This window comes from Pelophylax lessonae (assembly GCF_965119305.1).
Source record: "Pelophylax lessonae genome assembly, chromosome: 9".
Taxonomy (NCBI): Eukaryota; Metazoa; Chordata; class Amphibia; order Anura; family Ranidae; genus Pelophylax; species Pelophylax lessonae.
The window spans coordinates 136,075,693-136,147,781 of NC_138776.1; the positions used below are offsets into that span (position 1 = coordinate 136,075,693).

Genomic DNA, 72,089 nt, shown 5'->3' on the forward strand with positions numbered 1-72,089 from the left:
GGGGCCCCCACAATAAGCAGTGTAAAAATCACAGAACTTCCGGTCTCGGCTGTAGACCGGAAGTGATGTCACCCAGCTCCTGCCGACGTGTTGCGTCACACTACATGTGACTTTATAAACATTAATGTAGGAGTCTATTTTGTAGTAATGACTGATAACTCTCTCTGTCCTCTTTTTAATCTTTCACTGACAATGCGACCGCAGATAGATATTAGAAATGTAGTTTTCTCCTTAAAGCGGTATTAAACTCAAAACCAAAAATGTAATATATTGCAGCTTACCAATTATTAGATGTGGTAGCTGCATTAGTTTTCTTTTTTAGGCTCTTTGCTTCTGTTTTCACCTGGTGATCTAGTCAGTTACACACCTCCTGTATTATACAGACACTACTCTGGATGAATGAGTACAGGGGCAGATTTGGCAGCCAATATTATCAGTCTGGGAGGAGGGGAGTGTTAGAAGCAGGGCCGCTGATAGGGGGGGACCACAAGCCCTCTTGTAGGGGGCCCGAGCACACAGGGGGGCCCACACAGAGAGGGGGATTAGTGATGGACAACAAATACAGAAATCTTCCTCCAGCACCTGAATCTCATCTGTCCCTCTCCCTGCTATCAGCTTTTATCTGTTGAGAAAGAGACAGTCGTCCCTCACTAATCCCCCTCCCTTGTGTGGGCCCCCCTCCCAGCACTTATCTCTGCTCAGGAGTTTATTTGTAAATTGTAACTTTGTTTCTCTCTCTCTGTCTCTCTGATCCCCGAGCTCCAACTGCACAGCCTGCATATTTTTCTCATCTCATCTTTTTTATTTAACATAGTTTTTTTTTTAGATTTAGCAGAAATGATGCGAGTTATGTTAGATTTGATATATTTGGTGTCTGATAATAGTGATTTTGTTGTAATTTTAGCTAAATATATCTTTAATATTTTCTTGGGGGGGCCCTGCCAGGTAGTCTGTACGGGGCCCCGCAAATTCTAACAGCAGCCCTGGTTAGAAGTACTAGCAGATTTAAATACACAAACAAATTTAAATGAAGGGTACAATATACTAAGTATATTCCCGTGCCAAAATGGAGAAACCTATAGTTTGTAAATAAATGAATCAAATAAATAAATAAATAAATGTGGTTTGCAGCTGCTATAGTAAAGTGCAAGTGCTCAAGTGTAAAGTAATCCGTTTATTTAGGATTACCTATAGCGCTTGCTTGAATAAATAATAATAAGGAAAAAACAGTCCTAACTGTTAAAAATTCAAACCTATTAAAGTGCATGTAAAACCCCGTGATCTATTGCAAGTGGTATATTAAAATTGATACACTTCACATATAAATACAGAAATTAGTAAATATAAATATAATAAAAATAGAATAGACTTTTATAAGTTCATATATAGTGCATGAGGTATATAAATACTTTCATAAAAATTTCTTAAAGTTCATGTGCAAAAGTTCATGTGAAAAAAAGTTCATGTGTATAGAAAATTATTATAATGTGAAGTTTAGAATTAAGTGCACAGTGAATAGTGCTTGGTGCTCTGTGATAGGTTTTCCACTCTATGCCTAGTGTCACTCCTTATACTCCACCGTGCCAAGATAGAAGAATTTCACACTCACCGGATCATATAGGTCCAATGTGCTTTATGACACTAAGACCGTTAGAGCTTTGGTGACCCCCAGGGCCAGGATACGTTCCCTCCAGATAGGCACCTTCTCCTACAGCAACGCTCCTCCTGTCATCAACCTCCAATCAGGGATTTATGAAAGAAAGGGAAGGTCCAGATAGTGCAGTACCGTTTTTCAACAAATATATTTATTGCACAATATCCAGATAGCCATTACAGGGTCCAAATGTAAATAAAACCAAATAAAACAAGAAAGGATTGAATAAAACGCCATCACTAGTGCAAGCTACGCTGTGGAAAGCGGTACTTCCGGCTTGCATTCCACCGAGCTCAAGTGACGTCACGACGTGCGTTCCACTAACGCGTTTCGTCATTGGCTAGACGTCTCCCGTTCAAGCCCCTCATAGCAACCAGGGATGTTTTGACTCAATTTAATATACTGCATAGGATTTATTCCACTCCACAGCGGCTACACCGTATCTATCCTGGTGTTTCGACTTCCTGTTGGAGATATTCTTGCGAATCTGCAGGTTTCTCACACATTTTCTGGGAGTGCCCTCAGATCGCTTCTTACTAGTGGCAGGTGATCCGGTTCCATTCAAGCTTGACCATCATTCCAATCCCTTTAACAGTTAGTGCTTGTCTCCTCGGTTTCATGGATCAGTTGGCGGCTACCAAAGCGACACGTACCCTAATTGGTATCCTTTTGTTCTATGCTAGGAAAGCAATTGTCCTTAATAGGAAATCAGACCTCCCCCGACCCTTAACTCCTGGAGGCGACTGGTCAACACTGTGGTGCCATTGTATAAGGCGACATATATATCCAGGGGTTGCCCTAAAAAATACGAAAGTCTGGCATGTATGGATTGCTTCTGATTTAACATTAGACGATCAGAACTTTGTAGGCTGAAGTACCTTGATTGTGTAAGTATCTGCATGGCAGAAAGCCCAATTCAGTGTATCTGGTAGTGGTGGGTGGAGCCCAGCTGTGAGATTCTCCTTACATTAAACTAAGGTGTAGGGCCCGGGCGGGTCATGCAGCGGGACTCCGAGGGGGAGGAAAAGCGGACTTCTTACAATGTATAACGTGTACTTTTTATCTTTACTATCCATTTGCTGGGTATTGAGCAGTATGCATATGGGAGGTTTACTGTTTTGACCTCCAACCACTTTTGTGTAATTGTGTAGAGTTAGATGTTAGTGGTTATGTTTGTTAAGCCAGGGTATGCCCCACAGGCTTGGTTTTGTACAAAAATTTTGCAATAAAAAAAAAAAAAAAAAAAAAAAATTCAGGGGGACATTCCAAAAAGAAGCCACACATTTCTGGCATCCATGAGAACCCCCATCAACAGGGCTAGAAAACAAAATCACATCTCCAGGTCAATCCGATATCAACACAATTTCCCCTCCACAGGGTCACATTTAAACCCAAATATTGTAGTTATACAAAAGCTTCAGACAAATATGAACACTAAACCATATAATTTCATCAATTGGGTAAAAATAAAATAATAATCCTTATTAAAATTATACTCTCGTTATATATGGCATATATTTTACAATCTTCTTTTTAATATATTTATTCTTATTAGGTCCAACTATTAATAAGAATGTATAATCTTAATTTTTTTTTACCCAGTTGATGAAATAAAATGGTAAAATTTAGCATTCATGTTGTCATATTTGTCTGAAACGTTTGTATATTAATTTTGATACTTTCAATACGGTTGGCTATTTAGTTTTAAGAATGACCCTAAGGAGGGGATATTGGATTGATATCAGATTAATATGGAAATGTCTTTATGTCCTTTAAGTTTTCATTGTGTGCATGTGGGAAAATAACCAAAGTTTATACCAACCATACCACAAATTTGGCCCAGCCCAGCCTAACTAAATGAAAATGAGACCAATTGGTGAGAATACGTGCCAAAATTGAGGAAAACCTCTGGGACAAGGTGAAGCAATACACTAAAATTTGACAAATATTTACCTCCTGATGTTTACGCCTCCCTCTTGGAGCCTTTACTAACCTCAAATTTCTCCCATCTGTTTGAGCCCAGGGGCCATTGCTGGTGCGTACCCTGGAGTCACTCCCCTCTTTTTTTCTCGTTTCCTGTTTCTCCTTAATGCCTTCTGATTTACGGGCAATTACTGCATACTTTTCTGATGCTGCCTGATCCGCACTGTTCCCCTTCCCAGGCAGTCTCTGGGATGGACCTTCCAGTTGTCTTTTCTTTTGCTGCTTTCACCCCGAATGTCTTTACAATTCTGTTGCATACCATCGCAAGCTGGATCCTTTTAGCGCATCAAAATTCACCCCCCAGAGTGGGACTAGTAGTTTCAAACTGTTCGCATAACCTCGTTCTAGATCTCTCCCTGAAGGAGCGCTTAATTGTCCATTTGGCTGACAATTTGTAAGCGATTGCTTTTATTACTACCTAATAAAATGTTTGAATCCTTAAAAAAAAAAAAAAATTGACTTACCTGTAAATTCGATTTCTTGGTGTACAGTACAGGACACACACTGTGTTTTTGGGCCCTTGACAAAGATGGCTGTATTAAGAGGAAATGTGACAGATCCAGAGAATTTTGTTTTAGTCATAAAGACCTGAAATAGGGCTAGAATCAAAAAGCAGAGACCGGTGTGAGTCAGCTCTTGCTTGCCAAAGACATCATCACTCTGAAGTTGTGTTTAGTACTACGGCAGTGTGAAAGTTTGCCTGGTTACCACCAAAGCTACAGGGTATTCAAAGAATGGGGTGTGGAGTAGGGTAAGTCCAGGAGTATGCTATAACCTAGATGCAGACTGGCCTGTAACGAATCATCATAGCAAAAAGGAAGGGAGGAAATGCCTCTATAAAGGGGCTCTTACTTAGATTTATACTCATGCTGGCACTAGGTGGTGCTTATCGGGCTAGGTTTGTGGGCCAGGGAGTCCCCTCGCCTCTCCCCCATCTTTCTTGATGGGGTGAGAGATTGGATGCTAAGTGTGGCTATTAGCTTTCCCTTTGTTTTTATTCAAAAGATATTCTTCCTCTTGGGTATCATCTTTTGTAAATACAACAGATAATGCCCGAATTGTAAATTTTCCATATCCTATGCCCGAACGTAATTTTGATTTTACTGTAGTTCATATTATATTATCTGCAGAATTATCCCTGGAGACAAGTGTCTCTGAAACACGTCAGATGTCTTGTGTAAAATTACAGATAAGTACTAATATTTTGTACCCTTGTGGATTTCTATGCACTTTCATATGGGGAATTTTAATATATCACATTGTTCATCACAAATATTTTTTATGGGACTATAATAAACCTTGTATACTTTTAATAAATAGCATGTTTTTGAGCCACTAAAATCACACCCAATAGGAGAATTTTCTTGTTGCATATTATACAATATAGGGATGTTGACATATTATACAATATAGGGATGTTGACAAGTACAACAGTGAACTTCTAACCTTGCTCTGTGTAAGGTGTTTTTTCTGATCATCTGATTCTGTCACCTGATCTTTCCCAGAAGTGGAGGCTGACTTACGGTATTTGGACTTTTCTGAAACATTGGACTTATTTTGGAGGCATCTCCTTGGGGCTCTTTGTTTATTTTAAACAACAATTTTGTACATTTATTCTTATGGGTGTTTTCTTTTATTGCTTTAATTTATTTTTTTGTCTTATTTTTTGACATTATGATTATTTCATTGAATTATTTTACACAGATAATTTTCACATTAATGTTGTGTGAATTTACCTTAGATTAGTGCAGCATCATTTTTAGAATTATAACTAAATTATAAATAAACCCTCGCTAAGTGCTTGAATCTCACTCAAACACCAGCATGCACAAAAGGAAAAGAAACAAAACGGGTTGCAAAAAACCACCACCGTTTGTCCAGGCAGGAGTGATGATGTTACCACTAAGCTTCATCTTACTGGATGTCTTCCAGGGGCTTCCAATGCCCCGGGAAGACATACCGTAGGCCAAAATGCATAGGGCGGAGCTTAGTGGCGTCATCACGCCCACCTAGAACGGCAGTGTTTTTTTTTGTGATCTGTTTGTTTCTTTTCCTTCGCTAGCGAGTGGGTCTTTTATTTAACCACTTGCCGACCGCCGCAAGTAGATTTACTGCGGCGGTCAGCCCCTCACAGGCAAAGTGACGTATATATAGGTCACTAGCCTGTGAGGCTCTGGGGAGCGGGCGCGTTCCCGCTCCAGCGCGGTCACGAACCCCCCCGCGCGTGTGATCGGGTCCGCCGGTCACTCTGTGATCGTCGCTGCAGAGGGAGAAAGTCAGACGGCTAATGTAAACAAGCCGCCTGTCATTCTCCCCTGTGTAGAAACAATGATCATACGGTTCTACTATGTAGGACCGTTGATCATTGTTCCTACAGCTCAAGCCACAGCCAATCACAGTTAGAATCACGCCCCTAGGGACACACAGCCCCTCCCTCTCAAATAAAGTTAACCCCTTCCCTGCCAGTGTCATTTTACAGTAACAGTGCATATGTATAGCACTGATTACTGTAGAAATGTCACTGGTAACCCCAAAAGTGTCAAAAATGTCAGTCAAGGGTACAATCTGTCCGCGCCAATGTCGCAGTACCGCAAAAAAAAAAAAAAAAAAAAAAAAATTGCAGATCGCCACCATTACGCGTTAAAAAAAAAAAAAAAACAACAAAATTGACAAAAATCTTTCCCTTTGTTAGTAAACGCGATAACTTTTGCGCAAACCAATCAAAATACGCTTTTTGCAATTTTTTTTTACCAAACATATATAGCATAAAACAAATTGGCCGAAAATGCTAAAAAATTTTGATTTTTACATTTTTTTTGGGGGGGGGAATTTCATATAAAAAAAAAAAAAAAAAAAAAAAAGGTGAAAAATATTGTTATTTTTGCAAAATTTACGCTCTTTTCTTGTTTATAGTGCATGATCCCAAAAAAAAAAAAAAAAAAAAAAAAAAAAAAAAAAAAAAAAAAAAAAAAAAAAAAAAAAAAAAAAAAAAAAAATCGCACAGGTGATCAAATACCACCAAAAGAAAGCTCTGTTTGTGGGGAAAAAGAAGGATGTCAAATTCGTTTAGGTACAGCATCGCACGACCGTGCAATTGTCTGTTAAAGTCACGCAGCGCCGAATCGCAAAATACCCCCCGGTCAGGAAGGGGGTAAAATCTTCCGGGGCTTAAGTGGTTAATAAGCATATCTGGAATTACTACACTAGGGAGCTCTCCGTGCTCTTTATGTATGAGAGATATTAGGTTGTGCTTTCTGGCAGAGGGCAGATTTTCCTCAAGAATTTGATGGTATTTTACCCGCTTCATTTTTCCTTCTATCCTAACAAGTGCTGCAGAGAAAGACCCCCATTATAGCATATTACCATGTTCATGCTTTACTGTAGGAATGGTGTTATTTGGATGATGAGCTGTATTGGATTTTCGCCAGACATCATCGTTTGGTGTTTAGGCCAAATAAATCAGTTTTAGTCCAATCTGACTAGAACACTTTTTTCCATGTGGCCTTTGAATCTTCAAGGCGTGTTTATAGTGGTTAGAGGAGACTAAAATTGAATTTGGCCTCACCATCCTAAACACGCCTTAAAGATTCTAAGGCCATAGCCTAGCTATGAACCACTTCACCAGACCTGTAGCTGACTCAACACATTGTGCCTATGCAAGATCCAGTGCTGAAAAAAAAAAAACATCACAGGACATCCCCACAGCTTGGGGTCCAGGTATGGCTCCCAATGTTTTACTGTGTTAAGTAGATCCGGATACACTGCTTCTATGTTAGCATTAGTAAACAGTGAGTTTGGTTGAAGAAACCAAAAATAAAAAAAAACTAAATTTAAGCAAAGGGACATTTTCTCCTTCGTATAGAAATTACCATTACACCTTCAGACACTAGCACAAAACTAGGTACTCTCAGAGTGGGGTAGGATTTTGTGGAAGCACTCGAGGCAAGGACAGGTCCTCTAAATACTTTGCCAGTTTCCAATCACTTGAAGGTACACACCTATAACCCATGATGTTAAGAATACTCTGCCCGTGTCCTGTACAGTACAAATAAGATAGCAAGGTTTATAGTTCAAAAAAGTATCAAATAAAAAATATGTATGCAAGTTGACACACATTGATGACTTCTACCCTTGCAAGTTAATCAATAAGAAACAAGAATTTTAGGAAAAAAAATAAACAAAGCAATTCCACTAGTAAATTTTATTAAGGGGCGATGTAACACAGCTTCAGATAGCATAAAATGCTAGTGGCGTTGTTAATATTTGATAACAGGAATACAAAAAAAGTGGGGCAGTGCTGGTCCTCATGAATGTTGAAGTTAAAAAATAATAATTTAGTTCAAAATTCACGGAGTGTCCTAATTCCTCCTTCCAAAACCTCCTCGTCTGCCTCTGCCTCTATTTCCGCCTCCACCTCCACCTGATGAATTCCTGTTGTTGCGCCTTCTGTCAAAGGATCTGCCTCCTCCTCTGCCGCCCCTACCACGTGGACCTTCTAGGTCTCTCCTTGATTCTTGAAGCGCTGGGAGCTCAGTTGCAACAGAAAGCTGCCAACGTCTTGAGTCTTTCCAGGAATCCTAAAATGCAGGAGTCAAGGTTTATTTAATTTACAATTTTATGCATCTGGGTTAAATCTTTTTATATCTTCCAGCTTTATTAAACAGTTTCAATGGTACACCCAGCACTGTTAAGTTACATCTAAAAACTAGATTTTTGACCGTAAAATCTTTTTCTCTCAAGTTCATTGACGGATGCAGTCTCTGATGCATATCAGTAGGGATATACTGCTCCCTACAGGAGTAAGACACTAGGCAGAAAAAAAAAGTTCTGGCTATGCCTATGGACAGTCCCAGAGGGTATACCCTCTCCCTGCATAGGATGTCAGTTTTGTATCAAAAGCAGTGTCAGAGAAATAATACCAACAGCTCGAAATAGAGGGGCGGGTACTGCGTGAGGGAACGATAGAGAAAACTGGATTTTTGACTTACCGTAAAATCCTTCTCTCCCACAGCAAAACGGAGAAATCGTTGGTGTCCTGCACGGCTTGGGATGTGAAGGTAGGCATCTTTGGAGGCCAGGAAATCCCCCTGATGTAGGGAGGCCACCACCGTGCGAACCGATTCCATCTTGAATTTTGAACTCGCACAAAGAAATTTAGTGCTTTCAGGTCCAGGATTGGACGCATCTTGCCTTCCTTCCTGGGAACCGTGAACAGGTTTGATTAAAAGCCCTGAAAACGTTTTGCACACGGAACCAAACTATTACCCACCTGTTGTACCAGGTCCTGAACTGCCCCAGAGAGCGCCAGCAAGCCATCTGGGGACAGTTGCACATTGGAAGGCAACAACCTTACCAGAGGGATGGATCGAAACTCGATCTTAAACGGACCGTATGACTTCTTGAACCCATTTGTCTGGTATCCAGGATATCCACAGGCCCAGGAACTGGCAAAGACGCACCCCCCCCCCACCCCAGATACGGGTGGGGGCGCACCTTTAGGCCGAGGAGGTCTTGTCCGCAGAACTGGAGAAACCAGACTTTAGTTTGCCAGACCAGGGTCGCTTGGAACCACCCAAGGTAGTCTTAAATGGCCTTATCGACTGACCCTGAGGGAACAAAAGAACTTTTTGTGCGCTGAAAAGGAGGGATCCCATCTGCGACATAGGTCCTTACCTTTGTTAGCCTGAGGAATAAAAAGGTTCTCTTCCCCCCTGTAAGCCCCTAATGTCATCCAGGGTAGCTCCAAACAGGTGATCTCCTTAAAAAGGCAGATCAGTCAAGGCCTTCTTTGAAGTCTGATCTGCAGACCAGCACGTTAGCCTAAGTATACACCGGAGGACCACTGCCAAAACCGACAAAATCGGCCCAATAAGGGAGCAGTGTGCAGCGCGGCATCGCAAACAAATTGCAGCCCCTGCACCAGCTGGTCCAACAGCTCCTCAAAGGCAGGAGGGAACTTGTTTCCCCTCCAGGTCACGACGTATTAACTTAGCCCATTCAGTCAACGTTTGCGTGACCAGGGCAACCGTAAACACCGGTCTCAGTGAAGACCCCACCAGGGAGTACATATTGCGGCCCACAGCCTCCGCCTTCTTAGCCTCCGGATCCTTAAAAGGACAGGGAATCCTCCACTGGGATAATAGTAGCCTTATTCAGTCTTGATACCGGAGGGTCCACCGTAGGTGGCACAGTCCACTTCTTTATCAGGGACTCCTCAAAAGGGTAGCGTCTAGCAATCCACTTAGGCACTCCAGGGGAACGCTTTGGACGGTCCCATTCTTTTTTGAGCATGTTGTCAAAATACGCGGGAAAGGGAAAAACCTTTGCCGCTCTGGATGGCTTGTGAGTGCCAAACGTAACCTGCGACCCAGACGCAGCCGCGTCCTCCAATTTCAGAGTCTCATGCACAGAAACAACTAGTGTGTCCACCAGCGCCTTATCTTGTGTGGCAGTGGAGGTAGAAATGTCATCCTCACTGTCAGAGGAGACCGGGCGCAAGGTAGTGGCAGGGAGACCCGCATCTGCGGTGGCTGAGTCAGACTCAGAATCTGAGATATCAGATGCGGCAGGGGTAGGCGGAGGGCATTTCTTAGCACCTCGCCCTTTGAAGACCACCTCTACCCGGGAAATAAATGCTTCCAGGACTGCCTAAATTGCATTGGTAGACAGCTGGGATCCAGAGGGCCCTGCTGCCTCCCCGAGGGAGTCAGGTGGGAACATATGATCTGTAGGGTCCATGTTGCATCAGGGGAACCCGTCAGCAAACGATAAAAAAAATGACACAAAAAAAAGTTTTTTTTTGTTTTGTTTTACAAACGTCCCACTGCGCTACAGGTCCTCACTCCTGACTGGCAGATTAAAACTGACATTCTATGCAGGAAGAGAGAGAGGGTATACCCCCCTAAAACTGCCCATAGGTGTAGCCCGAACTTTTCGGCCAAGTGTCCTACTCCTGTAGGGGGCAGTATAACACTACTGATATGCATCAGAGACTGCGTCCGTCAATGAACGATAAAGAAAATTTATTTTTTCCAAACAGATAGTTCAAAGGCACAGGCTTGAAACACTCATGAAAAGTCTTTAACTGACTAATGGTTAAGTGACAAAATAATCAAACACCACCTAAAAGCAAAAAGATTGGTGTGACTAAAATAGTTATGGTTTCAAAACCTTAGGTGTATGTGTCAGGTTTATGCAGTAAGATGGTACAAAAAGCAACAATGATCTGTCTCCGATTTGGTAGTTAGGTGTAGTGATCGACAGATATTTTTTTATTACCGATATTTTGGTCAATGCATATCGGTATCGGCCGATATTTTCGTACATTTTAAAAAAAAATATATATGTTTTTATATATATTTTTAACTTGACAAGTACTCTTGTGGAGGGATCTGGGGGTTGAAAGACCCCAAATGCCTCCTCTGCACTTAAAAGCATTAAAAATGCCAAGTTTGGCTGTATTGAATGCTGTCATTTTTTGGAATCTGGCGCTAGTACTACCCGGAAGTGACGTCATGACATCACTTCCGGGTTTTTGCATGGAGACCAGATCAGAGCCGAATGCGGCCGTGCAGGCTGGTTGCTCGGGTCTCCCGGTTGACACACACGTCCCCTCCCGCTCCTTGTAATGACAGCCGAGCGGCTTCTCAGCCGCATCGGTTGTCATTACAAGACATCCGACCGTCGGCTATGGATGCCGGAACCGGGGGGATGCCTCTAGCTGCAGGCATCACTTCGGTGCACTTTTCAAAACATCGGCAATATCGGTAACCTTCGGGGCCGATTCCAATATCTCAGGGAAGTGCATATTGGCCCTCGATAGATTATTTGACGATAATCGGTCGATCCCTAGATAGATGATCACATTTGTAGGCACCAGCAACAATCTTCAACCAAATATTTTTTGGGGAACTGATAATCGAATATTTCCAGCCAATAAAAACTTCTTTAAAAGCGGTAGTATCCCGCTTTTTGACACTTTTACCTACAGGTAAGCCTATAATAAGGCTTACCTGTAGGTACAAATAATATCTCCTAAACCGGCATGGTTTAGGAGATATTTACAGTGCATGCAGCCGCGCATGCGCTCTGAAGGTCCGTGGAGACCTTCAATTTATTTGCCGGGAGCTTGCCGGAAAATCACTCCCGCGCGCATGCGCAGGAGTGACGTCATCGCAATGATTGGCCGGAGCCGTCTCTCCCGGCCAATCACCGCGCCGGTGCCGCCGAACCCGGAAGAGACGGCGAGGGATCATGGCAGCGCCCGCAGCGATGTCCGGGGGTCTGTGTCAGGGCTTCGTTCTAAGGTAAGTTACACATAATGGGCTAGTATGCGATGCATACTAGCTCATTATGCCTTTGTCTTGCAGGTTTTTTTTTTTTTTAGGGTTTACAACCGCTTTAAGACTACGTTTACATGTAGGCGTTTTTCAGCTCTAAGGATCAGCTTAAAAAAACGCCCAACAAGACAAATACTATTAATTTCAATGGCCCCTGTTCACAGCTGAGCGTTCCGATCCCTTAAACAAAACGTCCGACGCTCCAAAAAGTACACAAGCTTCTTTTTGGGCAGATTACAGGCATTTTTGTTAGAGGTCAATGCCTTCCTCCAAACACCTGCAAAAACGCCTATAAAACGCTTGTAAAAAGCCTATAAAATAGCAACGCCTAGATGTGAACGCAGCCTAAAAACAGGACGACACTTGGCATGTCTCCCCAGTCTTCCTCCACAGGCATAATCACGCAAGCGTCGGTAAAATTCCACCACGCACATTTTTTTTTTTTTACTTAATATGACATCTAATGGTTAAGTTATCCCTTCCTTTGCATTACTGGTTCCTAGATCAGGTCCCTGCAGATAAGAAAGTGACAAGTCTGATTTACTGCAATGAGGAGGCAGAGAGGTTACGTAGGAAGTGGAGTCACTTTAAAAAGAGTATAATCTGTAAATTCTATGCAGAGTAAAACATTTTTTTTGGGCTGTGAAGAATTACAAATCATTTGATGGTGAAATTACATGTATTTTAACTGTGTACGTTGCCATTTGCTTTAAGTTTTGCCTAAAGTTTTAGGTGAGTGCAGGTTTCTAAACTGTTCTTGGTGCTTGGAGCTTTGCTGCGTAAAACAGCTGAGGTCAAACAAATGTTTGCCATACCAGAAATTTATAGAACTACTTACTTGAAAAGTCTTCAAAGTGTCTTCCTTGACATCAAAACAAACACCCTGTTAGAAAGAAAGTTATTAATTTGGTTACAAAGAAACAAGTAACAATGATTTTGATAAGTCGTAGGTCATAAATAGTACTTTGCCCGTTCTGGGAATAGGTGGTCGGCGCTCTTAATGAGATCCGATTAAGCCCTCCAAAACAGATCCACTTCTACTGTTGGGTGTAAGAGGATGTGGAGATGGGTAGGCATACTAAGCTATTTCTTACCTATGCGGTCTTCTAAATGAGGCAGGAGAACATGCTGCACTGGAAGTCTCCTATGCCTCCGACCGTGTCTTCTTGGAAGGCTATTAGCTTGGTTTTACCCTTCTATAAGATAACCTATGCGAGTCAGATCTGTCCCAAGAAATTTGATAAGGTTTGGTTGGCCTGAATTGATGCCCAAGGACTCTTTCTCCCATGTACCCTCATGTTTCCCTTCCCCCCTTGCTCTGTTCATCCCTCCCTCGCCCCCACCCCTCTGCCAGTTCTGCTACTGAAAGAAGTCTGTGCTACCTGGTATTAATTGTGCTTCGACCCCTCTTTGTATGATCTAGAGAATGTTTGCAGCCTTCTACCTTATATAACATTGGACACTGCTCTTTACTCCGATGTTTTCTGTACATTGAACCTTTTGTCTTGGATCTTGACTATTTTGATGTGAACTGTAATTTACTTTGCTCAACAAACCAATAAACCATATTTTGTTTAAAAATAAAAACTGTTTTGGTAAACAGTATTCTGCATAAAAGTTTCTCTCACCATGGAATCTTTTAGGAGGCACATTCGGTGAATTTGGGAATCGATTTCTTCTCCCATTTGTTCTTTAATTGCACGCCAAACATAGCTCAAAGTATGGATGGGAACTGAAGTCTTCAATACAACTGTGATATAGCCCTGCAATGCACAACAAATATTTTAATATTTTGCAAAATTAAAACAGAAGTAGAATTCCATGCTATCACAAATCTTAAAATTGCTCCCACTCTCCTCTTAACACCCATACAAACTAACCTGTAGAAGAAAGATGTATATATTTGCTTAGTTACAGAGCGCTCAAGTCTGTTCACGTGATCGGCTCACGTGTCAGCTAGCTCGGTCACATGACAAGACCTTTCTACAAATAGGCAAGCATATGCATCTCTTCTACAGGTTAATTAGTATAGGTGTTAGGAGGGTGGGATCAGGTTTAGGATTATTTAGTGGTAGCCCTAAATTTGATATTCATTTGGCACAAATTCAAGAATATTCACAATACTACACAAAAGTGTTCCCCCAGTATCAATAGGAACTACACCTACACAATAATTATCAAGCTTGTCTGCCAAAAATGTGCTGGCAAGTAAACATGTATCTTTATCTCCACATATAAATGGTCACTTTTTATTTACCAACATGTATACTAAATATACACAGAAAATCAATATCCATCCCAAACTGAGCAAAATGTTTTATAAAAAGAAAAAAAAAAAAAAAAAAAGGCATAAAGTACAAAAGCGTTCACATAAAATAAAGGCCATGCAGGGCCCAGACTGACCTAGCTTAGAAAGCAAGAAAGAAAGAAAGAAAGAAAAGAAAAAAAGAAAAAGAAAAGAAAGACCCCTTTCCCCACCCCGGCTAGTCGGCTCCATTAACGTGAGAGTTTAAATACCTTCAATAGTGCAAGCATTAAACAGAACAAAAAGGAAAAAGTAGTAAATATGTAGTCTCTCCTTGGCTCAGTGGTTCTACAAAAAACAGTTGGCATCTCGAATCGCGGGCAGAATCGCCACAATCCCAAAACACAGCAAATCACGGGACGCCCATGTGATTCCCGTCACTTTCAATGACACCTCAAATGTGGCGCAATTTTGCAGCAATTGTCGCTCGATGAATTACAGTAAAATCGGGCAAACAATCGCAAACAGAATCGCGGGATGCCTGTCGCCCAAAATTACTACAAGAACTTTTGCCATTATGTTATTTTGAACAGGTAAGTGGCCTTAAAAAAAAAAAAAAGGATTGTGTAATTAACTAGGCCTTCCAGAAGGGCACAACAGAGGCATCAGTTTTTTCCAATATAAAATAATAGCCTTGCGGGCATAGAACAATAGTGTGTTGAGTAAGGTTCCATGTGTGTTTGGGGGGGGGGGGGGGGTGACCAATACATTTTGTGACTTCTATCCAGAAACCATGAACTAAATGGACAAACGCCAAAAAAATGCGGTCAACGTTAGCATGTGAATAGAAACATCTCCAGCATTCTGCGGAACAAGATGAATATATCCCTGCCAATCTGGCCAGGTGAAGTAAATTCTCTGTAAAAATTCTTTACCAAGAATTCTAAAGTGTTCTTTAGGGGAGACCAAAATGTTTAAATGGGCAGTCTTACGTACCCTTGAAGATCAGGGACCTCAGTTCTCCAGATCAGTGCTTTTCAACCTTTTTTTTAGTCAAGGCACCCTTTAAAATTCTGAAAAAATCTCGGGGCACCCCATTCTTAAATGTAAAAATAAAACTAATAGTTTTACATAACAGCAACATCCACACATGTAGGAAACCCAACATTAGAGGGGATTTATTCTTCCAAAGAAAACAGTCCTTGCACACTACTACTGACTAGTATTCCAATGTTTCTCATCTCCCTCACTCAGCTAATGTGACCCAGTGTTGGCAGAGAGGGGTGTTGGGGTCAAACAAGAATGCTGTGCAAATCCTCCCTATTAACTGATGACGTCATTGGTTGTTAGGATGCCTAGGGCTGGAAAATTGTAATGGTGCACAATAAAAACAAAATAAAACTTGTGGCTTTTCATAACTAAAAGACAGACTTACTCCACACCTATTGGTTTGTATACAATTTTTGGGCAATTTTTAGGCAATTTTTAGGCATTTTGCCATGGCACCCCTAAAGAAACCTAAAGGTTGAAAAAGGCTGCTCTAGAATTTGTCATTCTTAGCCTTTTGGGTTTCTGCAACTGACAACTGGCCCCAGCAATTACATCATGTAGAGGAAACAGTGGCAGAGGAAACCCTAGGTGTACAAGGTTGTGCAAAGTACTTAGATGAGGTTTTGAAGACATGCCTTATACGTCCAAAGGTTTCAAGTGGTTCATAGGGTTACCAAGTGGAAAAATGTAATAATGCAATAATTTTTCATCCTAGGTTCTGTCCGGATAAAGAAATTACCACTCAAACTTCAAGACATTAAGTTTCCACATTTTGTCATAAATGTCATACCGCCTAGGTTTTAGGAAAGAAACCCTCAAATTTTATTTTTGTAGAAACCCTCAATTTTAACACCTGTTACCAAGCATATCATACACATGCAGAACGTAAACTGCACCTATAGTCAAATGTTGTTGGGATACATCTATCAAGAGCAGGGGTCTCAAACTGGTGGCCCTCCGGCTGTTGCGGAACTATAAGTCCCGTCATGCCTCTGCCTGTTGGGAGTCATGCTTGTAACTTTCAGCCTTGCAATGCCTCTTGGGAATTGTATTTCTTCATCAACTGTAGGGTCACCAGTTTGAGACCCCTGATCAAGCGTAACAAAAAGTAAAACTGTTATCACCCACAAACTACTAAACGGCACGGTCTGTGATCCTTAGACAATGGAAATCACTCTGAGCCCCAAACCTCTCTGAGGTAATAAACTTGACACACCAAAACTACACATATGAAGGATTGCTAGCCATTTCAGGCTTTCAGTAAAACTTGGGAGGAGTATTTGGATGGAGAAGTATGAATCTCTAAAGAAATCCACTGTTTCTTTAAAATAACTCTGGTAGTTTATTGTTAACAGATATATTGTACTGACTCCATGATGCATACCTGTACTATACTATTATTTTTTATGACAATTGTAACTTGTAAAAGGATAGAAAATGGTTATCTTTACTAGAGAAAGTCCTTTTATAGACTCCATCCTGTGCTGGACATACGACACAAACTAGATCCTTATTACTTTTTCCTGCTGAAGAGGACTGTGGTCTCCTTTTCACCAGAGACCACAAAATGTTAAGGTATAAATTTAACAAAGTTCCTAAATCTTTTAAATCTCACAATCTACTGTCAAGCCCCTGTGGTAGATGACCTTTATTAAAAAGGAAAGTTTGTGATAGGCTCCTATTGCTTTGTACACGGTCCTGGTTTCAACCACTTGGTCATGCAGTTTATTACTTAAACATACGTTACGTTTCCAACAAATGATTTTAAATAATTTATAAACTAATCAAATACTTTAGAGCCTCCGATTATTTTTTTAAATGCAAAATTCTAAATTACCAATCTTAACCATTTTAGCTCCTGAAGACTTTACCCCCTTCATGACCAGACCATTTTTTTGGCACTGCGCTACTTTAACTGGTAATTGCTCGGCCATGCAAAGCTGTACCCAAACAAAACATTTTTTTTTTCGCACAAATAGAGCTTTCTTTTAGTGGCATTTGATCACCACTGGGTTTACTTTTTGCAATATAAACAAAAAAAAGACAATTTTGAAAAAATAAATATATTTTCTACTTTCTGCTATAAAACATATCCAATCTTCTTAAATTTAGGCCAAAATGTATTCTGCTACAGATATGGTAAAAAAAGAAAATCCCAATAAACGTATGTTGATTGGTTTGCCTAAAATTATGGTATTGATACTGTTTTTTTATTTTATACTACTAATGGTGGTGATCAGCGACTTATGTTGGGACTGTGATAGAGCAGCGAGCAATCTGATATGAACTGACACTTTCTAGGAACTGGCTGCCAATGACATCTCCAGTGACACTAATACAAGGATCAGTGCTTATAATATACATTGTCACTGTAATAACGACACTGGCTGGGAAGGGGTTAACATCTAGGGCGATCAAAGGGCTAACTGTGTGTCTAACAAGTGTTAATGTGTGTATACTGTGTGCTGTTTTTACTAAGCAACGTGATGGTTTTTACTCCCAGATGTGCAGGGGAAAAAAAAAAAAACGGCACATCGCTTCTGTCTGTAAAGAGCCCTGTGTTGCTTACCAACAGGGCTCTCTTCTGTCATTCACTTACCCAATCAATCAGTGGGTGCCAATATGGCCGGGACTTGCTGATCGGCTTGTGCTGCAGCAAACGGCAGCACAAGCTTCCAGATGTGCGCCCCTATCTGCAAGCAGACCTGCGACATACAGGTATGTGCCGCAGTAAATGTCCAGCGGCGGGTTGGCAAGCAGTTAAATTTGAAGTCCAGGCTTAAGAAAATGTTACACTAGCAACGGCGACCCCACCAACTAATTTTGTCTCCAGTTGAGTTCAGGTTTAGGCTATCAGTCTACATTTTACAGTAGCAAGATTACAAACTACAGATATTGCATTATTGACTCAGCCCCGTAACCAACTGGTTTCCCCGCCATTGCTGCATGCTCGATATTCCGATTCTTAAAATAGGTTTTAAAAGTGTTCTTACAGATTCCATATTCAGAAGTGATCGTTGTTTCAAGGAGGAAGCTCCAGAAATATGTGCTAAAGCTGCTGCAAGCGCAGTCAATGCTCCCTTCTTTTCAATAAGTTCTTCTGCATATACTTTAAAATGTTCAATGACATCAGCTGGGATGGACTCCAGTGACCTGTAAAAAGATCAGATCAGCATCAGTAAATGGTCACACATTATGTGCCCCTTCCAAACCTGCAGACATTTTACCATGTCACTAATGTTTAAAAGGCTAAAAATTCACCTTTTGCATGAAAAATATTAAATGCACATATATTTGCAGGAAAAAAAAAAGTATTTATTTTTTACAAATGAGCCTGCAAAGCAGTGCAACCACGATCAGCGGATCGAGGCTGCAATGCACAGATTCCAGCAAAAACTTCCCCTAGCTCTATGTCTGTACCAAGGTACGGGCTTTCAGTTGCAACTGAATACAAGTGCGTTCCATTTAAAAATACAAGTCCATCCGCCACGGTGGCAGACATGACGTAATTTATTAATTCATAAATCTCTGAACGAATCATGTGGCTGTGCAGGCAGAAAATTCTAAGTGATAGTTGCTGTCTTCCGATACAACCTACTACATACCAAAATGTTGTAGAACACATGCCCCCCTTGTGCTCTGATGAAGAAAACAGCAACCACCTCTCGTAGTCCTTGGCTCTGACTACCGTACTTCCCCAGGTTCCTTTTTGTTGACTCCATCACTAATGGCACCCTCACTAACCAAGCCACAGGAGAAGTAAGGCCGGAGCAAGCAGCCTCAGCACCTAGTTTCATAAGTTTTACGTGGCCGATTGTAACAGATATTTAACTGCATACGAAAACAAAAACTATTATCCTGCTCTGCTAAACCTCTACACTTTGTTTTATAAATGTATTAGTAACCAACTACAAGCCATATCGTTACAATTCATGCTTGGCAATAATGCACCTGCAATAAAGATTTAAGAAAAAAAATAAAAAAAATTACTTTATTGCATCAGCACTGGAGGACTCTGCAACATTCATTATGGATGGGATACCAACCCGCTTGAACTTGATACCCTAGGAGAAAGCAAACAGAATCATGAGATTTTTGCAAGACACAAGAGTACTACAATAAGCTTGGAGAGGATGATAACACAACACTCCCATCCAAGTCCCTTTAATATAAAAATACACAAAGCTCAAACATTGGTGCCCCTTTTTTTTTTTTTTTTTTTTTTTTTTTTTTTTTTTTTTTTTTTAGATTTACATACCGTACTCCTCTCCACAATTTGAAGGTAATGTCTGTCTCTGGGTTCATAAAGAGAAATACAAATTCCTGTGCGCCCAGCTCTACCCGTACGTCCTGAACGATGGACGTATGAATCCGCTTCCTATAGACAGGACATGACAAGTTATAGCCCTAATATCTACAAGTTACATAAACAGTTATGCAATCAGCATTCCAGGTAAACCAATTAAAATAGCACAGTGATAATGGTTTAGGAATATTAGATTTACAAACCAGGTAGCTGAAGAGAACCCAATATGAATAAAGTAAAGCATACAAAGAGGGGTAGGGGTACAGAAAGCTAAATTGTTTGGAGCATGAACCGGCACCTGGAGGTGGTGAGATACTTTAAACGGACCAGGCTCACAACATAGGTAGTGGAGCCAGCCGGTAATATAAGAGAGCCTTGTAACCCAGGTGCAAGGGGAATGCAATGTAACATGTGAGCATATTTTATGATGGCTTGTGAGTTATATTTTAAATAAAAAGGGTTTTACACTATTTTCTGACAACGGAATCTTGGAGTGGATAAGTGGCAGTCCTGGATCTATTACCCACTGGAGACAAAACGCTTCAAGAACTTACTCTTCACAGAGGGGTTATGCTTATCTGGCGAGTTCTCTAGTGCGGTGGTGATGCACAGACAAGGATTAGAAACAGAGAAGGAATATTTTATGCAAGCAGCACTTTCATTAAGGAATAGCACCCATTTGGATTGTATACAGACAGAAGTGGAAAGGATTTGGACATTTAGCAATATCATTTATGCTTCGGCTTTTTGGAATTCATTTAAGAAAAACATTGAAGAGGATTTAAAAGGTTTTTTTTTTTTTTCCAGACTAATCAAGTAGAACATAAACAATGGATTTTTGATCATTTGAGTATTGAAAACAGTTTAATGCACAAAAGCACTTTAAAAACAAAAGTTGGAAAATATTTTGTTTGATGAATAGCACATATGTTGCACTAATAGAAGGGATAATTTTGAACTAGAATATGTGATCTAAAATTATAGGAAATAACTAAGTGCGATGTACTGAGATCTAAATAAAAAACATACAAAGTCTTACCCTTGGTGCAGAATATAACACAACTAGATCAACTTCTGGAATGTCTAGACCTCGAGCAGCAACATTTGTTGCAATAAGAATTTCAAATGATCCATTTCTAAAACCTTTCAAGATGACTTCACGCTCCTTTTGCTGAAGATCACCATGTAGAGCTTTGGCAGACTGCAAAAAAATATAGTTTGAAATTGGTTAAAACACTTTACTGATTTTTTTTTAAAGCGAAATTTGTGGTATAGATGTTTGTACATCATTACACTGGTCCAGCTTGGACCAATGTAAGTGTGTGTGTGTAACCATATCTGTGGGATTCCTCTGAAAATCACTGTAACAGGCACTGGACTCCACAGGCTTTAGAGTCTCATGCCAAAGCTAGTGGAGATCATAGTATAGTAGCTGTTTCTAAGATCGAGTTCCACCTGAACCTCCATACCTCCAATGTAAAAACAGTCATACCTGGAATTCATCTTTAGGTATGTTGTATTCTATAGCCTCCCCCCCCCCCCCCCAAGATATATGCATAATCATTATATGCCATGTTTATAGAAACAGAGAGCCCTTGGAAAAATCCTTGAAACTCACACCTATTAAATGTTAAAAGTTTGCATTCCCACCTCCCACTTAGATAAAGGTGTTTATGGGACACAAAAAATTCCTGTTGTAAAAAATAAAATGTGAAAAGAATACAGACCTGTTTCAATGAGCAGTTGGTTGATAACTCATGAGCTTCTAGTTTAGAGTCACAAAAAACGATGGTTCTCCCATGACTTCCACTATAAACTTGGACAACGTCACCAAGGACAGCTGCCTTCTGGAATCGGTTACACTCAATGGCCAAATGCTGCAAGAAAAAAAAAAAAAAAAAAAGTATTATTTCAGTTAGTCCCAGCTATCCATTTCACCGGGTACACCAAAGACGCTCTCAGTTTTAATAAGATAACAGGACTTTTATGAGAGGCATCCTCATTTTTTATTTTTGCTGGAGCTAGTTTTTTTTTTTGCAATGCACAATTAAAAGCAGTCCCCAAACCCACCAGCAATATCCAAAAGCCTTTTTGTTTTTTTACTCCTGTCTGCCTAAACTGTTGCCTAGGTGAAAAGGGCATGTCCTGCTCATGCACTCTCCTGGAATACCACATACCCCAGGACACTGATCCAGGGACACATAGTGGCCAGACAGAGGTCCTGGCAGAGCATCATTTGGGGCTGACTGCAAGAACCCAGAAGAGATAGCCAGCTCCTAATGACAAATGAAGGAAATATGGTGGTGCAGGAACTGGCCCATGGCAGTGGATCACAGCAGGACAATGCTGAACATGCTGGGCAGTTGAGTATATTATCTGATGAGAACCCAGCATTACATGCAAGAGGAAATTAAAAAGGGACTCAGCGTTCCATCCGAATTAGAAGATAGTTGTAAAATCGAGACCTGTTTAAAAACATGTCGTCTGATTCTTCCGCTTTTATTGATCTCTGTTTTACAGCCCCATGTTTTCTGAAGACTATTGCATTGTATGTTTTGTGATCCCTGTATTGTTTGTTTTCTTTGGCATACTTCTAAATTGAACAGCCCTGGTCAATGAAAGGATGACCGGTATCCTCCATGACCGAGTTCCTCAAGGTGTGGAGCCCCATGGTGGTCTTACGCTCTTCCAACTCTGCACCTGACCAGTTTGGGTATTCCTAATTTATCTCCTCTTCTGCCCTCGAGTCTAGGGAAACACTCTCTCTTGCTCTTTATTTTCCCCCTTGTTCTCGCTCCTTCCACTCTTTCCTTTCCCCCCCATTTGCAAGAAGGCAAACCCTAATCAGCCCCTAGGAAATATTGTGATTGTATTTCCTCCTTTGTATCTCAATAAAAAAAAAAAAAAAAGACTCAGTATTCAGTCATGCAGACAGAAAAGCACATCTATGCGTTACCAGAAATCATAACCATTCTCAGAATAGATATCATTAAACAATGTTCTACTAACCTCAACAGTGATGGCAGCCCTCTGACTACGGTGTCCAACAAGGTCAATTTTTGAGTACTCCTTTTTCATGTATTTTTTTGCAACATTGTACATCCATTCTGGGCATGTTGCAGAGAATAGAAGAGTCTGTGGATTCTGTTCAGGATCTGCAAGACAGAAGAGAAAACTTTGCAATCACATTTCTAAAACTAATTTAACGTTGTGGTTGGAATAAACAGATTAAGCTACAGTGGGGAAAATGTTTTTGATCCCCTGCAGATTTTGTAGGTTTGCCAACTTAATAAATGAAGGGTCTATACTTTTTATCATAGGTGTATTTCAAATGATAGAGACATAATGTCAACAGAAAAAACTAGAGAAAACACACGATACAAACAAATGTTGTAAATTGAGATGCAGTTCAGCGAGTAAAATAAGTATTTGATCACAAAGCAAAACATGACTTAGCACTTGCTGGAGAAAAACCTTGTTGGCAAGCAGAGGTAAGAGGTTTCTTGTAGTCGGTGACCAGGTTTGCACACATCTCAGGAGGGATTTTGGTCCACTCTTTACAGATCTTCTCCAAATCCTTAAGATTTCCTGGCTGTCACTAGGCAACTTGAAGTTTCAGCTCTCTCCATAAATTTTCTATAGGATTAATGTCTGGAGACTGGCTAGGCCACTCCATGACCTTAAAAGTGCTGCTTCGCGAGCCACTCCTTTGTTTTGGGTCATTATGCTGACCCATCTTCAGTGTTCTGGCTGAGGGAAGAAGGTTCTCATCCAAGATTTTTACAATACATGGCCCGTCCCTTGGCCCCTCAACGTGGCCAAGTCAGCCTGTACCTTTAGCAGAGAAACAGCCCCAAAGCATAATGTTTCCTCCTACGTGTTTGACTGTAGGATTAGTGTTCTTAGGGTCATAGTCAGCATTTTTCTTCCTCCAAACACGGCGAGTCGAGTTAATGCCAAAGAGCTCAATTTTGGTCTCATCTGATCTTCTAATCCGTCTTCGAATCATGTAGATGTTTATTAGCAAACTTCAGACGGGCCTGTACATGTGCCTTCTTGAGGGGGACCTTGCGGCCACTGCGGGATTTCAATCAGATGCGGTGTATTGTGTTGCCAATGGTTTGTTTGGCGGCTGTGGCCCCAACTGCCTTGAAATCATTCACAAGCTCCTCCCATGTAGTTCTGGAATGACCCCTCACTTTCCTCATGATCTATACCCAATGAGGGGAAATCTTGCATGGAGCTCCAGACTGAGGGCGATTGATGGTTATTTTGCATTTCTTCCATTTTCAAATATTCACTCCAACAGTTGTCTCTTTCTCACCAAGCATCTTGCTGATTATCTTGTAGCCCATTCCGGCCTTGTGCAGGTCTACAATCTTGTTCCTGATGTTCGACAGCTTTTTGGTCTTGCCCATGGGAAGAAAGATTCTGTGGACAGGTGTCTTATACACAAAGAGTTGTCGTTAGGAGCACCTTCTTTAAATTGACTAAACTGTGTACCACATGAGCACATACTGAAGCCAGTCTGTGGGAGCCAGAATTATTGTTGGTTGGTAGGGGATCAAATACTTGTTTTACTCACTGAACGGCAACTTAATTTATAACATTTGTATCATTGTTTTTTCCACCACTTGCCCTCCAGAAGATTTACCCCATTCCCTGAGAGGCCATGTGTTATTTTCAATTGACAATTGAGCGATCGTGCGATGCTGTACCCAAACAGTTTTTTCTTTCTCCCGCCACAAATACAGCTTTCTTTTGGTGGTATTTGATCACTGCTGCGTTTTTGTTTTGTTTTTTTGCGCTAGAAACTTAAATTATGAAAGAAAAAAAAAAAATCTAAAAAGGTCTTCAAATTTAGGCCAATATTTATTCTGCTACATATTTAGCGTACATTGACTGGTTTGCGCAAAAGTTATTGAGTCTATAAATTATGGGATATTATTTATTTTTTATAGTAGTAATGGCAGCAATCAGCGACTTCTAGTGGGATTGCAATATTGCAGCAGACAGGACACTGGCACGAATACAGTGATCAGTGCTAAAAATAATAGTGCCCATGCACAATGACACTGGCTCAGAAGGTCCGCAAGTGGTTAACTGCTTCCGGTCCGCACTATAGCCAAAGTACGGCTACAGCGCGGACTCCAATTTCCGGGAGGCCGTCTTTATACGGCCTCCCAGAGACAGGCTCCCCGCGCGCTCCCACGAGCGCTCATGGGGGAAAATCTGTGTCGGCCATGTCCCTTGGACACAGCCAATTACAGATCGTGGTGAATGGCCAATCACAACAGCCATTTACCACGTGATCGGACCATGCGATGAGAGATGATCTCATATGTAAACATATGAGATCATCTCTCATCGCCAGCTCTCCTTCCTCACACAGAGACTGCATGTGAGGAAGGAGCAGAGCCGATCAGCCGTTCAGGGACACAGAGGAACGTAATCAGGGCACTGATCACCAGTGCCCTGATTACACAAGGTAAATAAAATACACTAAGTTCCCACAATCAGTGCCTGCCCATCTAGGCACTGATGAGCACTGACTGGCAGCACTATGGGCACTGATGGTGCTGCCCATCAGTGCTCATCAGTGCCCATAAGTTCCACCTCATCAGTACCCATAAGTGCAGCCTCATCAGCGCACATCAGTGAAGGAGAAAAATGTATTTATTTTCAAAGTTTACTCGCAGAAAATAAGAAAAACGTTTTTTTTTTTCAAAATTTTCTGTCTTTTTTTTGTAAGAAATAAAAAACCCAGAGATAATTAAATACCACCAAAAGAAAGCTCCATTTGTGTGAAAAAAAAAATGATAAAAATTTCATATGGGTACAGTGTAGCAGGACAGCGCAATTGCCATTCAAAGCGTGAGAGCACTCAAAGCTGAAAATTGGCCTGGATAGGAAGGGGGTGAAAGTGCCCGGTAGGCAAGTGGTTAAAATACACAATTATAGACCCTTCATTTATTTGAAGTGGGCAAACTTACAAAATCTGCAGGGGATCAAATTATTTTCGCCACTGTTATGACAATTTTGACTTTCACAAGATTCATCCCAAATCCCTGCTGGTTTGTTTAAATTCTGCCACCATATTACTCCTATTGTCTGTTAGAACGCTTAGGATCTTCCTCTTTGGCATGCCCCACTTGTGCAAGCATTTGTTTACACAGTGATTTAATTGACTATGCAGTGTGTGGGTGGGCTTTGGGCTACTTGTTCTCAACTGAAAAGTAGCATGCACTATTAGCAAAGAATGAAGCTGTGACTCAAAAAGCAATATTTTTGTAACTAAACTTGGTTTTACAGAGTAAAGGCATTATATAAACGGCTATATGTGTGTGTCTGTGTAGTTTGTTCAAGCCATAAATAACATTAGGTGTTTTGTTTTGTTTTTTTACTCTAGAAGTGTATAAAGCTTTGAAATTCTAGAGAAATGCTTAAATAATGCATTATTTAACTAAACACATTAGATTTTAGTAGACTAAAATGTACTGGAGATTTAGTCAACTAAATACGACTAAAACAAAGACCCTTGCAGAAGACTAAAATGGGACTCAAACGCCATTTTAGTTCTAAGACTAAAACATCAAAATTAAAACTGGCCGGGTAACAGGTACATAGTTATTGAAATAGTAAAACAGGCAAGTAAGCGTTCTGGAAAAGTTTCCTTTTTTTACATCCATAATCTGTTTGACACTTACCAGATGAGTAACGGACAGATAAAATTTCTTCCACCTGTTCAGCAAACCCCATCTCTAACATCATATCCACCTCGTCTAGCACCACATGTTTTAGTGCAGTGAGGTTTAATTTATAATTCTGGATTAGGTCCCGTATGCGACCAGGTGTCCCAACGAGTATGTCAATTCCCGTTCTTATAGAAAGTACTGTTAAAGACAGGGAAGAGAGGTACATTAGTAATATACAAACCAGCACTTACCATTAATGTCCTATATTGTGCGCCTATTTAATCCAAAAAAAAAAAAAAAAACATCACTATTGTCATAAAATAGTGTGATACTTTATTATACATTGGTATACAGCTTGTATAACATTGTAAATTTGCTGTCCCCTCAAAATAGAACTCAACACACAGCTATTAATATGTCTAAACCACTGGCAACAAAAGTGAGTACACCCTTAAGTGAAAATGTCCAAATGGGGCCCAAAGCATCAATATTGTGTGTGGCCACAATTATTTTCCAGCACTGCCTTAACTCTTGGGCATGGAGTTCACCAGAGCTTCACAGGTTGCTACTGGAGTCCTCTTCTACTCCTCCATGATGACATGACAGAGCTAGTGGATGTTAGAGACCTTGCGCTCCTCCACCTTCCATTAGAGGATGCCCCACAGATGCTCAAAAGGGTTTAGGTCTGGAGACATGCTTGGTCAGCTTCTTTAGCAAGGCAGTGGTCGTCTTGGCGGTGTGTTTGGGGTCGTTATGTTGGAATACTGCCCTGCGGCCCAGTCTCCGAAGGGAGGGGGGATCATGCTCGGATATAGTATGTGTCAGTAAATGCTGGCATTCATGGTTCCCTCAATGAACTGTAGCTCCCCAGTGCTGGCAGCACTCATGCAGCCCCAGACCATGACACTCTCACCACCATGCTTGACTGTAGGCAAGACACACTTATCTTTGTACTCCTCACCCGGTTGCTGCCACACACGCTTGACACCATCTGAACCAAATAAGTTTATCTTGGTCTCATCAGACCACAGGACATGGTTCCAGTAACCCCTGTCCTTAGTCTGCTTGTCTACAGCAAACTGTTTGCGGGCTTTCTAGTGCATCATTTTTAGAAGTGGCTTCCTTCTGGGATGACAGCCATGCAGACCAATTTGATGCAGTGTGCAGCGTATGGTCTGTGCACTGACAGGCTGACCCCCCCTCTCCTTCAACCTCTGCAGCAATGCTAACATTACTTATATGTCTATTTGCCAAAGACAACCACTGGATATGACGCTGAGCATGTGCACTCAACTTCTTTAATGGAACATGGCGAGGCCTGTTCCGAGTGGAACCTGTCCAGTTAAACCGCTGTATGGTCTTGGCCACCATGCTGAAGCTCAGTTTCAGGGTCTTGGCAATCTTCTTATAGCCTAGGTCATCTTTATGTAGAGCAACAATTCTTGTTTTCAGATCCTCAGTTCTTTGCCATGAGGTGCCGTGTTGAACTTCAAGTGACAAGTATGAGTGAGAGCGATAACACCAAATTTAATACACCTGCTCCCCATTCGCACCTAAGACCATGTAACACTAACGAATCACATGACACCAGGGAGGGAAAATGGCTAATTGGGCCCAATTTGGACATTTTCACTTAGGGGTGTACTCACTTTTGTTGCCAGCGGTTTAGACATTAATGGCGTGTTGGGTTATTTTGAGGGGACAGCAAGTTTACACTGTTATACAAGCTGTACACTCACTATTTTACATTGTAGCAAAGCATGATTTCTTCAGGGCTGTCACATAAAGAGACATAATAAAATATTTACAAAAATGTGAGGAGGTGTACTTGTGAGATACTGTAACAAAAGGTTAGAATGGTGTATCAATCCCAGTGGACCTTTTACAGTATTAAAAAGACTTAATTAGACCCCAGTCACCAGCTCAAGAAAATGCAGCCAAGGCACATTCACACCTAGTTATTCGAAACCACTTTCTTTTTTGCACATTTTTTGTGTGACACGGATAGGGCAACCCATTGATTTCAATGGGAAGCTCTATACTCAAAAGTAGCTTAAGCAGCTTTTTGCCGTGTTTCGGTTAGCACGCTTTTTGCCACGTTTGTCACACACGGCATAAGGCTTGTCTACTTCATACATTTGGCGTGCCACTATCAAATGACATTGCAAGCACAATGCACTTTTTTGCGTATTGCAGGAACGTGTTGATGTGAACAGAGCATACAAACAGAAAAAAAAAAAATTCAATTTTTTTCTCCTTTCCGTTAAAGTTTTTTCACTGTCCTGCAAATGTTAGTTCCCTAGCACAGCCCCCTCCCATCTGCCACATCACAGTCTCCTCCTCTGGGAGCATTTTTAAATATGGTCTGTGATGGCCAAGGTCCTAGCTTCATAACCTAGTTGACTGGGAAGCAGCGAACGGGAATACTATAAAATGTCACTTGAGTAACAGCTCGGAGTCTGCCCACATGACATCCAGGATGGCAGGTAGCCAGTTGCAGGTTTTTGGAAGTCTACACATGGGAGGATTTTCCAGGTGTATAAAAAGCCTAAAGCATGCTCAAAGTGAAGTTCCACCCAAAAGTGGAACTTCCGCTTTAAGCACTCCTCACCCCCTTACATGCCACATTTGGCATGTAATTTTTTTTTTTTGGGTGGGGGTGGGGGGCGGCCTAATTTTGACAGGTAGCCCAGCTCCGACTTGAGTTGCCTAGGCAAACCGATCGGAAGTTCTACTCTTCCCGCTCCCTCTCTGCAATCTTCTGGTACAGGTCGCAGGCCCCAGAAGATTGCCCAGCCACTGAGGAGGCGCAGTGCGACTTGCACACCCAGCTATGAAGCCGCAAGCTGTCACAGCCAGGTGCCCACACTTGTGATGCCGGTGCCAGGGAGAGGAGAGAGAGGAGCAAGGCTTCCAGCAGCCACATCGCTGGATCGTGGGACAGGTCAGTGTGTGTTTAAAGTCAGCAGCTACACTTTTTGTAGCTGCTGACTTAATAAAAATGAGTGGAACTCTGCTTTAACAATCTTAAGGGAATAAGGTTTTTGAAAAGAATTGTCTGCTCTCGTTACCTCTATAAAACCATTTGCAAGGAAGTAATTAAATAAGATGGTGGGAATAGATGCATACAAGCACAGCTACAGTCACTGGTGGCACTCCAGGGGTGTTGAAATGTCAAAAAGGTAAATACTCACATTGCTGTTGATATGGACTTCCACCATAGAAGCAACAGGTCTTTAGCTTTTTAGATATGCTGCGAATTTCATTCATAATCTGAATCGCCAGCTCTCTAGTAGGAGTTAGGATCAGCACCTAAGTAAGAAGGATGTGAAAAACCACTTCAGTATACATAACACAGAAATAAGGACGACGACGCAACAGCAGCCAAACATCTTCCTAAAAAATGCCCCAATTAGACCACACCCAAGTAATATCTTTTTAGTGTAAACCTCCAAACAGGTATAGTGAGAATATAGATTAAAAAAATGCTAAGTCCAGAACTTACAGCATCCAAACACCAATAATCAGGATTTGTCCTTTTACTACTAACATGACACAGGGCAAACATTCCTTACTCGATTACTATTAAAAAATAAAAGCAAATTTCATACCCTCGGTGGGCGTCCTTGTGCCAGTGGCTCCTTTTCTTGGTTTAGCTTCTCAATTAAAGGAATGGCAAATGAGAAGGTTTTTCCAGTACCAGTACGAGCCTGGACAACAACATCTTTCCCACTGTAGGCAGTGTGGAAGGTTTTAGTTTGTATGGGGAACAGGTAAGCGACTCCTTTGGCTAGAAAATAGAAAAAAAAAAAAAAAATACCATTAAAATTAAAGTTACTAAAAAACAGCCCGAACATCAGAATTATTGCTTTTATTATGGTAAGACAGGGCCAACATTTTCACTTTATTATTCGGCTCAGAGAAAAACAAAACATCAAGGCTGTGATAGTTGTTCCTCCAGTCATATTTCTGGCATGCCGTGGAGGATTAAATGGGTTACTAAAGGCTCAATTTTTTTTTTTTCCCTTTCATTAAAAACATACATGTTACACTTACCAGCACTGTGCAAGGATTTTGCACAGAGCAGACCCGAGAAGAGGAGATCAGGCTGTTTTTTGTTTTTTTTTAAGCCTCTGAACATTGCTATATTTTATCCAATGTCTTCCTGTTTTAGAGTAGAATTTAGGGGCATAACAAAAAATCCTCCTCAACTTCTCCCCCCCCTCCATAAGACACACAGAAGAGGGCTTGGCCCCGCTCCCTCTTTACTGGCTGCGATTGACAGCAGTAGGTCTCAAACAATGAGGAAGCAGAGACCTGGAACAGCAGCCGCTCTTGGGCAAATTGCTGGATCGCGATCGCTGGATGGGCTTTGGGTAAGTATTAGGGGGGTGGGGGGAGAGAGCAGCATATTAATGGTTTTTTTACCTGCATGCATGTTTAAAAAAACAAAAAAAAAAACCTTTAGCCTTTACAGCCTCTTTAAGCAAACAAAATAGGCTGTCCTTACTCTGGGAACAGCTTTTATATGGATGTCAAATTTGCAATACAAAAGCAATATTAACAAAAAATCTCAGCTTTATGAAATAATTAGACCTAGAGTAGTTATAGGAGTAATAAATATTTGTGTGTCAAAAAAGTGTTATGAGGCTTCCATAACTGGACTTTGCATGGCAGAAAAACAGAAGAAAACATACATTTCTGTTGTTACAATGACTGATAGTTTTTGCTCTGCACAAACTTACGCAAACCTGAATGTAAAACTTCCTTCCCTTGACAGCATACTAACTCATACCAAGGTCATGAGATAAAATAACACTGATTAAATGGATAAGCTTACAGGATTAGCAAACAGACTGAACTCAAGCCTGAAAGCCACAGCGCAAAGGAGGTCAAGGGGGAACTACTGGGCTGACCAGCTTATCCTCCCTGCAGTGCTTGGCTGTGATCTGGCAGTGGATAGAAACATTAAATTGGTATTTCTCTAGAGAAAATAAAAATAAAAAAAAGAAAGCAGCTCGCTACGGGGACACCAGATCTGAAATGCTGCTCTGTGTCCATTCAGACATGGAGAAAACAGAAGGGTGTAGCCGCTCAGGTGTGTGTCCGGAACCTGGTGCAGGTCGGATCCGTAATCCAGAAGCATGCAAAGTAAGAGGAAGTATGACCGCACTCTGGTTAGTAGTATTTTTCAAATCAAAAAGTGTTTCCTTTATTCTTCAAGTAAGATCAAATAAAGACAGACAGTGTACAAGCAGATGTATAGGTTCCATTCGGACATGGAGCCTTTTTGGCTTACTGACTTTGATACTACTGTCTCAGCCAATAAGGGAGGAGAGTTCCCAGACAGCCAAGGCTCTTGTGCAGCATTGCTGGATCAAGATGGGGCTCAGGGAAGTATTAGCTGAGGGGGGCGGCTGCACACAGAAGGTTTTTTTTTTTATATCTTAATGCAATAAAAAAAAAAAAAAAACCTTCTCCTTTTTGACTCACTTTAAGATTCAGTACTTTAAGCCCCTGTCCTAAAACAAAAGTGCATACATGGAAAATGTTCTGTTCTGAGCACTTATTCTGGGCAGTGACTCGAGGAGGCTGGTTCTCCAAAGGAGTTGAGAATCTTCACATGATAAAATAGTGTAAAAAGTCATGTCATTGTCAAGTCAAGTAAAAACAAAAATGTCAAGTCATGTAAAAAGCAAATCCCTTTTTACTTATTTCATTTGCACATGATTGGATAACTGGATTGAATATTTACACAACTGTGTGAAGATTCTCCTAGTCCTTAAGTAAAATCAGCTCAAGTGTATTGAAGACTGTGGATCAAGATTAAAAAAAAAAAAAAAAAAAAAAAAACACACTTAGGCAAACAACAATTTCCAGGAGGGTGGACAATAGCAGTCTCTATTATTCACATTAAAAGGTTACCATCCTAAGATGATATATTTTGCAAACTTCCATTTTGCCAGCGTATGCAAATGTGATACCTAATCATCCTCTGTGGAAGCTGTAAATCACTGTAGTAGCCTGAACTACTACAGTGATGATGCGATCTTCCAGGTGCTGTGCTGAGTAGCTGCCCTTCTGCATAGTAACCACAGGGGGTCACTTGCTCAGCACTGCTGCCATTCAGAAGGGGCTGCAATTTTCTCAAGGAATGCAAGAACAATCTTAGTAAGCGCAAAAAAGTAAACATGCAAAAGTGGTGAATCTTAAAGAATTCTTGAGCCGGAATGACTGAGGAAAATATATTCTTCTTGTCCACAGAACTTAGATGGTGACTGGGCATCAGATTACACTTTCTTCACAGCACTCGTGTACTGTTTCCGCACCAACAGATATGAGCAAATGACTATCAAGGGTGAATGGTATTTGAAAATCGAAATCACAAATTAATTTTTTTACCTTGTAGATTAGCAACAGTTTCTTTGGAAATAGGAAATTTAGAAAAATCACCCTCAATTTTCTCCAAGTTAATTTCCTGAAAGATAAAACAAAAAGTAAACACAAACAAGCTTGCATTAATTTTTTGTTCTACTAAATAGTATATATCATATTCTGCAATGTTTTGTGAGACATTTCACATACCTCTTCCTCCGTTTTAGATTCCTCGGTTTTAGATTCCTCATTGAGCCCATTTATTTCAGGCTCAATTTTTCTTTTCTTAGCTGCAGGAACGTCACTGTCTTCATTGTCAACATCTTCCTTTACTTTCTTTGAATGTTTCTTTGCTTTCGTTTTTTTGCCACTCTAGTATGGAAAAAAAGACTGAATTATACAAAATGATACTTTTCCGAGTGACCGGCTTGCAATCCCTAGCCAAGGCGGCAGACATTATGGGAGATTTACTAAAACTTGTGCATAGCAGCCAATCAGCTTCTAGGTTTTGTTGTCAAAACTTAACTGAACAAGCTGAAGTTAGAAGCCGATTGGTGCACCAGATTCTTTAACAGTTTTAGTAAATCTCCCCCATTGTGTGCTTTTTCGGTTTTTATATGTTCATTATGTTTAAGAAAACAAAGCTAAAAACACAAATAACCACCAATGTTATTCCTTCATAACCAGACTGTATAGGGGCATTTGTATCCTCAGGAAATCTGGTGAGAAGGTTTTATCAAACTAAGAGTCAGTACAACAATTCAACTATTCACCATCAGGAAAAAAAGCCCATTTCCAGGTTTGCCTGTGTAGCAAAAGGTGTTACCCTCTTCACTTATACTTGTCAAAACCTTGGACCTGGAAACGTAGAGTAACAGTCTCTCAGTCTATAACAGGTACAGCAACTTTGATGAACGTTTACACACTCAAACTTTTTAAAAACTACAAGCATACTACTTGCTATGCCAAAATACTTCCTCCCTTATGTGGGATGTGATAAGCGACTTTCAGAAAGTAAAAAAATAAAATTGCACTTCAGTCAAACTGGAATATTAAAGTGGAATAAATAAAAACAGGTTATACTTACCTGCTCTGTGCAATGTTTTGCACAGAGCAGCCCCGATCCTCTGTTTCTTGGGTCCCCCATAGCAAGCCGTTTGCTACGGGGGCACTTGTGCATGGTCTCTCCCATAGGACATACAAAGCAGGGTTTGGCCAAGCCCCCTACTGTGAATGACAGCAGTAGGAGCCAATGACTCCCACTGCTGTGTCAGAGCCAATAAGGAGGCAGAGAGCAGCTGTTTGTCGCTGAATTGAGATCGGGCTCAGGCAAGTATTTTGGGGGGCTGGAGAGGGAAGCTGCATACTAAAGGTTTTTTACCTTCATGCATAGAAGGCATAAATGTAAAAAACCTTCAGCGTTTAGAATCACTTTAGGAACATTCATACAACAAAATGTCCCCTCCCCTTTATCCCCTTGCCATCTATGAATGGGTAATACCAAGTCTGTAATTATGCAGAAAGTGATTTGTCATATTCACCCATTAAAAAGTCTCTGGAGACATCCAGACCAGGGCCAAGACTCATATACTCTACACCAGACTTTTAAAAGATACATGGGAACTAGAGCTGCACGATTCTTGATAAAATGAGAATAAAGATTTTTTTGCTTAAAATAAAGATCACGATTCTCAGGCGTAATATCAGCTTTCATATTATACAAAAAAATTCGGCTAACTTTACTGTTTCGTTTTTTTTTTTTTAATTAATTGAAGTGTATTTTTTTCCAAAAAATTGCATTTGAAAAACCGCTGCCCAAATACAGTGACAAAAAATATTGCAACAAACGCCATATGATTCTCTAGGGTCTCTGCTAAAAAAAAAAAAAAAAAAAACAACATTTTGGGGGTTCTAAGTAATTTTATAGCAAAAAATACTAATTTTCAACTTGTAAGCAACAAGTGGCAGAAAAAGGCTTAGTCTTTAAGTGGTTAAACTGACCTCATTTACAGACAGATGTGCATCCCTTTGATCTAAGAACATAATGATACAATGCTTCTCTTTACCTATCAGCACTGAGCAATGTTGTGATAAACTTTGCAGGATTTTTTATTTTTCTCTCTGACAGCTGTGAGCAGAGTGCGGATGATAATGGATATGCCAGATTAAGATTGTTGGGGGGGGGGGGGGGGGGGGGGGTGTTGAATCGTGATCGCCATTTTTTTATTGATTGATCGTGCAGCTCTAATGGGAACATGTGCTCTGAAACCTATTACCTGCCATTTTCCATTTTTACGCAACTATACGAGATCCCTCAGTTACCCGTTTTTTCCATACCAACAGACCAATCCGGTTGTAATCATTATTGTTCTCTTTTTGAATAAATTTTCTATATATAAAAAATTTGTCTGTCTAAATATGAATTATTACTGCTAACGAATGGTATTAAACCTGAACTCTGGGAGATAGAGATATAGAGTTATTTTACCTGTCAAAGGATTTTTATTCTTTCAATCCAGTTGAGATATTTGCAAAGCCCTGCAAGACAGCACAGCCAGCTGAGAATATGACTTTGCTGTAGTTAGAAGATTAAGGGCATTTTTCAAACATTGCACTTATCCTGTAAGCAGCACAGCAAGATCATTCATTTGCCCTGCCTGTTACTGGACAATGAAGGAGAAGCAGCAGTGATAATCTCATCTCTTTGCTCCCTCCACCTGTTATGCTCTTGGTCAGCACAAGTGCACTCCAGGATGCCCAACTGGTTCTCTTCCCTCTCCATGTCTGAGCTCTGCTGTATAGAGGTGTAAAGCCTGAAACCAAGTCAAATTTAGCTACTGAAAAATGTTTGCATTTAACACTTTAAAGGTTAAATAACGGCATTATTTTATGTTTTTCTTATACATGTCTGGAGTTCAGCATCAAAGTCTGAATGTCACTCTCAGAGAGGAGACAGCACAGAACATCGGATATGATGCTGTGAATATCAGAGAAGAAAACATACTAAATTGATACATAGAGGAAACATTTATTACTTTTTCTCCATTGATCTCAGGTTCAGCTTCATCTTGCTGTGTTTCAGATTCTTCCACATCCTTTTTTTGTTTTTTCTTCTTTTTTGCTTTCTTTGGTGTTGGAGCTTCTGAGTTGTCCAGCTCCTCACTACACTGCTCAGCTGCTTCAAAAGAACTCTCATTTTCCGCAAGCTTCTTCTTTTTCTTCTTCAGTTTCGGTGTCTTCTGTCATGTGGAGAAATATTCACAATTTAGCTGAAGGCTTACAATATTTACACAGGGTTCATACACATTTTCACCAATAAAATTCCATGACTTTTCCATGACTTCACGTAAATATTCATGACCTAATGTTTCATGAAATGTCTATGTATACATGTTAAATAAGAAGAAAATCCATGTCACACCCAGCATATTTTTACTAAAATAAATGACAATCTTTGTAGTGTACAGTACCTCTGCAGTAAGGGCTCTTTCACACGGGCAGTCCGATCAGATCCGCCTGTCAGTTTTTTAGGCGGATCTGATCGGATCCTCCATGCAGCTCTATGGGGCAGCGGGTGTCAGCGGAGACACCTCCGCTGACACCCGCTGCCATCCGCATCCGATCCTGTGCTGAAATCTGGATGGATGGAAACCCTATTTTTCCATCCGTTCAGTAATCGGAGCGGAGCGGATCTGATGAGAGCGGACAAGCGGTCCGCTCTCCTCTGATCCCCCATAGAGGGCAGCGGGTGCTGAGACACCTCCCTCTCCGCTCTGACAGAGCTGTCATCCGCCCGGCTCAGCGGGGATCGCGGATCGATCCCCGCTGAGCAACACGGATCCGCCTGCGGAGGCGGACCGTGTGAAAGAGCCCTTAGGGTTTCGTTTCTGGATACAGCGTGACTCAAAATGGTCCCTTGTTTTACAGTGGATAAGATGGAAGCACCGCTGCCGCAGCTGGGAGCCGGTGTCACTTCAGGCGCACGGGTGAAAAAGCCAGCGATCAGATTGGAAGCTGTCAAGCACGCAGCTGCAGACTGGTGCTTTGCACCTTTAGCGTGGCTAGACAGCGCTGCCTCTCCCATGTTCGAAATGTCAAACGTTTTACGACCCACACTGTACATTTAGCGGACATGATACAGGAGGTGGTCAGAGGCTGCGGACATGATACAGGAGGTGGTCAGAGGCTGCGGACATGATACAGGAGGTGGTCAGAGGCTGCGGACATGATACAGGAGGTGGTCAGAGGCTGCGGACATGATACAGGAGGTGGTCAGAGGCTGCGGACATGATACAGGAGGTGGTCAGAGGCTGCGGACATGATACAGGAGGTGGTCAGAGGCTGCGGACATGATACAGGAGGTGGTCAGAGGCTGCGGACATGATACAGGAGGTGGTCAGAGGCTGCGGACACGATACAGGAGGTGGTCAGAGGCTGCGGACACGATACAGGAGGTGGTCAGAGGCTGCGGACACGATACAGGAGGTGGTCAGAGGCTGCGGACACGATACAGGAGGTGGTCAGAGGCTGCGGACACGATACAGGAGGTGGTCAGAGGCTGCGGACATGATACAGGTGGTGGTCAGAGGCTGCGGACATGATACAGGAGGTGGTCAGAGGCTGCGAACATGATACAAGAGAAGGTCAGAGACTACAGACATGATAGAGGATAGAAGAGCACAGGGGAAGCAGAAAGCACTGGAGGAGCTGAAGGGCACGGGGGGGGGGGGGGAGGGGGGACTGGAAAGCATTGCAGGGGGGTTGGAAGGCGCGCAAAACGGTTACCGCCCCCTTCCGCATCATCATCACGTTCATGCGGCCGGCCCGCCCTCCAGTGACGCTTCCGCTGCCTCATTGGTTGATAATCTCCCGGCTGTTACTGCTGCTGCTAGTCAGTCACAGTGTCTCCAGGCAAACTGCGGTCGGCCCTCCCCGCTGCCTGATTGGGTCATCTCTTCGGCTGCTGCTGGCCAATGACAGCACGCGCATACCGCGGACCCGGAAGGACGCTAATACAGCGAAATGTAAATACAGTATGTGGCAATATAATTATAACATAATTAAAATAATTAAGCATCTGCTTCCCGCTCCTCCACAGTAATTTAATTCCATGACTTTTCCAAAACCTAGTGTATTTCCTAATTTTCCATGACCTTTCCAGGCCTGGAAAGTGTCATCTAAAAATTCCAAAACTTTTCCAGGATTTCCATGACCGTATGAACCCTGTTTACAATACCTGAGATACATAGGATCAAACAAGTACCTGATCATTGTTGTTTGAATCTTCGCTCACCAAGCCGTTGAGTTCGGTTGCTTGCTCAAAATCAAGTTCTTCTGTGTCCCCATTTTGGATTTTCCTCTTGATCTTCTTGGGTGTGGGAGTTTTAGAGTTTTTCTGAAAATAATAGAAGACTGGGTCAAGGAAACACCACTAAACCTGAATAATTATCTACGATGACTTATAGTAGAAAACGCAATACAAAAGGCAATGTGGTATATAGAAAAGAAGAACAAACTTGGAAAGTAAATTTAGGGATTTAAAAACCAACTCCAGCTTTCCACTGCAAAACTCATGATTTTCAGATAAGTACAGGCATATTTTTTTCTTCACCCCAACTGCACCCTAATCTTTACCTTAATTACCTATTTCATGATTCAGGTGTACTTCTGATAATGCTAGATGTCTAGCTTCAAGCGGTTTTTTAAACGGACCCTTGATAAACATGCTGTAAACGTGTGTCAGAATTCCTTAAAGTGATTGTAAAACCACTACATCATAAACATACAATCCCCCATTAGGTAACAATATGTGCCCCAGTGTATGTACTTTATAAAAAAAAATGCCAATTTCCACCTCATTTCAGAGCGCCTCTTGGCACTCACGTGACTGCATACCTCTCCTCCTTTTCCGGGCTGACAACTATAGCGGGAGGGGCCAAGAACTCCTGCTTACGTCAGTCGGGAGATCAGCGGGCGGTTACTTGAGCACCGAGAGGCTCTCTTTTAAAAAAAAAAAAAAAAAATGTGGATTTCTGCCTTTTTTCAAAGCACAGCCACTGGGAGAACGACGATGGAGGAGAGCTGCAGATGATGGAAGCATGTAAACAGAACACGGTGTCAGGGTTCAGCAGCCATGATTAACTTGTAGTCAGTTTACGGGGGACAGAACCAGGCAGGATCAGCCAGGTTTTATATATGATACAGAGGCGTAACTAGAACCTTCAGGGCCCCGGTGCAAGAAACCATGAAGGGCCCCCCCGGACCCCTGGCCGGGGCCCTTCCCTTCAAGCCCCGGGCTCTTCCCACTGATCCTGGGGCCCTTTACTCCGCTTGCGGGGCCCTTTATTGCGGTCCCACAGCGCGTCCCTTTCACAAGTTTTGCATTGGGCCCCCCTTCCTGCCATCTTGGGGCCTCCCCACGGTGGTGGAATGCCAGGGCCCGGTTGCAAGTGTGACCTTTGCGATCCTGAAAGTTCACCCACTGGTGTCAGTAGTTTTTATTTTTTGGTATTTTAATTGTATTATTTTTTATCATTTTATTTAATTTTTTTACAATGTCACTGACTATGACTCTGCCCATTTAGAGAAGCAAGGAGCTGGTAAATTACATATTTACCGACCCCTTCCTGGTTCTCTATTGTTACACATCTCCTGCAGCAGCCGGCAGGAAAGGGGAGGGATCACAGTGGGGGGGGGGGGGGGGGCCAGGGGAGCACACAGGGGCCCAGACAGCAGAACACAAGTGAACTGGATAGGAGGAGTGGCGGGGGTAGCATACAGAGGATCCAATCTCCTCCATTTTCTTTCTGCAGCTACAGGAGGAAAAAGGAGGACAGTGATTTCTCTACATGCTGCCCCCGCCTCCCCTCCTATCCAATGCTGGGCCCCCTGGAGCATTGGGCCCGGTTGCAATCGCAACCCCTGCAACCCCTGTAGTTACGCCCCTGATATGATAAAAAGGGGCCAAATTACACACACAAGCACTATGCTGTTTTGCATGCTTTACCTAGTTGACGCCCGCGCTACAGCCGAATGACGGCTACAGCGCGGACCTAAATTCCCGGGAGGGCGTACATTGACGTCCTCTCGGCAACTAGCAGCCTGCGTGCTCTGTGATCGGCGAGTCCATGAGACTAGCCTGATTACAGATTGGATTGAGGGGGCGATCCAGCCCCCCTTACCACGTGATCAGTTGTCAGCCAATGTCAGCTGATTATGTAAAGTAAACAGCAGCCGGCGATCAGCTGTTTTTTTTTTTTTCTCCTCACACTGTCAGTGTGAGGAAAAAAAAAAAAAAAAAAAATCGATCACTGGCTGCTGTCAGAGGGATACCGGTCCCGAAACGGAGAGGGATTATTTGTGCCCCCAGTACCACCTACCAGTGCCACCCATCATAAGTGTCACCCACCAGTGCAGCCTATCAGTGCCGCCTCATCAGCGCACATCAATGAAGAAAAAAAATTACCTGTTTGCAAAATTTTATAACAAACTATAAAAACTGTCTTGTTTTTTTCAAAATGTTTTTTTGTTTGTTCAGCAAAAAATAAAACCCCCAGTAGTGATTAAATACCACCAATAGAAAGCTCTATTTGTTTGTAAAAAATGATTAAAAGGTCATTTAGGTAGTGTTGCATGACTGCGCAATTGTCATTCAAATTGTGACAGCACTGGAAGCTGAAAATTGGCCTGGAGGGGGGGTATAAGTGCCTATTAGGCAAGTGGTTAAAGGGATGGGAGGGGTTACAAACACTAACTCTTAGGCCCCTTTCACACAGGCGGACCGTTCAGATCCACCTGTTCGTTTTTTTGGCGGATCTGAACGGTCCACCCATGCATTCCTATGGGGCATCGGATGTCAGCGGAGACATGTCCACTGACATCCGACCCATCAAATCTGGACGGATGGAAACCCTTTTTTCCATTCGTCCAGCGGATCGGATTGGATGAGAACGGACCGACGGTCCGTTCCCATTCGATTTCCCCCATAGAGATGCATGGGGAACTGACAGCTGTGTCTCCCCCGGTTATGAGTAAGCGGCTGTGTGCGCCGTGAAACGCGTTAACCCTGGATACCTGTTCCCTGCACTGTCTGTTCATATTTGATTTGAAGAATAAAAAGTATTCCTTTACTTTCATCTACCTGAGTGCGGTTCCACTATTTCCTTGCACTTCATCCGGATGACTGGTCTCACCAGCACCAGGTTGGACTGATATACCTGAGCTGCTTTGTTTCTCTCATTTCCAGCTGTGTCTCCGCACACAGCACAGAAACACAGCTGTCGTCCTGCTGCTCGATTCCCCGCTGAGAAAAACGGAATCCGTCCGACAGACGGATAGTGTGAAAGGGGCCTAATTGTTGCAGGTAAGTGAAACAGAAAGGGGTGAAGCCAAATCCTCAGCATGAGTCAGTGAAACAACATTCTCATAGAGGTCAGCAATGGCAACCTGAATAAACCTCATGACAGGTATGCATCAAAAGGGAGCCTGCCACCAAAAAAAAAAAAAAAAAAACACCACACCTTTTTTTTTTTTTATTGGGAATATTTTATAGCAGAATGTAAAAAAAAAAAAATATTTTTCCCACAATGGTCGCTTTTTTTGTTTATAGCACAAAAAATAAAAACCGCAGGTGATAAAATACCACTAAAATAAAGCTCCATATGTGGGGAAAAAAGGACATCCAATTTTATTTGGGTACAGCATCGCACGACCGCGCAATTGTCTGTTAAAGTAAGGCAGTGCCGTATCGCAAAACATGGCCTGCTCATTAAGGGGGTAAAACCTTCTGGTCCTTAAGTGGTGTTAAACTATATCTAAAGGCAACAATTTTTTTTGTTTAAGTTTTGGATAAAGCGGAGACGGATTAGTCACCCGTCAGGTCTTTATTACCATCTGTGCTCCCGTTAGGGAGATTCACCCTCTCTATTTGTCCTGTTTATTATTAAAAGAAAAACTCAAATTCTGGGTTGTTACTAGAACAGGAATTGCAGGGAAACCATAAAATAGGAGCCCTAAGTAGTGACAACCTGGGATTCCCTAACTTTGGTGGATTGTACCTCACTTCCTGTTTCAGCCATGGGACGGGAAGTGAAAGTAAATTTCAACAATGGTACACGGATAGCAAGAAGAAAAAAAAAAAATGGTTGATGTACTTTATTTTTCTATATGGTGGCGGGGGGGTCACATGATTTCCCACTGCTTACCAAAACTGGTGGGCACGCTCACTGTATTAAGGCTCGGTTCACACTACGTCGCTCCCACTTAGGGGGCGACCTGTGAAGTCGCGTGCACCGCGACTTAGGCACGACTTGCACGGACTTCACATAATGAATGTCTATGCAAGTCGCTCCGAGGTCGCCCCGAAGTAGTACAGGACCCTTTTTCTAAGTCGGGGCGACTTGTGTCGCTCCTATTAGAACGGCTCCTGTACTACACAATGGCTGACAAGTCGCGGTCCAAGTCGGACTAGTGTGAATGCGGTCTAAGTGCTGCGAGTGGCTGCTCAATCTGCTCAGTATTGATTGGCTCAGGCGTGTTTGGGATCGTAGTCCCAACCCAACTGAGCAATCCCACCAGGAAGCCGACACTGCACACCACCACTCATATGCAGTTTCTGGTCCGCAGTTGCACTGACCTGGAACTGCCTGTGATTAGCGGTGACAAGTAGGGCTGGGCGATAAAACGATACCGATATGTATCGCGATAGTCAGGGGATCGATAGCAATACAAGACTTTGAACGATAAAGTCCGCTCCGACGGGTTTAAGCTTTAAAAATGGCGCCGCCCGTCGCATACATGTCACCGCGCACGCGCCGCTGCCGCTCGGGAGAGGCCGGGAATAGCCGAAGTTACACGAGCGGCGGCGGCGCGTGCGCAATGACGTGGCGGCGCCATTTTTAAAATGAAGGCGCCTCTGGAACAGGTAAGTGAAACAGCTTCACTACCTGCCATTATGCAGGGCTGCGGGCACACTACAAGGGATGCAGTGCTGCGGGCATGGTCTACCTGTACCATGCCCACAGCACTGCATCTCCTGTAGTATGCCCACAACCCCGGATTCTCCTGCACCATGCCAGTGCCCTGCATTCTCCTGCACCATGCCAGTGCCCTGCATTCTCCTGCACCATGCCAGTGCCCTGCATTCTCCTGCACCATGCCAGTACCCTGCATTCTCCTGCACCATGCCAGTCACCCTGCATTCTCCTGTACCATGCCCGCTGGCCGCCCTGCATTCTCACCCTAGGGTCCTTATTTTAAATGGGTAATAAAAAATATCAATAATTATCGATATCGACCGATATGAAACACTGATATCGTGATACAGTTTTCAGCCATATCGCCCAGCCCTAGTGACAAGTGTCAGCTTCCTGGTGGGGGGGGGGGGGGGGGAAATCGGGCAGGTGGGTTGAGACTACGATCCTGAACACGCCAGAGCCCATCCTTACTGCTCAGCTCTTTACCGCCAGGGTATAGCAGCTTTATCCTGGGGGTAGGCGGGGTCTACCCGTGACTTTGTGTGAAGTCGCTATCTGCATATTTAAAGCGGTACCAATGGCTCTATGTAATACAATGCACAGAATCCACTGATCATCCCACAGGATGACCTTCCTATACAAATACTACAGTGACCTACTGACCACACGGAACACTGATCACTCCTAGCAGGAGATCGGCCTCCGTCATCTGTGTAAATTATGTCCCTGTGGAACTACAAGTTCCAGTATTGCCCTTCCATGTATGATTGGTGATTCTGGGCCCCCATACACAGCCCATCTGTGACTGCGGTCAGCGATCACACGTGTCTACACAGCGCTGTTTACATGCTGCACCCCTCCCCTCCCCCTCTCTCTAGGCCGTGCTCTGATATAAGTAACACAAGGCACCCCCACACCTCGCCCGTCAACTCCCACCTTATTCTTGCCGACTCCGTTCTCCATTTCTTCGTTTAGAATTATCCCGGGCATCGATGGGCTGCTCTAAAAGTCTCGCACCCGACAGACTGGGGATCAACAGCTGGCCACGCTACGAGAGGCAGCGTGAAAAGGGAAGAGGAAGTGACGTCATCGCCTACTTCCAACTCCGAGTGATGGTCTGTGGCTGCTACAGGCCGTGCTGTGCCATTCCACGTGTGGCCTGCAGGTGTCACTGGAGCACGTGTGTGCGTGGTACATGAGTATAGCATCTCTATGGCTTCCTGTACACTGGCCCTGGAATGCATAAACACTGGTGCAGGAAACATTTTGGAGTGGAAAAGCATGCACACACATTTATTTACCTGTCTAGAGCAGGGCCCTCTAATTCCTGCTGTATTGAATTGTATTGCCTTCCCTCATATTGTAAAGCGCTGTGCAAACTTTTGGCGCTATATAAATCCTGTATAATAATAATAATACCTTGTACTTGCATTTGGAACGCACGTGAGCCACTTTAGCAAAATCTGCCTGCGCCATAGTCTGTGTACGCCAAAAAATGAGCTGGACTAAGCCTGGGTTCTCACTGGTGCATGCGGAACACCACATAGGAATCGCACCACATTCCTGTGCACATTACACACGAGTGTGTGTGGTGCCATTTGAGCCATACATTTTGTATGGCACCTCACCCACACAAAAAAGGTGCATGCGCTTTTTTTTTTGCCGAACTGGAATCGCTTTGCATGGGTGTTCACCCCTATGTAATCCGATTTTGCCAATCGCACTGCGTTTTTCAAACCATTTTTGGGGTTTCGTTAATTTAACATTGACACCCTCAGCGGCTCACATGAACAGAGTGGGGTTGTGATGCAGTGCAGGAAAAGCACAGGAATTGCTGCAAATCCCACACCGCATCAGTGTGAACCAGGGCTTAAAAGAGAAGTGTGATCTTGATTGGTTATACTCCTCTTCTGAGTCACAGGAGTGCACCTTTTTCCAGAATCAACCAACAGCTGTCTAACAAATCGGCTAAAGTCACAGAGCAGCTCCACACTCTGAGAGCGTCCTGCCAATAATGTCGGGATCCACCCAGATGCCTGACCGCCAGCTGACTCAGCCTCTCAGTTCACAGCTGAGAGCCCATATCTGGAAACTCGCATTCCTGCAAGCTTTTTTTTGCACGTTTTTCAGGTATTAACGTGCATAGGGCAGCCCATTCTATGCGCATCAAACGCCCCAAAGAAGCTCCTGTACTTTTTTTGGAGGGCAACATGGCACATTTTTTTTTTTTTTTGCAGTGCTTTTTGGTGCATTTTCAACATGTTTCTTTCACAACAAAACACCTGCTACTTAACTAGGGTGCCATTAACATTTAATAGCAGGTGACAGTGTTGCGCTGCCCTTGGACTAAACAGATATAATAACTTCACATAAATATATTATTGTACACACACATCTATAATTAAAGTGCATAAACCAAATAGTACAACACAGCATGCAGATATATCTGATGAATAAATATGTAAAAAACAAATTAATATAAAATACATCATCATAAAGTGCCAAGTGCAAAAGAAAATATAAAAATATAAAAGTGCACCATGCAACAAAGCATATCAATGTGTGTGTGAAATGGGAAAAGCAAAAAAAAAAAAATCACATAAATCCTCTATATGTAAAACAAATGTGCCAATTTCACATCTGTGAAAATCACTGTGTTGAAAATATTTAAAAATAAAGAAAAGATAATATATATATATATATATATATATATATATATATATATATATATATATATATATATATATATATATATATATATATAATATATATATATATATATATTATATATATATACAAATAAACGGAATGAGTAACAAAAGTCTATAATGGAGATAGATCCTTGATGAATGTGTAAGTTATTCCCTTCACCAAATTGTGGAAAATTCTTAAGGGGTGCTCTTCTTCTTTTGCATGCCCCTATTTGTGCTCTCAATGTTCTCTCAATTAGACTTGAAAACCGCATTGAGAATAGCACATCATAGGAATGGTAATAATAAAATCCGTCGCTAGATGTCCTCAGTGCATAAATCTCCATCCAGTGCAAGCCCTATCCCTGGCTGTTCCTCTCGAAGGCTGCTTTATAAGCTTAGCACCATATAATAATAAGGGGGTACCAAAGGTTAGAGCCAGCAGGGGACAGCTGCAGCACACTGACATCGTGAGGAGAGAAAAAGAGAGACGATAACCAGCTTGTCCTAAAGGGACATTGCCACTGATAATCAGGGAACTAATTATCAGTGTCCTGATTATCAGTGCAGTCCTAACAGTGCCCACTAGTGCTGCCAATCAGTATTCATCAGTGCCTCCTCATCAGTGTCACCTATCAGTGCCCTTCAGTGCCGCCTATCAGTGCCCATTAATGCAGCCTCATCAGTGCCACCTATTAGTGCCGTCTCATCAGTGCAGCCTATCAGTGCCCATCAATGTAGCCTATCAGTGCCCATCAATGTAGCCTCATCAGGGCACATTAGCGAAGGAGAAAAATTGCCGGTTTTAAAAATTTTATATCAAACTATGAAATATATATTTTTTTAACATTTTTTTATGTTTGTTTAGCAAAAAATAAAAAAACCCAATGGTGATTAAATACCACCAAAAAGAAAACTCTATTTGCTTAAAAAAATGATAAAAATTTAATGTAGGTGCAGTGTTGCATGACCGTGCAATTGTCATTCAAATTGTGACAGCGCTGAAAGCTGAAAATTGGCCTGGGCAGGAAAACACATTAACAAGAGGGATTAACCACTTTACCACCGGAGGATTTTGCTGTTTTACGTCCAGGCCACTTTTTCCGATTCGGCACTGTGCGACTTTAACTGACAATTGCGCGGTCATGCAACGCCGTACCCAAAGGAAATTTACGTCCTTTTTTTCCCAGAAACAGAGCTTTCTTTTGGTGGTATTTGATCACATGTGCAATTTTTACTTTTTGTGCTATAGATGAAAAAAGAGCGACAATTTTGAAAAAATAAAAATATTTTTCACATTTTTTTATCTGCGATTTTTTTTGCCGGAGGCTCGCTCCCGCTGTATTCAGTCACAGCGGGAGTCGGGCCAGGGGAGGAGCGGCGGTCATCACCGCCGCTCTTCCCCGATCGTCGGGGATTCGAGTCTGGAGATCCGCCCGCTTGTGTAAACAAAGCGGGCGGATCTCCTAAGTGACAGGCAGGGTCAGATTGCAGGGTTCAGCTTAGCTGAACCTGCGATCTTTACCTGTGTCACTCAGTCACCTCCCCCCACACACGTCAGTAAGCACCAGGCATACATTAACCCCTTGATCACCAATAGAATTTAACCCCTTCCCTGCCAGTGTCATTTTTACAGTAACAGTGCATATGTATAGCACTGATTACTGTAGTAATGTCAATGGTACCCCCAAAAGTGTAAAAAATGTCAGTCAAGGGTCCGATCTGTCCGCCGCAATGTCGCAGTCCCACAAAAAAATCGCAGATCGCTGCCATTACTGTTAAAAAAAAACACCAAAAATGACAGAAATCTTTCCCTTAGTTAGTAAACACAATAACTTTTGCGCAAACCAATCAAAATACGTTTATTGCGATTTTTTTTACCAAAAATATGTAGCAGAAAACAAATTGGCCTAAAATGTTAAAAAATTTAGATTTTTACATTTTTTTGGGGGGGGATTTCATATAAAAAATGTGAAAAATATTGTTATTTTTTCAAAATTGTTGCTCTTTTTTTGTTTATAGCGTAAAAAGTAAAAATTGCACAGGTGATCAAATACCACCAAAAGAAAGCTCTGTTTGTGGGATAAAAAGGACGTAAATTTATTTTGGGTGTGGCGTTGCACGACCGCGCAATTGTCAGTTAAATTCGCACAGTGCCGAATCGCAAAAAGTGACCTGGACGTAAGACAGCAAAATCCTCCGGTGGTAAAGTGGTTAATCAAGCTCTGCCTTTATATAAAATGACATATGAGGCCAGAGGCTGCCCGAAGAAGTTCCGGAAAATCTGGTCTTTTTGGGTAGACTCAGACCTAACTACCTCCTCGATATCTGATTCTACTTAGGAGATGTCCGGTACGCCTTATTTTGTTGTGAATATGGTGATTTGCTATTTCTGTTACTGATCTATCTTCCCTTATCTTCCCCCTTCAGGGGAATTCTACTATGTTCCTTTTGACAAGAAAACTGTATGATGTGTATACTGCTTCTGTTATGGCATTTGATTTGCGGAAGTGCCCCATGTGTTTGTGGGTATCTTCTCTTTTATACTGTACTGGCTCTTTTGTTCTGTTGTGTTGTGTTTTGTTTGTTCAATAAAAATACCTTTAAAAATACAAGAGGGATTAACATCAGCGAAATGGTGCAGCAGCTTTATTGAATTCTTCCCTGGATGTATAACCCTGGTGTATGAGGCTCTGGCGTTTAGTTGTGGGCGAAGTGTCCAGCCCTTCTTGCTGCTGGCAGTCTGTCAAATTATATGATAGTCTAACAGCTGCTGGGGCTGGATGGTGCACTCAGAGGTACTTCCATTTAGTGTCCTCTGAACTTGAATTTATAGAGTTACTGTAGGACTACAGATAATAATGGGGTGCGATGAAATTGCTCTGCAGCTTACATGTATTTGCAAATGTGTGTGTAGTGGGTACTGCCCGCACCTCCTGCCGGCTGCCGCCAGGACGCACATGCTGCTTGGCTCTGAGAGGGAGACAGGAGCCTGTCAGCAGCTGCAGGGGAATTATCTCCCTCTCCTCACACAGGCATCTGCCCATCCTGCTCCCTCCCCTGCTTCCTCATTGGCAGAAGGAAAGGAGCCAACTCTGGAAGGACAGCAGGGGGAAATGGATCATGGGATATGTAATCCCGAAGACCAGGCAGCCACATTGTAATCCCTTAAGGGGGAAATTTTACAGCCCAGCAGGCCAGAGGGGTCAAAGAAAGAAAGGCACCAAGAGGCTGCCTGGGAGCTGAGGGACAGAACACGAGGCGAGCAGAAGGAGTGGGGTGCTGCAATCTAGGGTCGGCGTGCCTGTTTCTGTCACAGTTCCACGGCCGATTTTGGACATCCCACCAGAGAGGGACCCCTGGTGCACCTCCAGGTGCCTTCCTGAAGGTGTGAGATGTTCTAGTTGTGGGGGACCCACTCAGCCAACCTGAAGAACCTGCCTGCCTTGGGCCTTGGTCGCAGGATTGGTGAGCGGGCACTTGCCCATCTTACAGAGACACTGCATGCAGACAACATTGTCTATTTTTCCTATGCCAGTAGAACACGGTGTTGCACTCATCCTCTGCCAGGCAGTTAAAGTGTTCTTTCTGCTTCAGGAGTTCCACAGTACACTTTGCATCACTCCTGCCAAACAGGATATCTAAGTGCACCAACTAAAGTAGCTAGCTGAAGATTCCAGGCTGTAATGTTCCGGTACCTTTGGTACCCTAAATTACACTTTCCACAAGTGTATGCGCCCCACCATTTACTTTTGGAAAGGTGCGCATACACCTTTAAGACTGGAGCTGTCATCACTCAGCGCCGGACTAGATGGCTATTTAAGGCGTCGGTTCTCACTCACATGTGTTCGTTCAAACACCCTTACTTGGATACTAACCTTGCTTGAAGCTTCCATGCTTGCAAGCTTACTTCGCTGACGGAACCTCGCTGCGCTGATCCCTGTATCCCGCTACTGGATCATCCGCCTCTCCTGAACCACCCTTCGGCTGTATCGCTAATAGTGCTAAGTACCCCGCAGGGGAATTCTCTATAAACTTATACTAAGCTTACACTATCTAGCTCTGCATAGTAAAGACTGTTTATCACATCTGCATAACTAGATTGCTAGCTCTTGAGACTACTGCTACTTTTCTGCACTGGGTTGATCTCTTTTGTATGTCCACCTGCTATTCTATCATCTGCTATCATACAACATTGCTAAACCTTCCTGCATCCATCTGCTACTGTCTCACCTTCAAGTGTCTATCACCTACCACCTCCACTCAACCTATCCCTCAACCTTCATCATTGTGTTACCACATACATAAAGTCACTCTAGGAACCAGTTTGCTAATTGTGTGTATTTACTGGCTGAAATAAGACCTTCCACACATGATGAGTCATTGAGGTTGGGAATGGTATCTCAGCATATCTCTTACATGACTACTGACGTGGAACTATTTCTACAGCTGAAAATCCACACCATATAAGAAACGCAGAAGCGTTACAGATTGAACGAACCCAAAAAATGGATTCAGCAGAAATAACCACTCAGGTGACACAATTAAAACAGCAAGTATCTGCGTTAATACACGCACTTGCTGAATTAAAAGAAGACAATCAGGCTCTGTCAAAGCAGGTAATTAGACTGACACAACTTACCTCTGCTCAGTCCCCTGAACCCAAGATAAATCCCCCTTTGGTATTTACAGGCGATCGCAAAAAATTTCGCGAATTTAAAAACGCATGTGAGTTACTTTTTTTGCTAAAACCTCGTACCTACCTTACTGATCACATTAAGGTTTGTACTATTATTTCTTACCTATCAAGCGATCCTCGAGCCTGGGCAGATTCTCTTTTTGAGAAAAACGACCAGCTTCTCAACTCCTATGCCTTGTTCCTGGCAGAGCTCACTAGCCTATATGATGACCCCAATAGGCAGAGTACTGCTGATCTTCAGTTAAGATCCTTGAAACAAGGAAGGAGGCCTGTAGAAGACTTTGTCGCAGAGTTCAAGAGATGGACCCTTGATTCAGAATGGAATGATGCATCTCTGAAAACCCAATTTAGGCTTGGCCTATCAGAAGCCGTTAAGGACGAGCTCGCCCGAGCGGATCTGCCAAAAACCCTGGATGCATTAATACAACTCAGTATTACCATAGATAGAAGACTACGAGAAAGAAAGGCTGAAAAGATGGGAATGCCATTATCCGTTTCCTCTCGGAGTCTGGCCGTTCCTATGGAGGTAGGAACCATACGCCCACCGCTATCAACTATGGAAAAAGCCAAAAGACGAAATGAAAATCTCTGCTTGTACTGTGCATCCCCGGATCACAAGATAAACGTCTGTCCCCTAGTCAACAAAAAGAAGGGTGAGTGTTCACGTCTCCCTAGGAGGATTGACAACTTCATTCACTAACCCCTACATTTCTGTTTTTTTGACATTACAGTGGGACCAGAACAGGATTACTACTAAGGCCATGATTGACACAGGATCTTGTGGAAATTATATGGATATATGTTTTGCTGCTTTAAATAAAATTCCTATTATTTCTAAACTCAAACCTGTCTCAGTAAGTCTTATTACCGGTGTTCCGTTATCCTCTGGTCCGATCACCGATCAGACACAAGCACTTCTAGTCACAATTAACGAGTCTCATAGGGAGACTTCTACCTTCGATTTAATACCATCACCTCACTTTCCCATTGTGTTGGGACTTCCCTGGTTGCACACACACCAACCAACCATAGATTGGAAGAAACGGTCCTTGACCTTCCCTTCTTGTTATTGCGAGGAAACGTGTAACCTCCCGTTTTCCGGGAAGATTCTGTCTGTGGTGACAGATGAGATTGCACCACTATGTTATCAGGATCTTTCTGAGGTTTTTCTTGAGAAAGATGCTCAAGCATTACCTCCTCATCGAGACTATAATTGTAGCATTGATCTACTCCCAAATAGCAAATTGCCGTTCGGTCATGTTTATCCTCTTTCACAGGATGAACTTACCCATCTCAAAACCTATTTGGATGAGAACTTGGAAAAAGGTTTTATTAGACCTTCCACTTCTTCCACAGCAGCAGGACTCTTTTTTGTTCGCAATAAAGATTCAAGTCTCAGACCTATCATCGACTACAGGAAATTGAATGCTATCACAATAAAAGATCGCTATCCTCTACCGCTTATCCCTGAGCTCCTTGAGCAGGTGCGTGGAGCTACCTATTTTTCAAAATTAGACCTGAAAGGAGCATACAATCTCATTCGAATCCGTGATGGACACGAGTGGAAGACTGCATTCAGAACTAGATACGGATTGTTCGAATATCTTGTGATGCCATTCGGCCTATGCAATGCCCCTGCAGTTTTCCAACGATTTATAAACAATATTTTTAAAGACTTACTAGATGTCTGTGTTGTGGTATATCTGGACGATATACTTCTATATTCACGGACCCTGTCTGAACACATAAGACATGTAAGACTTGTATTATCGAGATTGCTTGCACATAATCTTTATGTGAAGCTGAAGAAATGCTTGTTCCATAAAGATGAGGTACTCTTTCTAGGCTACATCATATCCAAAACAGGAATCGAGATGGACATGAGTAAAATATCCTGCATTCAGGATTGGCCTACACCAACTACACGCAAGGCGCTACAGCGATTCCTGGGATTTTCAAATTTCTACAGGAAGTTCATAAAAAACTTTTCTGCTATTGTGAGACCCCTCACACAGCTCACTAGCATAAAAATACCATTTAAATGGTCAGAAGAAGCAAATAAGGCTTTCCACTTGTTAAAGACAAGGTTTACTTCCGCTCCCATATTACGCCATCCAGACCCATCCCTCCAATACATTCTGGAGGTAGATGCGTCAAACCTGGCAGTAGGAGCAATACTCTCCCAACGACCTACCCACACTTCACCACTTCATCCAGTCGCCTTTTTTTCTAAATCCCTGAGCAGTCCCGAGATAAATTACCCCGTGGGTGAAAAGGAACTGCTTGCTATAAAATTGGCTCTGGAGAATTGGCGACATTTACTCGAAGGCACCCAATTACCAATAATTATATACACGGACCATAAAAACCTCCAATATCTTCAGACTAGAAAAACTCTCTCGCATCGACAGGTACGATGGTCACTATTCTTTCTAAGGTTTAACTTCCTAGTGACCTACACACCTGCAGATAAGAACAAAAAGGCGGATGCACTATCACGACTAACTGAAGAAAACTACTTTGAAATTCCTTCCGTTCCTATAAGACCTCACAAACGCATTATTGGAGTTGTCCGTTCCTTGAAGGAAGAGGTTCTGCATGGTATAAGGTTGGATTCACCCCCACCACAACTAAATACCGATGCAGAAGGCTTCCTCTACTACAACGACAAACTTTACATACCACCTACCCTACGCACCAAGATCTTGGAATTATCGCATGATGTGCCTATGGCAGGACATATGGGTATGACAAAGACTTTCAATTTGATTTCTCGGCAATTCTGGTGGCCTGACATGAAAACATCTATACAAAAATTCGTCTCTTCATGCAATGTCTGTGCCAGGTCCAAAATTGACCCTACGAGACCATCCGGTCTACTATGCAGTCTACCAATACCCCAAACTCCATGGGAGGTTTTGTCATTGGACTTCATCGTAGAATTGCCTCCTTCCAAAGGATTTAATACCATCTTGGTGTCAGTGGACCATCTGACAAAGATGGCACATTTCATTGCTATTCGCAGACTACCTTCGTCCAAACATGTCTTCAGATTACATGGTATCCCAAAAACTCTTCTGTCTGACCGTGGATCCCAATTTATTTCTAAATTCTGGCAAGAACTATGTCACATACTACGGATCGAGCGGAAGCTCACTTCTCCTTACCATCCGCAGACCAACGGACAGACTGAAAGAGTCAACCAATGCATCGAGCAGTATTTATGTTGTTACACTTCTTACCAACAGGATGATTGGTTGGATCTTCTCCCCCTGGCAGAATTTGCCTACAACAACGCAACTCACAGTACAACCAAGCAGAGTCCGTTCTACTTGAACTATGGGTTCCATCCCTCTATTCTCCCTCCACGCATCCTTCCTTCAAATAACCCAGTAGCCTCAGACTATCTTACCCAAATAAAGGATTCTCTGGGTTTACTAAATACTACCATTGCACACGCTCACAGTCAACAAAAGAAGTACTATGATCTTCGTAGAAGACCTTCTCCACAGTATACTATCGGGGACCTCGTTTGGCTCTCAACAAAAAACTTGAGACTGAAGATCCCTAGCAAAAAGCTTGGACCTCTGTTCTTGGGACCTTTCCCAATCAAGAAACTTATTGGAAAAGCTGCAGTGCAGCTTACATTGCCAATGGACCTAAAAATCCATCCCATTTTCCATGTGTCGCTACTAAAACCCCATGTTCCGGACCAAGGAATAAGGCCTAATATTCCACCTCCCCCTCCTGTACAAGTTGAAGGTGGAGAAGAATACGAGATAAAAGAGATTCTGGATTCTCGTATCTACAGAAGAAGACTTCAGTACTTGATTAGATGGAAGAACTATGGGCCCCAAGACGACACCTGGCTAAACACCTCTGACATACATGCCCCTAGATTAATCCGCAATTTTCATGCGAGATACCCAGACAAACCAGCTCCAGAGGCCTTCAGGAGCAGGCCTTAAGGGGGGGGGTATTGTAATGTTCCGGTACCTTTGGTACCCTAAATTACACTTTCCACAAGTGTATGCGCCCCACCATTTACTTTTGGAAAGGTGCGCATACACCTTTAAGACTGGAGCTGTCATCACTCAGCGCCGGACTAGATGGCTATTTAAGGCGTCGGTTCTCACTCACATGTGTTCGTTCAAACACCCTTACTTGGATACTAACCTTGCTTGAAGCTTCCATGCTTGCAAGCTTACTTCGCTGACGGAACCTCGCTGCGCTGATCCCTGTATCCCGCTACTGGATCATCCGCCTCTCCTGAACCACCCTTCGGCTGTATCGCTAATAGTGCTAAGTACCCCGCAGGGGAATTCTCTATAAACTTATACTAAGCTTACACTATCTAGCTCTGCATAGTAAAGACTGTTTATCACATCTGCATAACTAGATTGCTAGCTCTTGAGACTACTGCTACTTTTCTGCACTGGGTTGATCTCTTTTTTATGTCCACCTGCTATTCTATCATCTGCTATCATACAACATTGCTAAACCTTCCTGCATCCATCTGCTACTGTCTCACCTTCAAGTGTCTATCACCTACCACCTCCACTCAACCTATCCCTCAACCTTCATCATTGTGTTACCACATACATAAAGTCACTCTAGGAACCAGCTTGCTAATTGTGTGTATTTACTGGCTGAAATAAGACCTTCCACACATGATGAGTCATTGAGGTTGGGAATGGTATCTCAGCATATCTCTTACATGACTACTGACGTGGAACTATTTCTGCAGCTGAAAATCCACACCATATAAGAAACGCAGAAGCGTTACACAGGCCTTCTTCCAAGGGACTGAAGTCACTGGTGCCATACGGGCACACACATACACCCAGGGCTCCGGATATAGAATGAATGAGCTGGGTTATCTGACTTGGGAGTTACATTATTGAACCAAACTAGGTACAGTGTTTTCAGTTCTTAGGCCTGTGGTGTCGGGGGACAGGAGGGAGAGGTCTGACATAAGAGAGTCATTCCTCTGCCCTCCTCCTGCCTGGACCCATAGTGCTCAATTTAAAGAGGAAGTAAAGTCTGATGTTTTTTTTCTTTTTTTCTCACCTGGAAAGTAAAGGCATAATATGCTAGTATGCATCGCAAACTAGCACATTATGTGACACTTACCTTCTAACAAAGCCCTTGTCCTCCCCGCTGGAGGCTGCATTCATCTTTGCCCATCTTCCTTCTAGGTCTGTGGACTCCGGCTGTGCTGCTGGCCTGGGCCTTGTGACGTCACTCCCACGCATGCGCTCGGGAACCGCACAGTGCTCTGAAGAAAGGGCACGGGTGGCTGTTCCTTCAGAGCACATGCGCCGATGACGTCATAGGCGCAGTATACAGTAAATAGCTCCTAAACGGTGCAAGTTTAGGAGATATTTACAGTACCTATAGGTAGGCCTTATTATAGGCTTATCTATAGGTACAAACATTAGAGGGGGGGTTTGCAACAGCTTTTAGTAGAGTTGATCGTAGATCTGTTAAAAGTGTTTGCCATTTCGTGATCTGTCATTGTTAGAGTATTTGCCTCCTCACATAATGGAAGTCTATGCAAGTCGCTCCGAGGTTGCCCGAAGTAGTACAGGACCCTTTTTCTAAGTCAGAGCGACTTGTGTCGCTCCTATAAGAACGGGTCATGTAGCGGTCAATGGACCGCGAGGGAGCGCGACTTGTCAGGCTGACAAGTCGCCTGACAAGGCGCGCTAGTGTGGACCGAGTCTTACTGTGGTGTTTGCCCAAACATTGTTGCCAGGTGTGCAAGAGGGGCTGAGACTGTTCCTGTGGTTGAGATGCAGAGTACAGAGTCAAATATACTAGCGGCTCTTTTGGGGACAGCGCTACGTGTGCAAACAAAATTCCTGTTTTTAATGCAAACTGTTAGACAGGATGAAGTTGATTGCCGGCTGGCTGATAAGTTGAGCTGGAAATTTTCTTTGATTTTGTTTTGCATGTTTTTCCCTTCCATGTGCTCCTTTCTGCGAAGGCCAGTTACAGGGGGGGGGGGGGGGGGGACAGTGGCCATTTGTTATTATGAACCCACAGATGAATTCCTGAGACACAGAGCAATTGCATTCTGGGCATTCAGCTCTGGTTGCATATTGCCCTAATTGTACAGAACTTTAGGTTAGAGATCGACCGATTATCGGTAACACCGATATATTGAGGGCCGATATGCACTTTCCCCGATATATATCGTAATCGGCCTTTGGATTTACTGATATTGCCGATATTTTCATGACGGCATTGAGTATGCTGCGCGCACATGTACTGCCTTCTAACACCGCCTCCCATGCCTGCGCAGCCCATGCGTGACGTAGTTTCACTGCGCGCTGAACACGTTCTCTGCCTTAAGACCACCTCCCATGCCTCGGACAGCCTCATGTGCAGCCAGCTACAGTCTGGTCAAGTCACGGTGTCAGCCATCCACCAACAGGTCCTGGCCTCAACCACTCACCACAGGGTGCCAGCCGCCAGCCATCCGACCCACAACAGAACAGGGTGCCAGCCGGCCAGCATCCAGCCACAAGCCAGCCACCCGCCACCATGACCAGTGACCACACAGTGTTCCAGCAAGCCAGCCACCCACAACAGGCCAGGGTGAGTGAGTGACACCAAGACAGCCACCCACACAACAGGGTGACACCAAGCCAGCCACCCACCACAGTGTTCCTGCAAGCCAGCCACCCACAACAGGGTGACACCAAGCCAACCACCCACCACAGTGTTCCTGCAAGCCAGCCACCCACCCACCACAGGGTGACACCAAGCCAGTCACCCACCACAGTGTTCCTGCAAGCCAGCCACCCACAACAGGGTGACACCAAGCCAGCCACCCACCACAGTGTTCCTGCAATCCAGCCAGCCACAACAGGGTGACACCAAGCCAGCCACCTGGCCACCACAGTGTTCCTGCAAGCCAGCTACCCACCACAGTGTTCCTGCAAGCCAGCCACCCACAACAGGGTGACACCAAGCCAGCCACCCACCCACCACAGTGTTACAGCCAGCCAGCCACCCACAACAGGGTGACACCAAGCCAGCCACCTGCCACAGTGTTCCAGCAAGCCAGCCACCCACAACATGGTGACACCAAGCCAGCCACCCACACAGTGTTCCTGCAAGCCAGCCACCCACAACAGGGTGACACCGAGCCAGCCACTCACCACAGTGTTCCTGCAAGCCAGCCACCCACAACAGGGTGACACCAAGCCAGCCACCCACCACAGTGTTCCTGCAACCCAGCCACCCACCCACCACAGGGTGACACCAAGCCAGCCACCCACACTGCCAGGCGTCAGCCACCGACCCACAACAGGGTGACAGCAGCCAGCCACCCCACAACAGGGTGCCAGCAAGCAAGCCACCCACACTGCCAGGCGTCAGCCACCAACCCACCACAGGGTGCCAGCAAGCAACCCACACTGCCAGGCATCAGCCACCAACCCACAACAGGGTGCCAGCCAGCCACCCAAACTGCCAGGCGTCAGCCACCGACCCTCAAGGGTGCCAGCAACTCAGCAAGCCACCCACACTGCCAGGCATCAGCTACCAACACACAACAGGGTGCCAGCAAGCAACCCACACTGCCAGGCGTCAGCCACCAACCCACAACAGGGTGCCAGCAAGCAACCCACACTGCCAGGCGTCAGCCACAACAGGGTGCCAGCAACTTCAGCAAGCCATTTTGTAAATCTTTTTGTGTCTTTCAAATTGAAATGGAGATGGATGAGGAGAGAAAAAGTAAAAGTGTGGTCTGGGACTATTTCTCGACTCAACCTTCTCCAGGAAAAGCAGCAATGTGCAACACATGTACAAACAACATAAGCGTGGGATCAATAACTGCAAAAAACAAAAATACGTCAAATCTTTGGGCCCATCTAAGAGTTCATCATATTGAATTATATCATGCAGCACAGAAAAAAACAAAATTAATATCAATGTGATTTCAAAATACCTCCTCCACTATCCCAGGCAACAATAACAGATATGTTTCTGAAAAAAAAAAAAAAAAAAACAGGTGTCACTGTCTAGATTCAGATGGAAGATCCCAACTGCTGGACAGAGTAATCACAGAGATGATTGTCACTGATAACCAGCCATTTACAATGGTGTCTGACTCAGGATTTAAGCGGTTGATGTCCATACTTCAGCCAAGCTAAACACTGAAGAGTGAGAAGTATTATCGAACAGAAATGCTGGGAAAGATTCACCAAAAGGTAATTGACAAAGTAAAGGCTATGCTGCAACCAGAGAATGCTGGCAACTGACTCTCATTCATGACTGACTGCTGGTCAGGACAAACAGAGTCAGGCGAGTCACTAATGATTCTTACATGCCACTTCATTGACAGCGGATGGACAAAAAGGCAGTTAGTGTTGGATACAAAAGTGATGCAATGATCCCACACTGAGTACAGGATAGAAATGTTTGTAGGCATGCTTGAAGACTGGGGAATCAACAAAGACAGAGTGATGCTTGTGCTACTTCGAGACAGTGGAGCAAACATGTGGAAAGGAATGAGACTTGCTGATATGTCATACCTCAGTGTCATGGCACACAGCACCCTCCAACTTTCAAATGATGGTCTGTCAAGCCAAAGAGCTTTGATTGATAAATGTTTTGAGAAGCATGAACAGATTAAAAATGTTGTGCTTGCAAGTCTTTTGAATCCTCAATACAAGAACAATGCTTTCTCTTCTGATGATGTATTGACAAAGGCAAAACAATGGCTGACAGAAGATATTCAACAGGAGGTTCCTGCCGAAAAGACAAGTCAAGATCACTATTTTGATAATATGAAAGAGCAGCATGCTGCAAAAACAGAAAAATGTCCAAAAATACATCAACGGACAGAAGAGAATCTTCTTCATCGTGGTCAAATTGATCAGGACATTTTCAGTGTTTTATTGGGGCCTTATGCGGAGAAATACATTTCTTCTGAATCTGCAATGATGAGCCTGGATGATGAACTTCATCTCTATTTGAAGGAACCAGAAATTGACAGAAGAAGTGATCCTCTTCAGTGGTGGAACGAAAATGAGGCACGCTACAAAATACTTGCTTCCCATGCTAAAAGATACCTCTCTCTCTCTCTCTGCTCCTCTGTCCTCCTCTCCTCCTGAGCATGTTTATGAAGTGGCAGCATTATATGAACAAAACAGAAGCCCTTTAACAGGTGAGCATGATGGACATGCTGAAATGTTCACACTATTTTTTTACAATAGTGGTGTTTCTTTTTTTATTAAATACTAGGCACACAATGTAGGCCATTAATGGTGTTTTATATATATATATATATATATATATATATATATATATATATATATATATATAATTTATTTTTATTAATTTTGCAGAGCTAAACAGACTCAGATGTAAGCATGTATTAAGAGACACATGTCCGTTTGCATCCACTTGACTCTAGAAATGTATTGCCCTTCTGTCTGGATACATCAGCAAATAGACAATAGACAGATGGATTTAGACTGAATGCTCATGATGTGAAATGGCCTAATAGGCATAAAAGAAGATAAAAGAAAAAAGCCTCTTAAAGGAAGTAATAAAGACTTTTCCCCCCAAAAAAGTAACAGTAAAAACTTAAGAAGAAAACATTTTCTGTTTCCGCGCTTACCTTACAATTATAATTTGAAAGAAGTCATGGAGCACACATATGACTACTGAAACAAACTTCCATTAGTCACAGAACACACATGACCCCCAAGGAATGTTTTGGCAGGAGAGTAGTATTGCTGTCATTAGCTAATAAACAAGATCAATCACCTTGCAGTGATAGCTATCAGGACGCCTGAAGGCACTGTACTTCATGTGGTTTTCAACCACTTGACAGTTGACACCGAGCTTTGGGAAAAGTGAGCAGTAAAAGGATGGATCACAAGTGCTTACACAAAACAAAAAGGAGTAAGAATAATATGGGAAGAACTGTTCATATGATAGAACCAGGCTTCTGGCTAATTTCCTAATGTGAATTCATGAAAGAATTCCATGAGTGTATTTTTACTAGATATTTTAGTGAGATTTGCAAGTATAGATTTACCTCTGAGGCAACCCTGCACATTCCTTTTAGCAACAAAAAAAATGTAGAAAGTAAAGAGACAGATTGTAAAGGCATTACAGATTAGTGCATTTAAAGAAACTAAATCTGCACAACCTGGCAATGAATGTTGTAGCCAAAGTTTAAAGTGGTATTAAACCCAAAAGTAAAAATTTAGTATATTGCAGCTTACCATTTCTTAGATGTGGTGCCTGCATTCGTTTTCTTTTTTAGGGTTACTTTCTTTAATTTTCACATGGTGATCTGGCCAGTAAGTCTGTAAAACCAGCCATACATGGATTGCAACTGGGTGGTTCAGCAGGGAATTTCAATCCGTGTATGGGCAGGCTGGTTGTACAGAAGTTGTTCTACTGATTGCCTTCTGTACAACCAGCCTGTTGGGTTGTTCCTGATCGATTAGTGCCACCAGCTATAGATCATTGTATTTTGAGGGCAGGGAAGTCTCCCTGCTGTTAAAACACAATAGCACAGCAGGAGTGATTCCCCCATTTGTTCTGTCTCTAGGACAGAGAGCTAAACCTTCCTGCTCCATAAACTTCAGATACCATATTTCTTTGATCTCAAATGTATTAAAACAAGCCAGGTGAAACTACAAATTGATAAAAATAAACATCAATCAGTACAAAATTGCATACAACAAAGAAACAATGATGTATAATACAGGATGGGATAACCAGAACTCACTTTTTAAGCTCTCTCAGGGGTGATGGCGAGAGATTGAGAAAACATATCTGCTGTATCTTCTCAAAATGGTGGTTGATTCACTTCCTGTAGAAAACCTACCCAGAATGTCCAGCTTCCTAACAACTTTATTTAACACATTCTGTGAGTTTACAATATGTAATCATGTAGATCAACTGAAGCTATAACAAAAAAGGACAGTTGATGGCGCCTGCGCTCTGCATATAACTAACTTGTGTGAATCAAGAAAACCCAACATGTTATTTCAAACAACATAAACACATGTATTCTGAATAGAAGTCTGGTGGACAGAACACCATCCACCTTGAATGTGTGAATGAGGTGTGAACCCTTTCACACCAGCGGACCGATCGGTCTGCCTTTATGTTTTTTAGGCGGACCCAATTGGACCACCCATTGTTTTCTATGAAGCGGCAGATGTCAGCAGACATGTGTGCACTGACACCTACCGGCATCCGATCTGATCCGCTAAAAACAGTCAGATGGGGATCTGTTCCCCATCCGTCCAGTGGACCAGAACGGATGACAGTTAGATGGACGATAGTTTCCATTCAACCGCCCCATAGAAAACAGCAGGCTGTGTCTGTGTCCTCTCTACATAGCGGAGCCGACACAGACCTGTCATCCGTCTGCTAAGCGGGGATCAGCGGAGAGATCCCTCGCTGAGCAGGTGGGTCCTCTTGATGGATTCCACTCCATCTGAAAGGGGCCTCATCGGATCATTTTTTTTTCAACCCGCTGGTTAAAAGATTAATCTATAGGCTTCCTTATTTTTCAACAGAACAGGCTGTCCTGCAGATGTAGCAGTCAGAAAGTTGAAACAAACTATATACAATTGACAGGGGTGCTTACAATGATCAGCTTATATTTATTTATGCAAAACTTTTATCCCAAAAGGGACAAAGCTGTTGCTATAACTGCCTAAAAAGTGTTAGGTGGAGTTTGGTTTTAGGTTGTTAGTATATCTAAGACAGCATACACAGGGCAAATTTCTTTCCTGAAGACAGTGATTGTTGCTAGCGGCCATTGGAGACTACAATGATAATCACAAGAAAATTCGGCAGGCTGGTCGTACCCTAGTTGATCGATCGATCAACTTTGTACATTCACACAAATAGTAAAGCTGTGAACACCAGACACAAACCAAGGACCACTGAGCTTGATGGCAGTATGCCACACTGCTGTGGATCGAGAAGCTGTCAGCATGTGCACTAAGCCCACTTCCAATCAATTGATGCTGCAAGCTGAGAGGGCTAATTTGCACTGGAGTTGGGATATTGAGGATCTACTCAGCAGCAGTGTGAGATGTAGGACTGCTGGGTCAGGAGATGGAATGCAAGACCTCCAGGCGTGCAGCCCGCTGTCAGCGTGTTTTTTTTATGGATAGTGTAGGACCCACTGATAATGGGGTACTTTGACGCAGTGGTGGGCTTGAGCACGATATGGCCATATGGTGGGACTAAATCCCCATTTTTATTTATGGATTGTCTCCATATTTAATAGTCATTTCTTTTGCATGGTTGCGCTATTCTTTTTTTAATATACATGTTGCTTGGTCCATAGCTGCACCGGCTTTAGATATACATGTTCAGGGTTTGCTCCCCCAATTTTTTGCTTGTTTATTATGTATTCGGTCTGACCAGACTTCTGAGGTTGAGCATCCCACCCCCCACACACACCTGTACTCTATCAGAGTCCACCATCAAGTAGATATAGGTGGAGTCCTTTGTAGTGCATTAGCACATCCATCCCAGCAAGGAGTGTTGTCTCCAAGGGTTGGAGAGGCTGGATTCACCCCTTTTTTATGGATAGTGTAGGACCCACTGATAATGGGGTACTTTGACGCAGTGGTGGGCTTGAGCACGATATGGCCATATGGTGGGACTAAATCCCCATTTTTATTTATGGATTGTTTCCATATTTAATAGTCATTTCATTTGCATGGTTGCGCTATTCTTTTTTAATATACATGTTGCTTGGTCCATAGCTGCACCGGCTTTAGATATACATGTTCAGGGTTTGCTCCCCCAATTTTTTGCTTGTTTATTATGTATTCGGTCTGACCAGACTTCTGAGGTTGAGCATCCCCCCCACACACACCTGTACTCTATCAGAGTCCACCATCATGTAGATATAGGAGGAGTCCTTTGTAGTGCATTAGCACATCCATCCCAGCAAGGAGTGTTGTCTCCAAGGGTTGGAGAGGCTGGATTCACCCCTTTTTTATGGATAGGGTAGGACCCACTGATAATGGGGTACTTTGACGCAGTGGTGGGCTTGAGCACGATATGGCCATATGGTGGGACTAAATCCCCATTTTTATTTATGGATTGTCTCCATATTTAATAGTCATTTCTTTTGCATGGTTGCGCTATTCTTTTTTAATATACATGTTGCTTGGTCCATAGCTGCACCGGCTTTAGATATACATGTTCAGGGTTTGCTCCCCCAATTTTTTGCTTGTTTATTAAGTTGCAATATGTTTGGTTTTGGTTAAATTTAAAGTTGGCTTTGGGTGTAATACTTTTAAAGGATTCTTTCACACGGGCTGTCTGAACAAATCCACTTGTCATTTTTCAGGCAGACCGGATCAGACCCTCCAGTCTCCCTCCAGTCTGCTGACACCCGCCGCCATCCGATCCAATCCTGCCTGCAAAAACCAGATGGATGGTGGTCCTATTTTCCATCTGTCTGGCGGATTGGATCAGTTAGGATCGGATAGAAACATACAGGCGGTCCGTTTCCATCCAATTTCCCCAATAGAGCAGAGAGGACCTGTCATCCGCTTGCTCAATGGGGATCAGTGGAGCTATGATGCTGTGCTGAGCAAGCGAAAATCTGCATAGCGGAGGCGCCCGTGTGAAAGGGGCCTTAGGCGTTTCAAACACTCAGTCATACCTTATACTTGTGTTTATGTATTGAGAATAGAGAGGAGCAGAAGGAGATCAAATTACACCAGGCTGTTCACAGCATAGCAGTACGTTGACTCATGAAATATGTAACTAATCTCATCAAGTGCACCATGTACAGGCTGCAAAGTAGAATATTTGAAGCATTCATATATATATTTCCTATTTTTATTACCAAGGCTAGGTTCACACTGATACAGTGCAATTTTGATCCGATTTTCAGTATGATTTACAAGTACAGTTGCAGTGTGGCTTATTGCGATTTGACGCGATTTGGATACAGCTGCGATTTCTGTGCTGGGGAAGAAACCTGCTGAAATTGTAGGACAATAGAATACATAAAAATGATACATAATAAATGAAGAAGTTTCCATTGAAGTCTATGGACCCCAGAATTGCACTGCATCACACCAAAGAAGCACAAGACCCTTTCTCAAAGTCATATCGCAGCTGTTCTGATGTAACAGGCTCCATACGAACCAATGTAATTTGCCTTGTCATGCGATTCAGTGCGATCCCATTCACATCAGTATGAACAGGGGCTAAGGAAACATTAAATTATTTTTTAAGAATTAAAAAAAAAAGACAAAATAAAAGCTAAATAACATACTTTACACACCATCTATGGATCCTGCCAGTTTAAATGATCTGATCTTCCTGTGTATGATCGGCTTCATGGGGACATGGCACCAAAAAAGCAAAGTCCACTAAATACATTAAGGCATCTTTCCCCATAAAAAGTTGCTGATTAAAAACTAAAAAAAAACTGTGGGTAAAAAAGTTAGTAAATATACTTACCCCAAGCCCAACATTTCATATACTTGATATGTACCTGCTGTACCTTGTAATTGTATGAGAAAGTATCCTGTTCTCATTGTATTGCTTCCTTTATATGAAATCCCTGGTGTTCCTGACAGTCTCTCTACTTTCCTATTAAAAACTGACAACACTAGGCATGAGAGCACAGCGTGGTCAGTTTTCTGGCTGTGCTGGGAACTCAGCCCGCTCCCCTCCAAAGATCGGACATGTGCTGACACCCTCCCTTGCACAGCCATTCACTAGGAAGACCAGTGTCCTACTGTTTCTCTTCCCCTAGCTCCCTGAGCTCCTTATGCAGCTGAGAACAGAGGGAATGTGATCACTTATAAAAAAAGGGGGTGGGGGGTATTTATAATGTTTTTATATGTATACACAAATGTTTTGCCTTATATTTCTGTATATATTCTATATATTTAAACTGACTGGGTTGTTTTACAAGGCTAGGGTTCACATGTACTTTAAGGCTTGGTTCACACACGATGCAGTGCAAATTCACAGTGAATTTCCTGTGGATTCTGTACCGCATCAAAATCGCAACCTGTTCATGAGAACTGATCGCAGAGTGTTTGTTAAGTTAACGACACCCGCAATCAATTTAAAAAACACAGTGCGATTTGCAGAATCAGATCGAATGGGTGTGAACACCCATACGATCCGATTCTAGCGTGGACAAAAAAAGGGTCCTGCACCAGTTTTTGTGCGAATGCGGTGTGGTTTAAGCCATACTAATCAATGGCTCAAATTGTACCCCAGAGAAACTGCATGTAATTCACAAAGGAGTGCAATTCCTGTGCAAATTACATGCGGTGTCCCGCACCGCATCATTATGAACCAGGCGCTAAGTAAACCCACATCTTTAAAAACGTTCAATACATTCTGTATATTATGCTAATTATACTTAATCAGTCACTATGTGATTCATTCTCTGTACTGTATTCTGCAAAAAACCTGGTTGACCCTCCTATTCAAAAGTATAGAACAATTCTCCTGCGCTTGAGTGAAATGTGATGGAGGGAATAGGAATGCTTCAAACTTGAATGGATATGACTTGTGGTCTTGCCGCCCCTTCAGGATCAAGGGTATCCGAAACCAACTGGGAACAACAACAAAAAAGAAAGGGGCGCACCGACCTAGTGCATTACCACTAAAAATATTAATTAAAATAGTAAAAAGTATATATTATACTCACAAAACAGGTGTGAATGTAACACACATCAACATGATTAACATAGACTCTCCAAGGTAGCCAAAATACTGCGCAATGCTGGAAGGCATGCAGTGTACCGCATGGAACTGCTGTGGCTAAGCTGACGCGTTTCAAGGGTGAGCCCCCTTCTTCAGAGCCAAGAAATGCTGCTGAACCACACTCCGGACTAGTCGGGGGCTAAATGGAAGCTGGCCACACCCACTCATGTCCCACTCCAGAGGGGGCAAAGGGCTCTCCCCCCCCATTCCCTGCCTGTTGACCTTTGCCCCCTCTGGGGCGGGACAGGAGTGGGTGTGGCCAGCTTCCATTTAGCCCCCGACTAGTCCAGAGTGTGGTTCAGCAGCATTTCTTGGCTCTTGAAGAAGGGGGCTCGCCCTCGAAACGCGTCAACTTAGCCACAGCAGTTTCATGCGGTACACTGCATGCCTTCCAGCATTGCCCAGTACTTTAACTACCTTGGAGAGTCTATGTTAATCATGTTGTTGTGTGTTACATTCACACCTGTTTTGTGAGTATAATATATACTTTTTACTATTTTAATAAATGTTTTTAGTGGTAATGCACTAGGTTGGTGTGCCCCTTTCTTTTTTGTTGTTGATCCTGCTATTCACTGTGATTGGCAGAACCTCCCCCCATATAGCCTACGCCATGTTTTTGCACAAATAATGAATGTTTGAGTTCAAATACATATTTGTATGATAATTTAAAAGATCTTTTTGATATTAATTATGTATATTTCTTCTGTATTTTGAAGGCTCTTTTTTTTTTTTTTTGGGAAACTCCTCTCTCTGATGTTTACTTGCAGACATAGAAAAAGCTAGGTCACAAGACGGATGTATAAGGATTTAACTTAACTTTAATTTATCTCAGCTTCCCCATTTATCACTTAAGATAGTATGGGTGATGTCCCCATACTTCTGGCAAGATCCCAGATAATGCTGAGTATCCCAAATCTCTCAAGAAGATACTCCTGCTCTATGCTGAAGCGTAGGCTCACAAAATTTATGACACTTACCTTTCCCTGGGATCTCAGCAGAAAGATTGTGATGTCACCCTCTGCTGTGTGGATGCTGGGGGGGAAGGTAAGTATATTTATAATTTTTTCACCACTTTTTTGTTACCTTTATTGCAGCAATTTCATATGATGGTGGGGGTTTGGATATGTTATGATGTGAACCTTGCTGTTTAGTGCAAGGTCTGCTTTAAGGTGGAAGATATAAGTATATGTATGGAGAGTTTATTTTCTTGATTCTGTAATTGAGAACAAGGCTGAATAGAACAGGTGCATTACAAATATTAAATTACATAATGTAAAGAGAGGAACAGACATGAATAGCAAAAAAAAAGTCTCTTAAAGCACATCTAAACCCCAGAACAAAAAAAATATTATTGGAGCTTGGCAGTCCGGAGATGTGGTGACTTCATTCATATTTTGTTTTTTCTTTCTACCTATTGCTCACCTAATGATCCTGCCCTAGGACACGTCCTTGGGTAACAACACTCACTCACCATGCTGCATATGTAGAGGAGCAGCACTGACACCTTAGGAGAGGAAATGTGTTAAGAAAAAAGTGTATTTTGTATGGGCGCTTCCATGGATCTTGTCAGGCAGTATATAGGTTGCTGCACCTGGGCAGCACTTGAGAGGAGAAGCTGCTCTGGAGATAGTGAAGACAAAACAAGCAAGGCGCCTCTAAGTGCAGTAATTAAAGACGTTTATTAAAAAAGGTTAAAAAACACTCACATAGGGCTGGATGGGACATGAGCAACATAAATCATGATAGTCCAGGATCCATCTGGAATCTTCTGGGCCACAGTGCTATGGTGCGGACACCCGGAGCTCTACTTCCAGTGAATGCGTCCTCTCAGCTGTGTGCTGCGTGATACTCCTAGCAACAGAGTAGGGACGTGAGCGGCCGGTATCCTGTGACGCGGGTGGATGGGCGGTTACATGTTTTGGAGCATGCACGGCTCCTTCGTCAGACCTCCCCTGGGAGGACCCGCGTCACAGGATACCGGCCGCTCACGTCCCTACTCTGTTGCTAGGAGCTCACAGCTGAGAGGACGCCTTCAATGGAAGCGGAGCTCCGGGTGTCCACACCATAGCACTGTGGCCCAGAAGATTCCGGATGGATCCTGGACTATACTGCTTTATGTTGCTCATGTCCCATCCAGCCCTATGTGAGTGTTTTTTTAACCTTTTTTAAATAAACATCTTTAGTTACTGCACTTAGAGGCGCCTTGCTTTTTTTTGAGGAAATGTGTTAAGACTACAGAACACTTTCCCTTCTCCTCATCTCCATAACATAGTGGGGTGATGTTTTGTAGTCCACAAAGAGAGCTTTGATCTATGCTAACTGATAACGGTCAACAGAGGTCAATTGCATAACTTTTCAGTTTATTTCTGGCCGAATCAACAGGTATTTTTTGCACCTATCAAACAGGGAACAATGGTTTCAATAGTATCCTTAACAGACTAAAAGTAGTGAATAAAATAATTACATTTATATTGTTTATATAAACTTTCATTAATAAAATATATTTTTCCTTTCCCAGGTTAAGGCCGATTTCTGCAGTTTGTGATGTAAACTCGGTTTTAACCTTAGGATAGTGAGTAGTGGAGGACTGCTGAAGATCCGTTTGTTGTAAACCCAGAAGCGCTCGGCTCTAGCAGGAGAAAGAAAAGGTAATTACTGAACACCCAACATTCGGTGTCCTTGTCTAAGAACCAGTGATGTTACTCCGCCTTTTGGATGGATCCAGGAAAAAAAATGAGAATATCAGATTTTGTGAAAATGTGTTCCTAATAGACAGTGCAAAAAATGAATGACCTATACATGAACACTTCTATATGAGTGTCCCTCCTATTGTACGCAAATGGTCAATAAGAGAAGATTTTTTACTCATCTCCAATTATAGTAGGATTTACCATAATTGTTTGTGCTTAGAGTACTACCAAATCCTACAGCTTTTTGTTTTCCTTAAAGTGATTGTAAGGGCTTTTATTTTGTAATGCTATCCCTGCAGGAGCCCCTTAGTAGATTGGCTTCTTTGTTCTTTTGCCTCAATTTTGTTAACGACCTAAGCCCCTCTGACACATCAGATTAAACAAAGAGGATATTGCACCACTACTACCAGTACAAATATAAATATTCTGCACACACTAACGTTCAGTATCAGGAACAAACACCAGACTGGTTAGGTATAAAGAAATGCATTATATTGTAACAAATTAAAGTATATGGCAATATGTATATATACAGTAGGAACTAGTAGAGCGTGGGTCATTCTCTAGACAAAGGAGTTACTGTATTATAGAAGTTTAGGATAAGAATCTATATGCTTAGAATAATCTATAGGGAATACGGTGTTCACAAAAAGGATGGGTTGATTGATGGATACACAGAGCATTAAAACAAGACTTTATTGAAAAAATTTGATTGAATATAAAAGACACAGATGAAGCTAGTGTAATCAGCTAATGAAACGCGTCAGAATCCCATCACCAGCTCTAATGTGACCGTGGGACATGACCAGCAACCATACTCCCTGTTCGTTCGAGTGGGAGGTGGCTATTGGATGGAAGAGTGGCAGCAGCGGCACTAGTCCAGCACGGCTCCAGGAGACTATTACCTGTGCGGCATCCAGAGCAGGTCAATAGGGGTGAGTGTTCAACTACATGCCTGAACTATCTTCTCATACTGAGATTCACAGTTGTTCTTTGAACATGCTATTTACCCAGGGCTATGGCTATTTATATAGTGACTCCCCCGACCCCAAATCTGTCTAATCGGCCACGAATGATCTCCACATTAGTGCTGAGTGCAAGCCCATATTCTGTATAACAAACGATTATTACTGGATTTGGTGATCACCGTTTTATTTGCAACTCTATCCATGCGCGGATGGCTGGAGGATCTATGGATACTTTAAATCTGCTTATAATCCTTACCTTGTAGCTGAAGCTTCTTCTTTGCTACAGTTTACTGACTGGCTGTCATCCGTATCAGCGATTTTTCACATTATATCAGCATCTTCAATTACAAACTGCACAGATACTCTTCCAGAGGGTGATCCCTCCACCTTTCAGTGACTGCAAAGCTACTTTGCCCTACCTATGTCCACATCATATTAGATTGTTCTACACGGTTTACCCGGATTCAGATATTGCACATTATCGGCCGATTTTGTGGTGATTGGTGCATGTATGGACTTGGGTTATGTATGAGCAGCTGCTGGTCTTTCCCTCATCCCTATAAGATAATGTTGTCCTATTTTTAATTTTCCTGGGTTACTCTGACATGTTGTGGTTGTGTCTTTTTATATTCAATCAAATTTTTCAATAAAGTCTTGTTTTAATGTTCCGTGTGTCCATCAATCAACCCCTCCTTTTTGTGAACACTGTATTCCCTACAGGTGCCACACTCCCTTTTTTTGTCTGTATATTGTATGGGGTTGGAAACTGCACAGCTGATACTGTGATAGGAGCAGAACTTGCTAAGGCTAATAACCTTTCCCTGATTTATTTACAGGATAGTATTGTGGTGATCCGGGGGATTATCCCCCTTTTTTGTCTAGAATAATCTATATCTGATAATCTACAAATCTGTGTTAAGCAATGGCATACTGTAGATGACAGTAACAGTAATGGTGAATAGTACTGTGATAACTTTCATGTGACCAGTAGGCTATACTGCTTAGAGTTCACTCTGTATGAATGGCTATACTAAGACCCAGACCTTCCTACAGAATTACCTCTTGCTAGAGACAACAATTAAAGTTCTTATAGAGCAGCTATCTGAAAAGACAATCCTGTGCCCTAGTAGTTCAACCGGCAAGCGCTGGGACCCAGTCTTTATGGTGGTGCACGTAAGTACAATTCCAGTGAAGTCTGCATGTAATGGAAAAGACTGCTAGTTAGTTGTCTGGTCCATATGTGCTTAGTCTCTGTGGGCAGCAACAGGTAAATGGCAGCAATGCCCTCTGACCAGCTCCAGCAATGCAGCCACTTTCATTCTGCTGTCCAGGTTTTAGTCTGCTTCTGGATCCACCCAGTGCAACTCTGGTCTGCAGCACTCTGGATGTCCACTCTCTGCTCTCCCGCTCAGGCAGCAGGTGGGTGTCAGGTTGGAATGCACCCATAGATGTGCTCACTCCAGTCCACCTTGCAGCAAGATGAAGTCGCTCCATCGGCAGCCCGGGAAAATACAGGTCTCCCCGCTTTTCTGGACAGTCTCCTCTGGGAAACTGTAGTCCAAAAGCTCATCAACTCCCACAACAAAACTCCTCTTCTAAACCACAAGTATACACCATCTCTGGAACTCCTCGGCTTGCAAGCTGAGTGAAGGTGCAATAATATCAACCTATTCGGGCTGATAATCCAAGGGGGACAGAGAACAGCTGTAGCACAGTGTCCTAACTTCCTCACTCTAGTCAAGCACCTGGCTAAATATTTTTTTTAATAAAATAACAAACATGTGATACTTACTATTGCACAGTCCAGCCCTGAACCTCCTTTTCTGGGGTCCACTTCTCCTCTTCTGATTGATATTGGGGCACCCATGCTGGTGCACTACTGAACTGGGTTGTGTGAGTCTATAGACACACACAGCACACACCCCCAACCCCCACCCCCCACTCTCTCCTCACAGGATTTGACTGACAGAAGCATGTTACCACTGCTCTCAGTAAAGCCTGTGAATACAGGAAGAGAAAAAGGCAGGGCTGCCGGCAGGGACAGTGGAAGTTTTTTTTTTTTTACCCTAATGCAGAGAATGCATTAAGGTGAAAACCCTTCTGCCTTTAGAACCACAGTAAAGCCTAAGTTTTTTAAAATATGAAAAAAATGGCACAAGGGACACTACTTGTAGTCAGTTGCATGTGTCCCTTGTGCTTCTAGCTCTTCTATTAGCTAAAATCCCCCTCCATCGATCCACCACTCATGCTGCTGTAATCTTCTGGCATGGCGGTAAAGTAAAGTCTGCTATAAATTTTTTTTAAGGCCCTCCAAGTGGGTTATGCCATAATGTACTAGTATGCAAAGCATATTAATACATTATGGCATACTTAACTGTCATATGGTGTCCTCCGGCGCTTCCACCTTCACCCGGTCTACCTTCCGGCTGCCTTGCCTTTGGCCACTTGATAGGCAAGGCGCGATGACACCACTTCTGTGCATGCAAACGGGAGTCACATCACTGCGGCATGGGCCGGTGGCCGATCGGGGCCGTAAATGTTCGCTTAGCTAAGCATTCGCGGCTCAGTGAACATGACAGCTGACAGGCAGAAGGATGCTTTTATAGAAGAAGAGACCAATAGGGTCTCTTCTGTCATAAATACCCTGCCTGTTAGCCATTTGAGTAAA

At 42.8% G+C, this 72,089-nt stretch overlaps 1 protein-coding gene across 1 annotated transcript; it reads right to left on the reverse strand.

Annotated features, from left to right (window-relative positions):
* Window positions 1-7,833: 7,833 nt before the first annotated feature.
* On the reverse strand, window positions 7,834-43,704 carry LOC309563187 (nucleolar RNA helicase 2-B-like). Its single transcript, XM_082267523.1, has 17 exons — window positions 43,558-43,704; window positions 37,911-38,042; window positions 35,683-35,886; window positions 32,858-33,019; window positions 32,675-32,750; window positions 29,884-30,062; window positions 29,467-29,584; window positions 26,285-26,470; window positions 22,587-22,732; window positions 21,305-21,454; window positions 20,617-20,778; window positions 19,530-19,649; window positions 19,262-19,335; window positions 18,265-18,424; window positions 13,605-13,739; window positions 12,815-12,859; window positions 7,834-8,214 (listed from the first exon to the last, which is right to left on the reverse strand). The coding sequence occupies exons 1-17, from the start codon at window positions 43,609-43,611 to the stop codon at window positions 7,996-7,998; spliced, it is 2,322 nt and encodes a 773-aa protein (XP_082123649.1). The 5' UTR covers window positions 43,612-43,704; the 3' UTR covers window positions 7,834-7,995.
* Between the last annotated feature and the right edge of the window lie 28,385 nt (window positions 43,705-72,089).

Bases quoted from the DNA above. Each gene is read 5' to 3' on its own strand.
- LOC309563187 (XM_082267523.1), bottom strand. From the start codon at position 43,611: ATGCCCGGGATAATTCTAAACGAAGAAATGGAGAACGGAGTCGGCAAG. The intron at 35,887-37,910 runs GTACTTGTTTGA...TCCACATGACAG, and splicing joins ATTCAAACAACAATGATCAG to AAGACACCGAAACTGAAGAA. The intron at 32,751-32,857 runs GTATGTGAAATG...TTTATCTTTCAG, and splicing joins AATCTAAAACGGAGGAAGAG to GAAATTAACTTGGAGAAAAT.